The sequence below is a fragment of the Lepisosteus oculatus genome, unplaced genomic scaffold (genome assembly GCF_040954835.1).
Source record: "Lepisosteus oculatus isolate fLepOcu1 unplaced genomic scaffold, fLepOcu1.hap2 HAP2_SCAFFOLD_225, whole genome shotgun sequence".
NCBI classification, from domain to species: domain Eukaryota; kingdom Metazoa; phylum Chordata; class Actinopteri; order Semionotiformes; family Lepisosteidae; genus Lepisosteus; species Lepisosteus oculatus.
Window position 1 is genome coordinate 1 of NW_027167765.1, and position 52,500 is coordinate 52,500.

General features: G+C 43.1%; 9 non-coding genes across 9 annotated transcripts; 5 read left to right on the plus strand and 4 right to left on the minus strand.

Moving 5' to 3' along the window:
• The first annotated feature begins 491 nt into the window (after positions 1 to 491).
• LOC138227075 (U4 spliceosomal RNA) lies at positions 492 to 633 on the plus strand. Its single transcript, XR_011184826.1, has one exon. It is a non-coding gene; the product is annotated as a U4 spliceosomal RNA (small nuclear RNA).
• A 5,460-nt stretch (positions 634 to 6,093) lies between these two features.
• On the minus strand, positions 6,094 to 6,164 carry trnag-gcc (transfer RNA glycine (anticodon GCC)). Its single transcript has one exon. It is a non-coding gene; the product is annotated as a tRNA-Gly (tRNA).
• A 4,353-nt stretch (positions 6,165 to 10,517) lies between these two features.
• LOC138227078 (U4 spliceosomal RNA) lies at positions 10,518 to 10,659 on the minus strand. The gene has a single exon (XR_011184828.1). It is a non-coding gene; the product is annotated as a U4 spliceosomal RNA (small nuclear RNA).
• Positions 10,660 to 12,901: 2,242 nt separating this feature from the next.
• Positions 12,902 to 12,973, plus strand: trnag-ucc (transfer RNA glycine (anticodon UCC)). The gene has a single exon. It is a non-coding gene; the product is annotated as a tRNA-Gly (tRNA).
• Positions 12,974 to 13,684: 711 nt separating this feature from the next.
• On the minus strand, positions 13,685 to 13,766 carry trnas-acu (transfer RNA serine (anticodon ACU)). The gene has a single exon. It is a non-coding gene; the product is annotated as a tRNA-Ser (tRNA).
• Positions 13,767 to 21,629: 7,863 nt separating this feature from the next.
• On the plus strand, positions 21,630 to 21,701 carry trnag-ucc (transfer RNA glycine (anticodon UCC)). Its single transcript has one exon. It is a non-coding gene; the product is annotated as a tRNA-Gly (tRNA).
• Positions 21,702 to 27,439: 5,738 nt separating this feature from the next.
• trnar-acg (transfer RNA arginine (anticodon ACG)) lies at positions 27,440 to 27,512 on the plus strand. The gene has a single exon. It is a non-coding gene; the product is annotated as a tRNA-Arg (tRNA).
• Positions 27,513 to 29,891: 2,379 nt separating this feature from the next.
• On the plus strand, positions 29,892 to 29,964 carry trnar-ccu (transfer RNA arginine (anticodon CCU)). Its single transcript has one exon. It is a non-coding gene; the product is annotated as a tRNA-Arg (tRNA).
• Positions 29,965 to 44,641: 14,677 nt separating this feature from the next.
• Positions 44,642 to 44,723, minus strand: trnas-acu (transfer RNA serine (anticodon ACU)). Its single transcript has one exon. It is a non-coding gene; the product is annotated as a tRNA-Ser (tRNA).
• Between the last annotated feature and the right edge of the window lie 7,777 nt (positions 44,724 to 52,500).

The following is a 52,500-nucleotide window of genomic DNA, read 5'->3' on the forward strand; positions in this document are numbered from 1 at the left end:
CAGCGGTATAATATTGCAGTGAGACAGCACGATGCCTGCAAGACTATGTCATGCTAAACGCCACAGATTGTGTTTGTCCGTTCGTGTCAGTCGTCCCGCAGCCACGGGAAGTGGGACACAAACATGCTGCAATGCTTTCAAGACGTTAGGATTTGTTTGTGCAACATCCAAGAAGAGTACTTGTGGCTTGAATGTGAACTGTACGTGCCCGCCCCCTTTCCTCTGTAGTGCATGAGTTCCTCCCGGCATGCCCTTCGTCATTGTTCTGTCATCTTGTATTTAAAGGGTTGTATTTCTGCTGCTGAAAATAAGCAACGGTTTTCTCACAACGCCCTTTGTTCCCAACGGAGCCCTTGTCTGTCATGAAATTCTTCAAAACCTCAAGCTAGAAGAAGAAGAAGACGACAAATATGAAGCATTATAGCAACGACATGCCATGAGACGATCGATAACGATATCCATAGGATCCCCGCGGTTGCCTGGCAACTGTCAGCTTTGCGCAGTGGCAGTATCGTAGCCTGTGAGGTTTAGCCGAGGCGCGATTATTGCTAGTTGAAAACTTTTCCCAATACCCCGCTTCCGCCGGTTTGCAATACAATCGGCGAAAGCAATTTTTGACAGTCTTGTCAGAGACTGAGCAAGGTGTTTAAAGACAGATTTGGTCACGGTGATATCATGGTAGAAAGAAACGAGCTTGTTACGTGTCAACAGGAACGCTCTTTAGCTCTTTCAGCTTTATGCAGAGAACAGCGTCTGTCGAGATTACTTTTGTGTCAGCGCGAAACGCCGTGTGCTGTCAGTATGATTTCATATTGCTCGTAGCGGCGCCTGGCTTTGGTCTGTCAAACGTTAGGTTGCGCTTCTTCATGCTGCATCGTCGGCATGAGTGGAGCATTTTAAACGTCTGTACTTACTGCGCCCCATAAGAAATCGTTTGTCCCCATTCAAAAGAGATTGTGCGATGTCCTGCAGCGTTCGCAAAGCAAACCTTTGACAGTTTGAAAAGAGGAATTTATTCTGCTTCCTGTGCGTGCAGTAGTTACAAAGTTGAACGTCTTTACACGATCTGCTGCAGTTTTCAGTGGGTGGGCTTTGTCAAATGGCTTGGAAAAACGCACTGTGTTTCGGCTCGGGAAACATCATGAGCAGTGTCCTGCATGTTTTCTGTGTATAGCTGTCTTTTAACGCATACAGAATTCATTCGAAATCATTGATTTCTCCAATTAACAAGGGTCCCTTTTTGAACCTGCCAGAAGCATTCTTTCAATGTAACTGATTTACTCCGGGGAAGGGCAGCATGACATTGAGAGTAGCTCAAGCTTTCAGCACCTTTATCTGACTGCATGTATGCAGACGCTGCTCAGAATCCCCTGTAAGATTCTCCTTCAATTCCGTTTTGCAGTGCTTTAGCTCTTTCAAAAGGCTTCGCTTTGCTAGTCACAATCCAAGGCTCATGACAGCATTTGAAAACATTCGCAACTGCGTTGGCCGGGAATCGAACCTGGGTTAACTGCTTTGAAGGCAGCTATGCGCAACACTGGCTCGCTCCAGAATAAATCTCACGTCGAGGGCATATTTTTTTCCATTTTACCGTGAGTCGGGCTCAGCTGCACAGAGGAGAGAGCAGAGCAATGAGGTCACGGGGACAGGGGAGTCACACGCTGGCGGTTTGAATACGCGGAAGATCACTGAGGGATCCACAGTATATGGACCCTCCGTACGCCATCAGTCCGCACTCCGGACTCTGAATCCTGCCATCCGAGTTAAGATCTCGGCGGAACCTGAGGCGCAGTTCCTTCTTAAAACGTAATCTGGTGAGCATTTCTAGAATCGTATTTGTATAGATGCAGCCTTTAATGTGTTGCTAGGTTAAAATTGATGACTTCTTGTATTTCAGTAGGCAACTGCCCTCTTGATTTCGGATTTAATTTCTTTATTACAGGGGCGCTTTTATGAAGACAGAGTCATGTTCAGGTACTTTGCTTGATGGAGGAAGCTCATTTCAGACTCTGTGATCTGCTCACCTGGAAAGGTCTGCTATACTACTACAAGAGAGAAGTAGAGTCTGGAAGAAGGGACAATTTTATGATGCTTTGGAAGATAATGTTTTTTTTTTCTTATACTGAAAATGAAAGGTAGTTGTTTCTATATGGACTCAGTCTTTGGAATTTGTATATTTATATATTTCAGTGAACCCTCAGCCATTCCTTCTGTATTGTAATTCAATTTCTCTTTTAAAATTCCTTCCCCACTTCTAGGACCTGCAGTTGCTGAACTCCACAATGGCTTCTATTGGAAAGTCTGTGACTGAGACCAAGTAAGTGTTCATTTTTTTATGAAACCATTATTTATTTAGGAGCAATGAGCAATTCTTATATAAATGCAATAAAATCATTATGCTCAAACTATGAGAGAGAAAATTAAGGATAATTTAAGAAATCAGTCTTAGCTTGTTTCTATACACAGATGGTATTATTTATTTTCAAAGGAAACCCGCGCGGATTCCCCTGGTGTGCAAGATGTACCTGAATACTCTTGATCAGCTTCCTGCTCACTTGAAGAGGGCGTGTATGAAGCACGCCACGGCAGAAAAGATCAGGATGGCCTCTCAACAGGCGAGGGAGGACATGATGAATCACCTGAAGAACGGGGTCATCGTGGATTACCACAGAATAGAGATCGTGTCTGGTGAGGCAAACAGGATAGTGGTTGTAAGACTGCTAGAGTCCTTGGGCCTTTTTGTACATGGGAAGCCTGAAGACACATTGGCAAGGTGAGATATTTTTAATCTGTAAGGCTTCTGTAGTTTCTTTTTGAAATCATTGTTACAACATATTATGTAAAAGCATGTTGAAAAGAAATCTACCTGCATTCCAGCGGCCCTGAGCAAGAGGCCGCTGTCCAGGAGGAAGAGATGCCAGAGGCTGCTCTAGAAACTGAAACAGAAGCGGATAAGGAAGGGGAAGATGTGAGCTCTGAAGAACTCTATCAGCAGTAAGACTTTTTTATTTTTCAGATGTATCTATTTTTTACTAAAATTCTAATTTGTCTTATAGGTATAAAATGTTTAAACCGGAGTTTTATATCCTTACAGGCCCTGAGTAGTTAAAAAGTATCAGCAGGCCGGAAGAGAGTGGCCCAAGCTGGACTCTATAGAAAGCACTCCCTGGATGCTCCTCTCCTGATTGGATTCAAACAGTACCTTACCAAGGATCTGGGAGTGGCAAATTATTCTCAGGAGGTATTTATTTTTTAAAGGCATTTAAAATTAAGCAATGGTATCTTCATTGTAAATGTTTTTATTTCTTAGCTTAAAATTCACCCATGTGAAATGATGTCAGCCATAAACATCATGACTTTTGTCTGTCAAAATATATTATATAATATATTTCCTACCTGAATCTATTCTACTTAAATTATTACATTATACACAATTTGAGTTCATTTTAAAAAGTAAAAGGTAATGAAAGGAATGCATTTTCATAAGAAAGATAATACCGATATGCATGTGATAATCTTCCTTATATCATGTAGTGCATCATTTGGACACTTTGTGGGCTTCAAATACAAAGAAAATCATGTTCTATGGTACAAGATAAATACAAAACTTAAGCTTCTTTATAAAGCATAAGCAATCATTTATTACATCGCTTCTTGAATTAAATCTTTTGACAAGAGGTAAGACTTCTGTTACATTTAAACCCATGTTTAGCTGTGTTTTTTAGATTTAACTGAACCAATTTCTGTGTGTGATAATGTCCTTGAATTCTGACAACATCACACTAAATTACATGATATAAAACAGCTAATGTTTCTAGAGATAAAGTTTCTGAGATGCTTCTAATTACTTTTTATTACCAGGGACAGTTTAATTCACCTTGTACAGTACTGTAAGACCAAGATACTTTTTTTAAAAGTTATTTAACATTTTATAGAACTTTGTCTACTATGGCAACATGATGTGCTTGGTGAAACTTGGAAAAATACTGCTTGGCCACTTATCTTAAGATAAAGATAGGATAAAGGTTTATCTTTTGCACCTACCTGACCCCCAGGGAAGGCCAATGCTTTCTAAGTTGATGGTTCCCTACAGTAGACTGTACTTTAATTTCAAAGGTAATGTATATTGACCCAAATCAGTTTTGGAATCCAATCTACTGACGAGATGGAGCACATCCTTTTTTCAGGATTTTAGCATCATACGTTTGGTATATTTAGTCCCTAATGCTGAAAGAAATGATCATAGAACATTTGGACACTTTGTGGGCTTGAAATACAAAGCAAATCATGTTCTATGGTACAAGATAAATACAAAACTTAAGCTTTTATTTTAATTAGATTTGTTTATAAAGCATAAGCAATCATTTATTACATTAATATATGTGAAAATAACATTTTAGCATCATACGTTTAGTATATTTAGTCCCTAATGCTGAAAGAAATGATCATAGAACATGACATCTAACCTTACCTGCGGTGTTTTTAATCCCTATTGCTCAATGCACGGTGAAAGCATTCCATACATGTGTCTGACAATGAGGAATGGGCCCCTGAGACAGTCATTTGCCTGTTTCACAAATGATCGTATTTTACTAGAGATTCTGTTTGGGATTCAGATGTGCATTCGGACAGCAATCCCTTTCAAGGATTGATACGTTCTGGATGAGGTCAAAGGTGCTGGAACACTGTATTTAGGATGTGTTTGCAGAGACTGTGTGTCTCCTGCTTCAACGCAGTGATAAACAGATGTGCTCCTTTAATTTATTGGTACATGCCCAGGGCAGTAAGCAGTCTGAGGATTTATTTCCAGATGGCATAGAGCAGTGAAGCAGTGAAGTAGTGCAAAACACTGGATCATTATATTATTAGAATCTATTCTACTTAAATTATTACATTATACTCAATTTGAGTTCATTTTAAAAAGTAAAAGGTAATGAAAGGAATGCATTTTCATAAGAAAGATAATACCGATATGCATGTGATAATCTTCCTTATATCATGTAGTGCGTCATTTGGACGCTTTGTGGGCTTGAAATACAAAGAAAATCATGTTCTATGGTACAAGATAAATACAAAACTTAAGCTTTTATTATAATTAGATTTGTTTATAAAGCATAAGCAATCATTTATTACATTAATATATGTGAAAATAACATTTTAGCATCATATGTTTAGTATATTTAGTCCCTAATGCCGAAAGAAATGATCATTTGTTTAACATGCACGGGTCTGTCTCAAAGGATGCAATACTCCTGAAGGGTCTCAAACCCTACATTTCGGATGCCTAGCTGTATCCCTCACATGTGGCACCTCAGAATGACTTCTAACCTTACCTGTGGTGTATTCAGTCCCTATTGCTCAATGCACGGTGTACATACTGCATACATGTGTCTTGAGAATGAGGAATGGGCCCCTGAGACAGTCATTTGCCTGTTTCACAAACAGGGACCTGGACCTAGACCTGGCCCGTACAGGGCTCAAACCCGCGACCTTGGCATTATTAGCACCACGCTCTAACCAACTGAGCTAACCGGCCTCACGACAGTGCTCCTCTCTGTGCTGCAAAAAATCAAACTCAGGGAATTTCTTTTGTCCTCCTTTGAATAGAAAGCCGTGTAATTCAGTGTACGGGCTTTCTCGTGCAGTTTCATGGTTCTTGTAACCCAAATCCTACACTGGCCTGAAGTGCCCCCCCATTTCACAGCATTTTTCAGCTGATTTAAAATGTACCTAAAGGAGAAGCATTATTGAAGACAATCAATTACCAAGAGCTTTTGTCAAAGGTTTTGGTGGTCATTTTGAATGACCACAGAGCGCTGTGACCTCGGTTTTACATCTCATCCAAAAGACAGCGCCCTTTTACAACACAGCATCTCCGTCACTATACTGGGGCATTGGGACCCGCACAGACCTCAGGGTGAGCGCCCCCCCGCCGGCACCATTAACACCGCTTCCAGCTGGAAGCTTTGTTTTTCCCTGTAGCTCATCCTTATCCAGGTACTGACCTGGCTCACACCTGCTTAGCTTCAGTGGGTTTTTAGTTGGAAGTTGCAAGGGGATGCAAGTGATGGAGCCGCTCGCTGCAAAAGCCACTGCATTGGCCGGGAATTGAACCCGAGCCTCCCGCGTGGCAGGCGAGAATTCTACCACTGAACCACCAATGCTCAGTGCCTGGGCCTTCAAAAAAGACGCTTTTTTGGTGCTCTGTGCAAAACGCGTCGACATCTGCTTCCAGCTGCAAAATGCCATTTGCGGACGCTGAAGAACTTATTTCCAAGGCAGCAGGTACAAGCGATTGGGCGTTTTAAAACCACCAGGAACAGCAAAGAGGCGCGCTTCTTTGCTTGTGCCGAAACACACCGACTGAAGGCGGACAACGTAGTCGACAGGATTGGAACCTGTGCGGGGAGGCCCCAATGGATTTCTAGTCCATTGCCTTAACCACTCAGCCACGACTACAGCAAGCCCCACCGCCGCTGCGTTCTTGCTACAATCTTACCTGGATCGCGAGGCGCCGGCGGAAGCCTATTTCAAAGTCGTTCTCCGTTTCATAAAAAACATTTCCAAAATACAAGCCTTGCAGACAGACACGCCTCAGAGGACTTAAGGGTGGCTTCATGTCGGAATGATAAAGTCTCCCCGTCCGGACATGAAAATGCCACTTTGTTACACACAAAAAAAGAATCAACAACAGAGAAATGCCCACAAGCATTTGAAAAGCCGCACCACGTCGCACTTGAAATAGCTCTTACATTAGTGGTAGACACAGGAATCGTCTTTTTATTTACGCTCTTACCAACGCGATGGAAAGCAAAACAAAGCAAAGCAGAGCAAAACAAAACGAACAAACGAAAACCCTCACGTCCCGCACTTCCATATAACGCTGTTACGTGCCCAAGCGGTATTGTATGTCATCCTAGCACTGCACCCCGGGTCGTACGGTATATGGGAACGAGCACACGCCACGAATCGTCTCGAATCACTCCCTACAGCTGTAAGGCGCCTTGAAGCGTGCACCCCCAACATTCTTCTTTGCGCATCTGTGAAAGGTAAACTCTTGAGCAAACTCTGAACCAGCTCTAAGGAAACTAATCCGATTAGACGTTACTTTGACTCATCCTTTAAGGGACCCTTGTTAATTGGAGAAATCAATGATTTCGAATTAATTCTGTATGCGTTAAAAGAGCTATACACAGAAAACATGCAGGACACTGCTCATGATGTTTCCCGAGCCGAAACACAGTGCGTTTTTCCAAACCATTTGACAAAGCCCGCCCACTGAAAACTGCAGCAGATCGTGTAAAGGCGTTCAACTTTGTAACTACTGCACGCACAGGAAGCAGAATAAATTCCTCTTTTCAAACTGTCAAAGGTTTGCTGCAGGACATCGCACAATCTCTTTTGAATGGGGACAAACGATTTCTTATGGGGCGCAGTAAGTACAGACGTTTAAAAAGCTCCACTCATGCCGACGATGCAGCATGAAGAAGCGCAACCTAACGTTTGACAGACAAAAGCCAGGCGCCGCTACGAGCAATATGAAATCAAACTGACAGCACACGGCGTTTCGCGCTGACTAAAAATGATCTCGACAGACGATGTTCTCTGCATAACGCTGAAAGAGCTAAAGAGCGTTTCTGTTGAGACGTAACCCATTGGGCAAAAGACGTATAATATACGTCTATTAAACGCATATCTTAGACGTCTAAATGTGGTCTACAATTCGTCTAGAATGAAATTCTAATATACGTCTAAAGTTAAACGTCAATTATACGTCTATATTTAGACGTTCATTATACATAAATGGTTGGAGTTCTATTATACGGATAAATTTAGAGGACTATTATACATATATGGTTGGAGTTCCGGATAACTTTAGAGGTCTATTATACGTATATGGTTAGAGGTCTATTATAGGGATAACATTAGAGGTCTATTATACGTATATGGGTAGAGGTCTATTATACATCAAAGATAGATTTTATAGGTGTAGAAACAAGTAAAACAAGCCAATGATTAGGTTTAGAAATGTATTCTGAAAATACACATTCACACCTGAAACATATGTATTTCAAATTATACATTGTATACAATCAATCAACAATCAACATATGGGCAATAATCATAAAAAACACAACTAGTCTTAAACTTCAGCTTCAAATTCTGGTAACATGGCAATATACAGTATAGTAATGACAAACACAAAACTAATTACATTAACACACTAACTCAAAACCACATTTTGATTCAGATATACATTTTAAAATGTACAACTTCTATATTTCCAAGAAAAAAATATTACATAAAATATAAAATATTACAATGGAAGTTAAGACGATTTTTGTCCACTATTTGCAAACCCTGTCTAATTGTCCTAACAGTTAGAACCAAAAACCTATTATTTTCAGAGTCCAGATCTCTTGGCCCCCTGCCTTGCATATGCATTCTTCAAGTAACACATTGCGTGCTCCTTTATTTCTTTTTCTGTTGATGTAGGGTGGGACTTCAGCACCGCAGCTAGGAGAAAATTATATAATATTACTTCCCAAATAATTGATGATTAATATCTTCTTTAGTATAATCTAAAAAATGAACGGTTTACTAAGCTCAAAGCTGAAATAAATGTATAAAATTTGGCTTGCATCATAGCAGTTGAGCAATAAAGTCTGTCCTAATTAAAGAGTACCCAAAGTTTGAAAGTACAACATAGAATAAGAATAAGAGAAACGGCAAAACGATTTTGTGTCATCTTCCCCATTCACACTATTTTATGTGCCATTTTTTTGCTTATTCACATACTATTTTAATCAAAATAATATTAAGAAAGATCTGTATGTATTCAGATAGTATTATTATTGTTCATACTTACTCGTCAAAAGAGGATTGCTGAGATATTTTCGGATATACTTCTACGTTTGAAAAACGTGTCCAAAATGGTGACCAACGAATACTAGCAATGCATTGTGGTATATAACCGGAAAATATGCTGGGTTCGATATTTTCTCAACGTATGCGTTTATTAATGTTGTCGATATTATGGTTGAAATTTAACATTGATAATACATCGCTGCTATGAGCTGATGTGCAATTTTAACGCATGCAATAAGTAAGGATCGGTCACTGTTGTATGGTATTATATATAATGACATTATGGAATAGGATGGGGACAGGCCTGGCATCACGGGGGGAGGGGGGAATGTCGCCCCTTCAGTTTTGGGCAAAAAGTTTTACCTAACTTAATTTGCACCCTAAAAAAATAGTTGTACTTTGTCAATGGTCAGACAACACTAAATGACACGAACAGTCACTCAGTCTGTTTGATGGGCAGGAGGGCTATCCGTCCAGGAACTGCACATATTATTGAGTGTCAACATTACGATCCTGTTTGCTCAGGTGGACCGATTCCTTGCAGTAGTTTATCATTATACTTAAAATCGTTATATAACTAGGACTAGTTATAGCAGTCTGTGCTTTCTGTTGGTTTTACAACATTTTTTTCTTAACGATTCAGAACGTCCATGTAGCTGCAAAAATGAACGCTTATGGTACTTTTCGCTCCAGGCAATACAAACCTTGAGAGTGACGAAAAATGTGAAACTGAACTTCATCGCAAATACCAGATTGCTAGTCGTTATCTTCTATCATGAAGCACTAATCAATGGTATAGCTGCGAGATTTCATTTGGGTAGCTGCACCGTACAGCTCCGTTTCAACCGAAATATCACTCCCCCCTCAGAATTTCAGACGCCCCCCTACAGATTTTTCCTCGGGCACCGCGCACTGATGGGGGACTTTTGTCAAGAAAATAAAAATAGAAACTCTATAGGCACTCAAACATTTTACTGTTTTTTTTCAGGCAGGTGGCAAGACCCCCTCAGCAAAACCCTTGTATGCCAAGCTGTGGGCATTGATTCGTCGAATATACGTATATTTACGGCGAAATTACGGCTATACGTATATATACGTCGCCTCGACGTATAATCAACGTCGAATTGCAACCGTAAAATCGACGACATGAATAAACGCATATATAACGTCGAAAAAACATCTAACACAGTGCCTGAGGCTTTTTACTGTATGTATCGTGTGTGCCGCAAGTAGGAGTATACGGCACTCTGCACAGTGTACGAAGTAAATTATTTTCGCAGTAATTAATTTATTATATTTACTATATTTATTATACACGTGTAAATTAATTGCTGCGAAAATAATTTACTTCGTACACTGTGCAGAGTGCCGTATACTCCTAGTTGCGGCACACACGATACATACAGTAAAAAGCCTCAGGCACTGTGTTAGATGTGTTTTCGACGTTATATATGCGTTTGTTAATGTCGTCAATTTTACGGTTGCAATTCGACGTTGATTATACTTCGAGGCGACGTATATATACGTATAGCCGTAATTTCACCGTAAATATACGTATATTCGACGAATCAATGCCCACTGGGAACAAGCTCGCTTCTTTCTACCATGATGTCACCGTGACCAAATCTGTCTTTAAACACCTTGCTCAGTCTCTAACGAGACTGTCAAAAATTGCTTTCGCCGATTGTATTGCAAACCGGCGGAAGCGGGATATTGGGAAAAGTTTTCAACTAGCAATAATCCCGCCTCGGCTAAACCTCACAGGCTACGATACTGCCACTGCGCAAAGCTGACGGTTGCCAGGCAACCGCGGGGATCCTATGGAAATCGTTATCAATTGTCTCATGGCATGTCGTTGCTGTAACGCTTCATATTTGTCGTCTTCTTCTAGCTTGAGGTTTTGAAGAATTTCATGACAGACAAGGGCTCCGTTGGGAACAAAGAAAGCCGTTGATTCTTTTCAGCAGCAGAAATACAACCCTTTAAATACAAGATGACAGAACAATGACGAAGGGCATGCTGGGAGGAACTCATGCACTACAGAGGAAAGGGGGCGGGCATGTACAGTTCACATTCAAGCCACAAGTACTCTTCTCGGATGTTGCACAAACAAATCCTAACGTCTTGAAAGCATTGCGGCATGTTTGTGTCCCACTTCCCGTGGCTGCAGGATGACTGACATGAACGGACAAACACAATCTGTGGCGTTTAGCGTGACATAGTCTTGCAGGCATCGTGCTGTCTCACTGCAATACTATACCGCTGGAGGAAACAGTCCATCTGGCCATGAAACTCATTTGAACGTCTAGCTACAGCAACTAACAATATCATGATTTATTCAGGATGTGTGGAATCAGCACGTCCCGGAGACAGCTTCCGAAATCGTGAGCATTCTCTGGTGGTAGGGGCGTTCAAGATGGCGCTCAGGTGGGAGGTAAAGTTTAGTGGTTGAGGATTTTTTTTTGAGTTTTTCATGACCTGAATGTTAATTTTTGCTTTTTTTGACTACAGAAAAATAAGGACTTAACACTACTTGTTTAAACTTCAGTTATAATTGAAAGAAAAAAAAACGATTTTTTTTAGGTTTAAGAATTTCGATATGAGTAACACTGGGAAAAGAAAAGAGAGTGCTGGGTCTTCGAAGGAGAAGTCTAAGAAACCTCAATCGTATATGTATAGCACTACAAGAAAATTGATGGCAACTAAAGGGAAAAGTGAAGCAGCTGGAGGGGACGTGGAAAGAGTGCTGGAGATGCGCTCGTACGCGAGCGTTCGCAGCCCAAGTGAGACTCAGCTGCCAGAGGAAGAGCCGGAGTCCCTGCCCAGCACACCTGTGAAAACCCCGGCAGCCAAGAGAGGAAGGGGCGACCTGACGCTGGAGGAGCTCCAGACCAACATCTTCAACATGATGGCACAGAGCTTGGGTGAGCTGAAGGAAATGATTCGATCTAATACAGTCGCAATCGAAAGTCTTAAAAAGTCCATGGACTGTGTGTTTAAAGAGGTTGAAGACTTAAAGAGTGAAGTAAAAGTTCTTAAACAAGTAAATACCAAACAAGAAAAGCATATTAAAGAACTTGAATTGAAAGTGAACGATGTAGATAGATACCGTCGATGATGGAATTTAAAATTATTTGGAGTTAAAGAGGAACGTGATAAGGACCTTGTTGCAACAGTGAAGGGTATCTGTAAAAGGACCCTGCCGGACCAGGAGGACGTAATATCGGCCATTGACTTTGTTCACAGGCTCGGGAGAGCGAACATGTCTGGGCAAGTGCGCCCCAGATCGATTATAATACAGTTCACCAAGAGGACGGCGAGGGACATGCTGTGGCGAGCGGCGAGGGGGAATGAGTATTTGAATGGGAACAAACTGAGGTTTGCAGAGGACCTGTCTGCCGCGGACAGGAGCACCAGGAACCAGCTGTGGCCCCAGGTTGAAGCTGCCAGAAGAGAGGGGAGGAGAGCCTACTTTGTGGGAGCGAGGGCCTTTGTGGACGGGAAGGAGATTTGCTCCCAGTGACTGCTCAGTTAATGATTATGTTTGGTTATATTTGTTATACCAGTATATACTAGTGTTTCTTTAGTGTTAGTTTGGAATGGTGTAGTTAAGTGTTAAGGACTGTTATAGTTCTGGTTCTTTGAAAAACTCAATAGTTTAGACAGTCTTAGAGTTAGTTATTTGCTTTTGTGTATGTCTTTTTCATGAATGCCAGAGGTACTCGAAATGTTGTTAAAAGAAAAACTGTGTGCTGAGTTTTATTTTTTACAGGAAACGCATGCATGTTGAAACTAAAGTTTATAAATAATTGAGAAATATTAAAGCAAGGAAAATATGATACGTGTAAAATATACAATTTGATCACATAATTACTTAATTACCTCTGGTAGTTAAATGCTTTTTTCTGCTGCGTTTTTTTTCTCTTGTACATGACTCTGATCCTCTTGTTGTATTTGTATTTGTAAATTCTGTTTAATAAAAAAAATTAAAAAAGCATTCTCTGGTGGTGTCCTGCAGGCTTCCTGTGGGTGTGCGTTGGTGGTATAGTGGTGAGCATAGCTGCCTTCCAAGCAGTTGACCCGGGTTCGATTCCCGGCCAACGCAGTGGCGAATGTTTTCAAATGCTGTCATGAGCCTTGGATTGTGACTAGCAAAGCGAAGTCTTTTGAAAGAGCTAAAGCACTGAAAAACGGAATTGAGGGAGAATCTTACAGGGGATTCTGAGCGGTGTCTGCATACACGCAGTCCGATACGGGTGCTGAAAGCTTGAGCTACTCTCAATGTCATGCTGCCTTTCCCCGGAGTAAATCTGTTACATTGAAAGAATGCTTCTGGCAGGTTCAAAAAGGGACCCTTGTTAATTGGAGAAATCAATGATTTCGAATGAATTCTGTATGCGTTAAAAGACAGCTATACACAGAAAACATGCAGGACACTGCTCATGATGTTTCCCGAGCCGAAACACAGTGCGTTTTTTCAAGCCATCTGACAAAGCCCGCCCACTGAAAACTGCAGCAGATCGTGTAAAGACGTTCAACTTTGTAACTACTGCACGCACAGGAAGCAGAATAAATTCCTCTTTTCAAACTGTCAAAGGTTTGCTTTACGAACGCCGCAGGACATTGCACAATCTCTTTTGAACAGGGACAAACGATTTCTTATGGGGCGCAGTAAGTACTGTTACTGTCACTGCTCGATACCGACGTTGGCCTACTATACCATGTTCAGCCACTGCTAGAAAATGTACGGCTCTAGCACCGGAGCAAACAACAGGAGGGCCGATGTCGAACAGGCACACGTGTCAGACATGGAGAGCAATGAGAATGGGATTCAAACCCATGCCTGCAGAGCACAATGGATTAGTAGTCCATCACCTTAACCACTCAGCCACCTTGTTGACGAAACTGGGCTGTCCGGACATGGGTTGGCGCGCTCCAGATGATCTTTTTCTTTTTTTCCCCACGTACTCGAGGGTCATTTTCCTGTTCCACATGTGATTTCAACATTTTCCTTGGGAGATGTCAAGCCAGCAAGCCACTGCTGTGGTTCAGTGGCCAGTGTGGAGTTCAGTGGCCCTGTTGTACACAGAAAGCACATTGAGCTCCTTGGACATGAAAAGTTCCAGATAAAAGCCATTTGTCATCCTTTCTCTTGGTGTCGATGTTGCTATTGTATGTAAAGGTGGCAACTTGCTCAGCGAGCAGGCGGAGCACACACCGAATGCAGATGTGTCTGAGTGGTGTGTCCAAGTGGCTGCAAAAGGACAACACTCCCGGGGCGCCGTGGCTTAGTTGGTTAAAGCGCCTGTCTAGTAAACAGGAGATCCCAGCCTACGGCTAAACTTAATCAAATGCAAGTATTCATTTCCTGTCTTTAACGCGACTTGTTTTTCTTAAAATGGATGCAACTTGCAAAACATGAAATACAAGCCTTGCTAATCAGCGCTAGCGGCTGGCAAAAAAAAGGAGTCAGCTATTTTTTTTTCTTTAACCTTAACCCTGCTAACGGAGAAGAGTTAAACGACCGAGTCTATGCAGCTTAAACGGTGCGCAAGTCGGGTTCTTAGCTGAAAGGGTGGTAAATCACGCTCACCCCAGTCCTTAATCTTTTAAAGAGGATACAAAATTGAACCTAGTCGCCACATCACATACATCCTGTTAAATGATAAAAAGGTAACATCTATCCTCGCTCCAGAGTAAATCTCACGTTGAGGGCATCTTTTTTTTCACTTTACCGTGAGTCGGGCTCGGCTGCACAGAGGAGAGAGCAGAGCAATGAGGTCACAGGGACAGGGGAGTCACACGCTGGCGGTTTGAATACGCGGAAGATCACTGAGGGATCCACAGTATGTGGACCCTCCGTTCGCCATCAGTCCACACTCCGGACTCTGAATCCTGCCATCCGAGTTAAGATCTCGGCGGAACCTGAGGCGCAGTTCCTTCTTAAAACGTAATCTGGTGAGCATTTCTAGAATCGCACTTGTATAGATGCAGCCTTTAATGTGTTGCTAGGTTAAAATTGATGACTTCTTGTATTTCAGTAGGCAACTGCCCTCTTGATTTTGGATTTAATTTCTTTATTACAGGGGCGCTTTTATGAAGACAGAGTCATGTTCAGGTACTTTGCTTGATGGAGGAAGCTCATTTCGGACTCTGTGATCTGCTCACCTGGAAAGGTCTGCTGTACTACTACAAGAGAGAAGTAGGGTCTGGAAGAAGGGACAATTTTATGATGCTTTGGAAGATAGTTTTTTTTTTCTTATACTGAAAATGAAAAGTAGTTGTTTCTATATGGACTCAGTCTTTGGAATTTGTATATTTATACATTTCAGTGAACCCTCAGCCATTCCTTCTGTATTGTAATTCAATTTCTCTTTTAAAATTCCTTCCCCACTTCTAGGACCTGCAGTTGCTGAACTCCACAATGGCTTCTATTGGAAAGTCTGTGACTGAGACCAAGTAAGTGTTCATTTTTTTATGAAACCATTATTTATTTAGGAGCAATGAGCAATTCTTATATAAATGCAATAAAATCATTATGCTCAAACTATGAGAGAGAATTTTAAGGATAATTTAAGAAATCAGTCTTATTCCCCTGGTGTGCAAGATGTGCCTGAATACTTTTGATCAGCTTCCTGCTCACTTCAAGAGGGCGTGTATGAAGCACGCCACGGCAGAAGAGATCAGGTGGCCTCTCAACAGGCGAGGGAGGACATGATGAATCACCTGAAGAACGGGGTCATCGTGGATTACCACAGAATAGAGATCAAAGGACACTTTGTGGGCTTGAAATACAAAGAAAATCATGTTCTATGGGACAAGATAAATACAAAACTTAAGCTTTTATTTTAATTAGATTTATTTATAAAGCATAAGCAATCATTTATTACATTAATATATGTGAAAATAACATTTTAGTATCATACGTTTAGTATATTTAGTCCCTAATGCTGAAAGAAATGATCATAGAACATGACATCTAACCTTACCTGCTGTGTTTTTAATCCCTATTGCTCAATGCACGGTGAAAGCATTGCATACATATGTCTGACAATGAGGAATGGGCCCCTGAGACAGTCATTTGCCTGTTTCACAAATGATCGTATTTTACTAGAGATTCTGTTTGGGATTCAGATGTGCATTCGGACAGCAATCCCTTTCAAGAAATGATACGTTCTGGATGAGGTCAAAGGTGCTGGAACACTGTATTTAGGATGTGTTTGCAGAGACTGTGTGTCTCCTGCTTCAACGCAGTGAGAAATAGATGTGCTCCTGTAATTCATTGGTACATGCCCAGGGCAGTAAGCAGTCTGAGGATTTATTTCCAGACGGCATAGAGCAGTGAAGCAGTGAAGTAGTGCAACACACTGGATCATTATATTATTAGAATCTATTCTACTTAAATTATTACATTATACACAATTTGAGTTCATTTTAAAAAGTAAAAGGTAATGAAAGGAATGCATTTTCGTAAGAAAGATAATACCGATATGCATGTGATAATCTTCCTTATATCATGTAGTGCGTCATTTGGACACTTTGTGGGATTGAAATACAAAGAAAATCATGTTCTATGGTACAAGATAAATACAAAACTTAAGCTTTTATTTTAATTAGATTTGTTTATAAAGCATAAGCAATCATTTATTATATTAATATATGTGTGTAGCGGCGAGGCTTATTAATAAGGCAGAATTAAGTGTTCTGAGCCTTCCCAAATGAGGCCCCATTTCTCTGTTCATCTCTGTGGTGCAGCCATAGAGAGACTATTCATGCAGGGTGATTTAAGGTCCTAGGACAGCTCCCAAAGGGGGATGCACTTAGCTAAGCCTGGCTATCATGATCAATGGTCATCCATTGGCGCCTATCTGTCTAGGGAGTGCCAGTTGGACATCTGGACTGCATTACTAAGTGTCAGGACTAAGTGACTCATATCTCACCTTGATCAATCAATCAGGGACTGGTAGGGCCGAGTAACCCACGTGGGACTCTGATGCCCATGGAACTTTCAGCCAATCAATGAGCTGAAGTTCCTCCAGGTAAAAACAGGCAACACAGAGAGCCTGTGAGATTCAGTAAGATTCAGAAGGGAGGATTCAGAGGATTCTGTGGACAATTCTAAAGGGAATTCAAAGGAGAATTCCAGGGCAGGGCGGCCCAGGAGCAGAAGGCTCCCAAGGGCAGGACATTCTCGCAGCGCGCCTCCTGACCATCCTGAGACTCAGCCCGGACAACCACGGAACGGCCAGTGTGTCTGAGTGCCAGAACTTTCCTTTGTTCTAAGAGTCTAGAGCGGAGGTTGCCAGAGAATAACCAGAGGATCCACCCGAGGTTAGCACCAGCAGCAGGCCTCGTGAACAGGTCGGAACTGTGGACAGCTGAATCACTATTCAGAACTAGCTCTTCATCAGAAACGAACCGGTCCTCTTCCTGACTTGCTGGGACCCACAGTCATCTTTTCTCCTGTGCACAAACTTTGCTAGTTAAAGCCCACAGTGAGCATCAGCAGCGCAGCGTCGCAAGCCGCACAGCACAGCCTGGCACGGAGCCAGAGAGCGCGGATTGGACAGCAACAGCCTGCAACTGTTTCTTTGTGCCCGCAGGAAGATCTGAATCCCCAAAGATTGGATGAGTATTCAACTTCAATGCATTACAGCTCGAGAATTCAATTGTTATCCCAACCAGTTGATATCAATTTAATTCCTAAGAGTTATGTACTTGTTTGAGTATCTAATGTAGAAGTTATAACCAAGTTCATTAACGAAACGGTCTTAATGAATGATATACTGAACGTATGTCCTCTTGATATGTGTAACACTTCATAACTGACTGAATATATATCTTTTGTATTCTGATAACCCTCTCGATAAGATCTGTTAGGTTTACATGCATATTTTATGTATTAATAAATGTATCCTCGTGTATTAGTACCTGTGTGTGCGCGTTGTTTGAGTTATGTCACATGGTTGGATTCTAAAGCCATCAAAAGAATCAACTTTGTGATTTACTGCTACAATTAATAATTGTCTCAGTAAATGCCCAAACCCTACAGAACTGGTGCCTTCAGAGAGCCACTACATTTAATTTTGCTATGGCAACATTACATATTTGGCGTCCCTGAGCCGGTTTTCTTACATGTGAAAATAACATTTTAGCATCATATTATTACATACAGGTCTCTAGCTTCAACACAGTGATATATATATATACTCAGTGATTTATTGGTACATGCCCAGGTCAATAATCAGAATGAGGATTTATTTCCAGACGGGCTACAGGTAGTGTTGTGAAATACTTCAACACACTGGATCGCAGATTTAGACCCCCTGCACTCTTACTCCTTAAAAACCAAAGAAATGAAGATATGTAGCAATCACATTGCAACAGGGCTGACAGTGACTTAATGCTTATACTAGTGGACTTCTGGTACCTTTAGGGTACGGTGTTCCCTGAAGGGCTCTCAAACCCCGCATTTCAGATGCCTAGCTGTTTCGCTGATGTGTTGCACCTCAGAATCACTTTTAAACCTTACCTCTGGTATCTTTAATCCCTATTGCTCAACGCATGGTGAAAGTATTGCATAAATGTGTCTGAAAATGAGCAATGGGCACCTGAGAGACTCATTTGCCTGTTTCACAAATGATCATATTTGACTAGAGATTCTGTTTGGGATTCAGTTGTGCATTCTGACAGCAATCGCTTTCAAAAAACGATACATTCTGGATGAGGTCAAGGTGCAGGAACACTGTATTTAGGATGTGTTTGCACTTATTCTGTGTCTCTAGCTTCAACACAGCGATATATGTATATGCTCACTGATTTTTTGGTACATGCCCAGGGCAATAATCATTATGAGGATTTATTTCCTGATGTGCTAGGGGTAGTGTTGTGAAATACTTCAACACACTGGATCGCAGGTTTAAACCGCCTGCACTCTTACTCCTTAAAAACCAACAAATGCAGATATGTAGCAATCATATTGTAGCTGACACTCATTTGCCTGTTTCACAAATGATCATATTTTACTAGAGATTCTGTTTGGGATCCGGATGTGCATTCTGACAGCAATCTCCTTATCGCGGCTTTGCCCTTCTTGCCTCTTTGGACAATATCTCCATCTTGTGGTCGTTATTGGTAATGTAGATAGATAGATAGATACTTTATTGATCCCGTGAGGGAAATTGCAGTGCAACAGCAGCTTAACACACACAACACAGCCACAGTGTAACGAATTATATACTAATAGTACAATACATACAATACAATACAAGAGTTACTCACAGTCCGGACACACAAGAGGAAACTAGAACAGAACAGTACACAGAAAATCGTATCACACGTATGAATATAAATATAGATGTAACCATAGATATAAATATAAATATAAATGTATTGCACAGGTCCCTGGCATATATTGCACAAAAGTGGTTGTAAGCGGGAAAAAGAAAAAGAAAAAGAAAGAGAACAGATGTAGCAGTATATGTGTATATGCGTTTAGTCCAGAAACAGGTCACTGTCGCTGTTGCCTCTGCCAAGACGCAAGGTGGATGCGTTGTACAGTCTTATGGCAGACGGCAAGAATGACCTCCTGTAGCGCTCCCTGTCGCACCGTGGGTGAATCAGTCTATTGCTGAACGTGCTCTTCATTCCTGCAAGCCTGTCATAGAGGGGATGGGAGAAGTTGTCCATGATGGCCTCCAGTTTGGACATCATTCTCCTCTCAGCCACTACCTCCAAGGGGTCCAGGTCAGACCCAATGACAGAGCTCGCTCTCCTGATGAGCTTGTTCAGCCTTTTGGAATCTACTGCTCTAATCCCAGAGCCCCAGCACACCACTGCGTAGAAAATGGCACTCGCTACCACCGACTGATAAAACATGTGTAGCATCTTACTACACACATTGAAGGACCTGAGCCTCCTCAAGAAGTAAAGTCGGCTCTGTCCGTTCTTATAGATGGCCTCGATGTTCTTAGACCATTCCAGTCTATCGTCGATGTGCACTCCCAGGTACTTGTACGAGTCCACCATCTCCACGCCACTCCCATGGATGTAGACAGGAGTAGGTTTGACCTTTTTCCTCCTGAAATCTACCACCAGTTCCTTTGTCTTTGTAACATTCAGTTCCAAGTGGTTCACCCCTCCACATGTCTAGACAACATCTCCATCTTGTGGTCGTTGTTGGTAATCTCTTCTTATGCCCTTTTTTATTTTAATTCTCTATTAGTTGATTCTAGAATCTCTACAATGGAGATGAAAACATCAGTTTTATAGCAGACAATATGACATTATTTATAGTCCAATTAGAAACTTATTACCCTGTTTTTAACATAATAACAAATTAAAATTGATTAAAACTAAGTTTGGAACACCAGGGAACATAACAAATGATTTTTAGGAAAACCATGAAGTTCTCTGTGTCCAATGCCTGCAAGGGGAGAAAGCTAGAATCCTTAGATTTTTTCAAAATTTGAAAATAAACATCATATAACAACAGCTTTCATTCCTAGGAGTGAAAAATAACCATTTTTGAAGACATAGTAGTTTCTAAAACACTACAATAAAGTTAAAAACATCAGTTTTATATTACATTATTTTTAGTAAAATTAGTCATTTTTTGCACTATTTTTAATAAAATATCTAATTAAAAGTGATTAAAATTAAGTTTGGAACAACAAGGAACACAAAAAAAAAGATTTTTAGGAAAACCATGAGGTCCTCTGTGCCCGATGCCTGCAAGGGGAGAAAGCTAGAATCCTAAAAAAAAGTTATCAATTCTAGAGCCTAAGAGGAAAACAAGACAAATGTATATCTCCAAATAATTTTATGTGCTTCAGAAGAGCCCAGGAAAGTTTTTTGCATACATGAAACCACGCCCGTTTGCACATAAGCAGACATGGTTGCACACACGACTGCATGAAAGCACACGTGCATGCGAAGTCATCCTGTTAAGCATTTGAAAAGCCGCACCACGGCGCACTTGAAATAGCTCTTACATTAGTGGTCGACACAGGAATCGCCTTTTTATTTACGCTCTTACCAACGCGATGGAAAGCAAAACAAAGCAAAGCAGAGCAAAACAAAACGAACAAACGCAAAACCCTCACGTCCCGCACTTGCATATAACGCCGTTACGTGCCCAAGCGGTATTGTACGTCATCCTAGCACTGCACCCCGGGGCGTACGGTATATGGGAATGAGCACACGCCACGAATCGTCTGAAATCACTCCCTACAGCTGTAAGGCGCCTTGAAGCGTGCACCCCCAACATTCTTCTTTGCGCATCTGTGAAAGGTAAACTCTTGAGCAAACTCTGAACCAGCTCTAAGGAAACTAATCCGATTAGACGTTACTTTGACTCATCCTTTAACAGTTTTCAGTCTCTGTCTTTAAACACCTTGCTCAGTCACATTCAAGCCACAAGTACTCTTCTCGGATGTTGCACAAACAAATCCTAATGTCTTGAAAGCATTGCAGCATGTTTGTGTCCCACTTCCCGTGGCTGCAGGACGACTGACACGATCGGACAAACACAATCTGTGGCGTTTAGCGTGACATAGTCTTGCAGGCATCGTGCTGTCTTACTGCAATACTATACCACTTGAGGAAACAGTTCATCTGGCCATGAAACTCATTTGAACGTCTAGCTACAGCAACTAACAATAACATGATTTATTCAGGATGTGTGGAACCAGCACGTCCCGGAGACAGCTTCTGAAATCGTGAGCATTCTCTGGTGGTGTCCTGGAGGGCTCCCCGGGCATGTGTTGGTGGTATAGTGGTGAGCATAGCTACCTTCCAAGCAGTTGACCTGGGTTCGATTCCCGGCCAACGCAGTGGCAAGTGTTTTCAAATGCTGTCACAAGCCTTGGATTGTGACTAGCAAAGCAAAGCCTTTTGAAAGAGCTAAAGCACTGCAAAACGGAATTGAAGGAGAATCTTACAGGGGATTCTGAGCGGTGTCTAAATAAATAAATTCACAGCGTCCGCGGATGGCATTTTGCAGCTGGAAGTAGATGTCGACGCTTTTTGCACACAGCACCAAAAAAGCGTCTTTTTTGAAGGTACAGGCATTGAGCATTGGTGGTTCATTGTTAGAACTCTCGCCTGCCACGCAGGAGGCTTGGTTTCGATTCCTGGCCAATGCAGTGGCTTTTGCAGCGAACGGCTCCATCACTTGCATCCCAACTTTTGCAACTCGCAACTGAAAACCCACTGAAGCTAAGCAGGTGTGAGCCAGGTCAGTACCTGGATGAGGGTGAGCTACAGGGAAAAACAAAGCTTCCAGCTGGAAGTGGTGTTAATGGGGCCAGCAGGGAGGCGCTCACCCTGAGGTCTGTGCGGGTCCCAATCTCCCAATATAGTGACGGAGAAGCTGTGTTGTAAAAGGGCGCTGTCTTTTGGATGAGATGTAAAACCGAGGTCATAGTGCTCTGTGGTCATTAAAAATGACCACCAAAACCTTTGACAAAAGCTCTTGGTAATTGATGGTCTTCAATAATGTTTCTCCTTTAGGTACATTTAAAATCAGCTGAATAATGCTGTGAAACCATGAAACTGCATGAGAAAGCCCGTACACTGAATTACACGGCTTTCTATTCAAAGGAGGACAAAAGAAATTCCCTGAGTTCGATTTTTTGCAGCACAGAGAGGGGCACTGTCACGAGGCCGGTTAGGACAGTTGGTTAGAGCGTGGTGCTAATAACGCCAAGGTCGCGGGTTCGAGCCCCGTACGGGCCATGTCCTTTTCTCCTCTCTTACCAAAGCTGTTAGGTTCCTTTCCGTGGTGAGATGGGTTGTCCTGCAACGCTGCCACACAGTGCCGACAGACAAGAGTGTTGCGGGAGAAGAGAAAAGTGTTTGAAGATTTAAGAGTGTCTTAGGTGGAGCCAAAATCAAGTGTCACAAATGCAAGTGGGAAGATTTCCAATGTTTAATATGGTCAAAATAAGCGGAACTTACCAGCTGGTCCGGCACAGTCTGCCATGCTTTTGTCATATACTGTAAAGTGGTGTCGAACTGGGTGTCGAACTGGAGCCTCACCATTTGCATATGTGAGGCTCCAGTTATACATCGATTGTCACATTAAATGACAAAAATGAAGAGAGTTAAAGCAGCTGGAGAGGTTTTCTTACAACTTTTGAGCTGACACAGTTTTGGAAAATGTTTCCTTCACGCTGCACTGTACAACATAGGCAGCCAAGAGTCTCCAAAACAAAACAGAATGGACAGATAGGAGAAAATTCCCACTCGTCCTGAAGTTCCCAAAATCCAGCACTGAGCGTAAACAAAGTGTCTAAGTAGCGTGGGAATGTTAAACCTAACCCTAGCTGGAGTTTGAGCAATCCAGCACTGAGAGTAAAAAGATGAGTCAAAGTAACGTCTAATCAGATTAGTTTCCTTAGAGCTGGTTCAGAGTTTGCTCAAGAGTTTACCTTTCACAGATGCGCAAAGAAGAATGTTGGGGGTGCACGCTTCAAGGCGCCTTACAGCTGTAGGGAGTGATTCGAGACGATTCGTGGCGTGTGCTCGTTCCCATATACCTTACGCCCCGGGGTGCAGTGCTAGGATGACGTACAATACCGCTTGGGCACGTAACGGCGTTATATGCAAGTGCAGGACGTGAGGGTTTTCGTTTGTTCGTTTTGTTTTGCTCTGCTTTGCTTTGTTTTGCTTTCCATCGCGTTGGTAAGAGCGTAAATAAAAAGGCGATTCCTGCGTCTACCACTAATGTAAGAGCTATTTCAAGTGCGGCGTGGTGCGGCTTTTCAAATGCTCAACAGGATGATTTTGCATGCACGCGTGCTTTCATGCAGTCGTGTGTGCAACCATGTCTGCTTACGTGCAAACGGGCGTGGTTTCATGTATGCAAAAAACATTCCTGGGCTCTTCTGAAGCACATAAAATTATTTGGAGATATACATTTGTCTTAGTTTCCTCTTAGGCTCTAGAATTGATAACTTTTTTTTCATTTTTGGCATTTTTCATCATTTTCCAGAAAGTGGTTGCAAGCCCGATATCATGCGAAGAAACTTCAGGATTCGGGGATCAGTCAATGGATTTTCTTCAAAGTTGGATTTTTGCACTCTGTGGACCAAGAGATGTTGTTCTATAATGTTTTTTTTTTTTCAAATTTAAAAATATCATTTTTTCATGGAGCTTTGAATGGGATGGATTCACCCTCCTTTAGCTAGGACAGAGCTCCAGGAGCCTGGGTAGGATTCTAGCTTTCTCCCCTTGCAGGCACCTGGCACAGAAGACAATATTTTTTTCCTTAAAATCTTTTTTTTTGTGTTCCTTGTTGTTCCAAACTTAATTTTAATCACTTTTAATTAGAGATTTTATTAAAAATAGTGCAATAAATGACTAATTTCACAAAAATTAATGTAATATAAAACGGATGTTTTCAACTTTATTGTAGTGTTTTAGAAACTAATATGTCTTCAAAAATGGTTGTTTTTCACTCCTATGAATGAAAACTGTTGTTATATGATGGTTTTTTTTTCAAATTTTAAATGATCATTTTTTCATGGAGCTTTGAAGGGGATGGATTCACCCTCCTTTAGCCAGGACAGAGCTCCAGGAGCCTGGGTAGGATTCTAGCTTTCTCCCCTTGCAGGCACCTGGCACAGAAGACATCATTTTTTTCCTTAAAATCTTTTTTTTTTGTGTTCCTTGTTGCTCCAAACTTAATTCTATTCACTTTTAATTAGAGATTATATTAAAAATAGTGCAATAAATGACTAATTTCACTAAAAATACTAAAAGTAATATAAAACGGATGTTTTTAACTTTATTGTAGTGTTTTAGAAACTAATATGTCTTCAAAAATTGTTATTTTTCACTCCTAGGAATGAAAGCTGTTGTTATATGATGTTTATTTTCAAATTTTGAAAAAGCAAAGGATTCTAGCTTTCTCCCCTTGCAGGCATCGGACACAGAGAACCTCATGGTTTTCCTAAAAATCATTTTTTATGTTCCCTGGTGTTCCAAACTTAGTTTTAATCAATTTTAATTTGTTATGTTACAAACAGGGTAATAAAGTCTTAATTGGACTATAACTAATGTCATATTGTCTGCTACAAAACTGATATTTTCAGCTCTATTGTAGAGATTCTAGAATCAACTAATAAAGAATTGAAATAAAAAAAGGGCATAAGAAGACATTACCAACAACGACCACAAGATGGAGATATTTTCCAAAGAGGCAAGAGGGGCAAAGCTGCAATAAGGTAATATCATTTTTTGAAAGAGATTGTTGTCAGAATGCACATCCGTATCCCAAACAGAATCTCTAGTAAAATATGATCATTTGTGAAACAGGCAAATGAGTGTCAGCTACAATATGATTGCTACATATCTGCATTTGTTGGTATTTAAGGAGTAAGAGTGCAGGTTTAAACCTGCGATCCAGTGTGTTGAAGAATTTCACAACACTACCTCTAGCACATATGGAAATAAATCCTCATAATGATTATTGCCCTGGGCATGTACCAAAAAATCAGTGAGCATATATATATATATCACTGGGTTGAAGCTAGAAACACAGAATAACTGCAAACACATCCTAAATACAGTGTTCCAGCACCTTTGACCTCATCCAGAACGTATCATTTCTTGAAAAGGATTGCTGTCCGAATGCACATCTGAATCCCAAACAGAATCTCTAGTAAAATACGATCATTTGTGAAACAGGCAAATGACTGTCTCAGGGGCCCATTTCTCATTGTCAGACACATGTATGCAATGCTTTCACTGTGCATTGAGCAATAGGGATCAAAAACACCGCAGGTAAGGTAAGAAGTCATGTTCTATGATCATTTCTTTCAGCATTAGGGACTAAATATACTAAACGTATGATGCTAAAATGTTATTTTTACATATATTAATGTAATAAATGATTGCTTATGCTTTATAAACAAATCTAATTATAATAAAAGCTTAAGTTTTGTATTTATCTTGTACCATAGAACATGATTTTCTTTGTATTTCAAGCCCACAAAGTGTCCAAATGATGCACCTTTGATGCTCCAGATGATCTTTTTCTTTTTTTTCCCTCGTACTCGAGGGTCAATTTCCTGTTCCACACGTGATTTCAACATTTTCCTTGGGAGATGTCAAGCCAGCAAGCCACTGCTGTGGTTCAGTGGCCAGCGTGGAGTTCAGTGGCCCTGTTGTACACAGAAAGCACATTGAGCTCCTTGGACATGAAAAGTTCCAGATAAAAGCCATTTGTCATCCTTTCTCTTGGTGTCGATGTTGCTATTGTATGTAAAGGTGGCAACTTGCTCAGCGAGCAGGCGGAGCACACACCGAATGCAGATGTGTCTGAGTGGTGTGTCCAAGTGGCTGCAAAAGGACAGCACTCCTGGGGCGCTGTGGCTTAGTTGGTTAAAGCGCCTGTCTAGTAAACAGGAAGCCCTGGGTCTGAATCCCAGTGGATAACCGCCTACGGCTAGACTTAATTAAATGCAAGTATTCATTTCCTGTCTTTAACGCGACTTGTTTTTCTTAAAATTGATGGAATTTGCAAAACATGAAATACAAACATTGCTAATCAGCGCTAGCGGCTGGCAAAAAAAAAGAAGTCAGCAATGTTTTTTTTCTTTAACCTTAACCCTGCTAATGGAGAAGAGTTAAACGACCGAGTCTATGCAGCTTAAACGGTGCTCATGTCGGGTTCTTAGCTGAAAGGGTGGTAAATCACGCTCACCCCAGTCCTTAATCTTTTAAAGAGGATACAAAATTGAACCTAGTCGCCACATCACATACATCCTGTTCAACGATAAAAAGGTGACATCTATCCTCGATCCAGAGTAAATCCCACGTTGAGGGCATCTTTTTTTTCACTTTACCGTGAATCGGGCTCGGCTGCACAGAGGAGAGAGCAGAGCAATGAGGTCACGGGGACAGGGGAGTCACACGCTGGTGGTTTAAACACGCGGAAGAAAACTGAGGGATCCACATTATGTGGACCCTCCGTGCGCCATCAGTCCACACTCTGGACTCTGAATCCTGCCATCCAAGTTAAGATCTCGGCGGAACCTGAGGCGCAGTTCCTTCTTAAAACGTAATCTGGTGAGCATTTCTAGAATCGTACTTGTATAGATGCAGCCTTTAATGTGTTGCTAGGTTAAAATTGATGACTTCTTGAACTTCAGTAGGCAACTGCCCTCTTGATTTCGGATTTAATTTCTTTATTACAGGGGCGCTTTTATGAAGACAGAGTCATGTTCAGGTACTTTGCTTGATGGAGGAAGCATATTTCGGACTCTGTGATCTGCTCACCTGGAAAGGTCTGCTGTACTACTACAAGAGAGAAGTAGAGTCTGGAAGAATGGACAATTTTATGATGCTTTGGAAGATAATGTTTTTTTTTTCTTTGAAATCGAAATGAATCAGAATATCAGTGCAAAAGACAAACTCTTGGTTTGGTTTAAAGAGATATGGTTTTAAAACAGACAAGATGTAGAAAACAGGTGTTTCTCACTTTTGGAAAAGAATGGACCGGGGGTAATATTTTACTAGTTGCAGTGCTGATCTCACTGGGTTACAGTCCTGCAGTGTCACACCAGGGCCAGTGGCGCAATGGATAACGCGTCTGACTACGGATCAGGAGATTGCAGGTTCGACTCCTGCCTGGCTCGGGTCGTTTTTAAACGCATCGGGCTACTCCCTAAGTAGTCTGTGCTACTTACTGCATTGTAATCGTACCCAGTAAGAGATTTCCTTCATGTAAATGAACTGCACCTGACAGCTTTAGAAAAACACCTGGGCTCAGTACGGTGCTGAGAGCTCAGCGTTGCTGTTCTAATTAGCACGCACTGCATCGGCTATGAGCCCGAACCTTTCAATTATTCCGATCAGTAAGTCAACACGTAGTCCACATGAACGGTAGAAATATTCTCTTGTCTGTCTCTTGTTTGTATAGAACTGAATGTCCCTGACAATGTACTGTTAGTTTTAATTGAAGAACGGCATTTGTGTTCAAATATACCAGACAAGTTTACGTAACTGCTCATGCGACACTCAGTTGTAATTAGTCAAGAAATAAAGTCGAACAACAGCTGCGGGTTTGATTCTGAACGTATGAGATTGCAGCGCCTTTTACTTTCATTGACAAATGATAGAGATTCGAAGAGAGATCCTTCAGACCAGCAAGCAAACCCACGGCTATTTCGGTTTTCTATCTAGGCAACGTTGGTGTCTGCAATAGCATACATGAAAGCGTGATGCAATTTCTGTGGCTACATTTGTTGCACGTCATGCACAGTAAGAGTGTTTCTAACACCAAATAAAAAGTCAACAATTAGCGATCACGCCTTCTCCTCAGTTAACCCACTGAAACCCTTGCTGTTAACAGTTCTTTACTGCGTGCTTTACCAGCACCTACATATCGTGTCGGTTCTTTCAGCTTTATTCATTAGGTTTTCAAAGGCATAAGTAGAGCACCAGAGGTGCGAACGCAGAATGCGTGGTTATCTGAAGAATTGATTTCCACGGCAGCGGGTCCAAACGATTTCGCGTTTTTATAGTACCAGGAAAGGAGAAGCGGCACTTCGCCTCTGCCGCGCAGGCACAAGGCGACGTGCGGCAGACGCCGGAGTCGGTAGGTTTCGAACCTGCGCGGGGAAGCCCCAACGCATTTCGAGCCCATCACCTTAACCACTCGAGCACGACAAATGCGAGCTCAATGCCGCCGCATTCCTCCTATAATCAAACACGGACTGCGAGGTGGCTGCGGAAACCTTTTTAAAGTTGGTCTTCGTTAAAAAAAATACCTTTCCAAGATTCGTGCCGGCAGACAGACACGCCTCAGAGGGTTTAAGGCTGGCTTCACGTTCAAATGGTAAAGTCCCCCAGTCCGGATGTCAAAATGCAACTTTGGCAGACAGAAAAAACATCAACAAACCAAAAATGTGGACAAGGATTTTACAAGCTGCACCACACTGCACTTTCAAAAGTATTTACATTCGTGTTAGACGCAGGAATTGCCTTTGATTTGCGCGCTTACGAACGCCATGGAAAACGAAACAAAACTAAAGCCCTCAGCTCCTGCACTTGATTATAATCCCGTTACGTGTCGAAGCAGGAATTTACGTCATCCTACCACTGCAACACGGGGAATAGAGGGAAATGAGCACAAGCTACGAATTGTCTCTAATCAGTCCCTACAGTTGTAAGACGCCTGGAAGCGTGCACCCCCATCATTAATCTTTGCGCATCTGTGCAAGGTAAACTCTGGAGCAGTCTCTGAAACGGCTCAAAGGAAACACGTGATTGATTCCATGTGCATCTGGGGTTCATTTCTTATTTACATTTAATTCAAGGGAAAGGCTTGGGTCAGTTTCAGACGGCCTCCAACAGCGAGATTCAAGCGCCCCACCTTCAGCCCAATCTGCGCCGCCAGAACGCCAACGGCTCCTCTGGTCTCCGGGGTGCGGTTGTGACCCCGTAACCTAAAGTGTTGGTGGCAGACAAATGGAGACTAACAGGTGATGTCCTAGGACATGACTACATTGTGACACTCGGTGGGGATGGTGACCATTGCTTGGAAAAGAGTGCGAGGCCCCTTTAGAAAAACATTTTGTTAACAGGCATTCTGCCTCAGCCTAAACACCTATAGCTTGCAAAGCGCATGCTATTAGACAGGCACCTCTGCAAGACCTTAAGAGTCTCTTAAACTAGTGATAGTAAGGTGTTCCCAATGGGCGATGTTTGGCTTTCAAATCATCTCTCTGTGGAAGCGCCGCGATGCAGCTGTTTAAGGCTTAGAAGCAGCTGACTGTTTCACTACCTAGCTGATTACTGTCAGTCAGGGAGCTCAGAGGTGAAAAGCCTGTCTGAGAGACAATTCGCCGTCGATCAGTTCAATATGTTCCGTACCAACTCGGCGCACCTGAGATCATCTTGGTAGCTGTGTAGCTCAGATGAGTGAGAGCGTGTGTGTGTGTGTACCACCGTGATTGGATGCCGGTCCTTCTCAGGTCACAGTAAACCTTCTGCTGCCTAGCTTTCCCCAGTGTGCCCCAGTGGCCTAATGGATAAGGCACTGGCTTCCTAAGCCAGGGATTGTGGGTTCGAGTCCCATCTGGGGTGCTCCTGTCCCATTTTGAGCGTACAAATGTCCTTGTGATTTGCAAAGCTGCAACCCCACCTTACTCAGTGAGCATCTCTGCTTTTCTCTCACATACAGTTGGGAGAAAAACTTTTGTAAACAGCCCTTCGGAATGATGTGGATTTCTGCATGAATGGCTCCTAACATGTGATCTTATCTTTATCTAAGTCATAATAATTAATAAAGAGAGTCTGATTTAACAAACAACACACGCCCAACATTTGACATTGCTGTTTCTTTATTGACCAAATGGTTTAAACAATCAAGGTCATTGATGGAAAAAGTACGTGAACCCTTATATTAAGGAGCTAGTGGAACCTCCTTTATGACAAAAACCTCAACCCCTACTTTCTGTAGCGGCTGGTCAGACCTGAGCAGCGGTTAGGAGGTATTTTGGCCTATTCCTCTATGAAAAACTGTTTCAGTCATGTATATTTTTGGGATGTCTTGCGCTGAACGGCCTGCTTCAGATCACGCCACAGTACTTCAATGGGATTGGGGTCAGGACTCTTACTTGGCCATCCCAAAATACGGAATTTCTTCTGTTTCAGCCACTCTGTTGTTGATGTACTCCTTTGTTTTTGTCATGCTGCATGACCCAGCGTCTTTCGAGTTTTAAATCACAGGCAGACACCCTGACATTCTGCTGTAGATTTTCCTGATACATCTTGGAATTCATCGGTCCCTCGATGATTGCAAGCCGCACAGCCTCCGCCATGCTTCCCAGGTGGGATGAGGTTTTGGAGTTGGTATGCAGTGTTTTGTTATCTCCAAACATAACGCTGTGCACATTTACCAACAAGTTCAACTTTTGTCACGTCTGTCCACAGAACATTGTTCCAGGAGTTGCTGTGGAACATCCATGTGGTCTTTAGCAAACTTGAGAGGGGCAGTGGTGGTTTTTTTGGGGGGGAGAGCAGTGGTTTCCTCCATGGTGACCTCGCATGATCACCACTCCTGTTCAGATTTCTTCTTATGGTGGACTCATAAACACAGACATAAGACAAAGTCAACCACCTGTTCGCTAGATCCCATCCCCACTCAGCTAGTCAAAGATTCCCTCGAAGGACTGGCAGGACCTATAATTAGTATGATGAATGCATTGCTTGCGTCAGGCGTTGTACCTGATCAATTTAAGGTAGCGGTTGTTAGACCGCTCCTTAAGAAGTCAAATTTGGATCCACAAGTTCTTAACAACTACAGGCCTGTCTCAAAGGTCCCATTTCAATCTAAAAGTCTTGGGAGAATAGTTGTTGCCCAACGTCAATCGTATCTGGATTCAAATAATATACTTGAGAAATTTCAGTCTGGTTTCTGAAACTGCATTAACAAGAGTCGTAAATGATATTCTCTTAGCTACTGATGCGGGGAATGCAACAGTGCTTGTGCTTCTAGATCTTAGAGCTGCCTTTGACACGGTTGACCTCTCTGTTTTGTTACACAGGCTTGAGTTTGAGGTTGGCTTATCTGGAACCGTCCTTCAGTGGTTTACTTCACATTTTACTCATCGTTTTCATTATGTTCAAATATCTAATAATTGTACTGCTTCATCAATGTCACCAGTTCAATTTGGGGTACCAGAAGATCAGTGCTGGGACCAATATTGCTCTCTCTCTCTACATGCTGCTGCTAGGTAGGATAATCCGAAAAAATAATATGAACTTTCATTCATATGCTGATTGCACTCAAATAAACATTTTGTTTACACCAAACGACAGCTCTTCTATTATCACTTTAGTTAAATGCATTAATGAAGGAAATACTTGGATGTGTGAAAACTTTTTGTTACTCAACTCTGAGAAAACTGAGGATCTGTTGATCGGAGGCAACAATACTGATAGGACTACTATAACTTCAGCACTTAACTCAGAGGATTTAAACATTTGCCTCAAAGAGACAGCACGTTACCTAGGCGGCATATTAGACACAAGGTTCTTAACAACTTGCATTGTTAAGTGCCTTGGGAAGCCCTTGTTGTGAAAGGCGCTATATAGAAATACATTGATTTGAACTGAATTGACAATGTAAAATGTTGTGTGTGTTGTTTGTTAAACAAGACTGTCTTTATTTATAAAAAAATAAAAGGAATTTGCTAGGAATGCAAACGTTAGGTTGCGCTTCTTCATGCTGCATCGTCGGCATGAGTGGAGCTTTTTAAACGTCTGTACTTACTGCGCCCCATAAGAAATCGTTTGTCCCCGTTCAAAAGCGATTGTGCGATGTCCTGCAGTGTTCGCAAAGCAAACCTTTGACAGTTTGAAAAGAGGAATTTATTCTGCTTCCTGTGCGTGCGTGCAGTAGTTACAAAGTTGAACGTCTTTACATGATCTGCTGCAGTTTTCAGTGGGAGGGCTTTGTCAGATGGCTTGGAAAAACGCACTGTGTTTCGGCTCGGGAAACATCATGAGAAGTGTCCTGCATGTTTTCTGTGTATAGCTGTCTTTTAACGCATACAGAATTCATTCGAAATCATTGGATTCTCCAATTAACAAGGGTCCCTTAAAGGATGAGTCAAAGTAACGTCTAATCGGATTAGTTTCCTTAGAGCTGGTTCAGAGTTTGCTCAAGAGTTTACCTTTCACAGATGCGCAAAGAAGAATGTTGGGGGTGCACGCTTCAAGGTGCCTTACAGCTGTAGGGAGTGATTCGAGACGATTCGTGGCGTGTGCTCGTTCCCATATACCATACGCCCCGGGGTGCAGTGCTAGGATGACGTACAATACCGCTTGGGCACGTAACGGCGTTATATGCAAGTGCGGGACGTGAGGGTTTTCGTTTGTTCGTTTTGTTTTGCTCTGCTTTGCTTTGTTTCATGGTCAAGAGGCGTAAGGTAAGTCGTAATCCAGGGAGAACACTGGTGGCAAACAGTCCGAGGTGAGAGGCGAGGTCCAAAGTCGAAAAGGCAGAAGGGGAGTCCAATATCCAGAATAAACGAGGTAATGGAAAAAACGCCAGGTAGAGCTCTCAAGGAGTAGACTCAATACCAGCGGGAAGCAGGTAAAGATGGTAAAAATAGCACTGCGTACCGCACGGTGGAGTGTGTGCAGGTGGGTTAACTCGTGCGGCGGCGTTTGTTAATAATCACCCACTGCTGGTGCTGATTAGATCGCTTAAGAGTTGGTCTTAACTGCCTGGCGGTCATGACAAGCTCCTCTTTAAGCTGTGGTTTAGTTTTGCATTCATGTGTTTCTAGAGCAGTTATTTATGGGGGTGGGTGGGTCTTTCACAGAGGCTCAGGACAAATCCCCTGCATGAAAGTCTACTGTGTGCGTTCAAACAGGTCAAGAGCCAGGCAGGAGGACAATGGACAGAAGCAGCAACGAACTAAAAATAAAAGAACGAATATGAAAAAGCCACCATCTTTTTCTTTTTGACATTTTCCGACTTTCATGCAAGCCAGGACAAAGTTGCTCGTAGCTACTTGTGGATTCAAATACTCTATCGAGTGCTTTGATGAGTTTTTGCAATTTGATTGTCGTCCTGTCAGCCTGTTTCTGTTTTTTTTTCAATCTAGTGATGGAAAGTAAGAGGGAAATGATGGAGCAATCAATAACCGCTCCGGAAAAATGGCAGAAAGAAATGGCCCGTCACTAAGGACATTTGTGAAGCAGAGGAGTGACATCACCACAAAGGCGACTTATTCTGCTGATCGTTTTGGTGAATAATGATTGAGGCGCGTTAAGAGAAAGGTAGCTGCGTCAGCATGCTTAGGCTGCAAAGGATAAAGCAAAGGTTTACTCCATGCTGAAAAGAGAAGAAAAGAAGCACAACGTTTCGGCTGTGGAGCCTTCTGCTCCATCTTCTTTAGCGATGGTGATGATGTTTACATTGGAAAAACTGAGACATGCATACTGGAGGGGCTTGAACCACCAACTTTTCAGTTAACAGCCAAATGTACTAACCGATTGCACCACAGAGTCTGACGGTCTTTTGTGCTCCCTACATTTGCAGGTTTATGGTCAAAGAAAACAATCGTTTGCGCTTCTTGTAGCCAGCAATATTTTTTCACTGACAACCAAGAAATTGATTTCATCTTTCACAAAATGTATGGATTTCTTCAAAAACAAGTTATTCCAGAAAGGAAATGAATTCTTGCATTAAACTGAACAAAGCTGTACATGTTTGTCTGAAATGATACATTTGGCACAACAAGACACGGAGAGAGGCACCGCTGGTATTCAGACCCAGGATCGCCTGCTTACTAGGCAGGCACTTTAAGCCACTAGGGAGCACCGCACTTTTACAGACACTTGGACACATCTGCGCTCGGTGTGCACTTAACATAATCTCTGAGCCCGTTGCCTCTTTCCCGTTTAATAGCAGAACTGACGCCAAGAGAAATGATGAGAAATGGCATTTATCGGGCACTTTTCATGTCCAAGGAGCTCAATGCCCTTGACACCTCCCCAAGGCGACGGAGCTGTGCATTCTTTGGCGACACCATTTTTTCTTTTGTTTAATTTCTATACTTATTGGTAGAATAAAAACGATATGTCATGTACTGTAAGGTAAATGTCTCTGTAACGCTGCTCTGTAGAGGTGAAAAGGATCCGATGCAGATGCAGGAGTCGCAGGGAGGTAAGTAAACGTACCGAGCAAATCCAGGAGCTGAGCCGTAGTCCGAAGGCGAAGGTAAGTCGAGATCCGGTAAAGGCACTGGTGGCGAACAATCCAAAACGTGAGACAGAATCGTAGTCGAAAGGAGAGCTTCAGGGTCAAATCCAAAACAGGCAATGATAGCAAACAAACCAAAGGGCGAGACGAGATCCGAAGTCCGAAGGCAAAAGGTGCAGGCAGAATTCCAGGAAGGCAAAAGAGGGGTGAGAACGCTAGGCTGAGCAACAAGAAGAGAACTCAATACCGAGCAACGGGAATCAGGTGCGAATGGTATAAATAACCCGGCGTGCCGCACGGTAGAGCAATTGCAGGTGTGTTAACTCGTGCGGCGGCGCTTGTTAGTAGTAATCCGCTGCTGGTGCTGATTGGCTCGCTTACGTGTTGATCTCCGCTGGCTGGTGGTCGTGACAGTACCCCCCCCTTCACGGGCGGCTCCCGACGCCCGAGACGGCCGATTAGGATAGTCCCTGTGAAAGTCACTGATTAGTGTAGGGTCCAAAATATCCTTCTCTGGAACCCAAGATCTCTCCTCGGCACCAAAACCTTCCCAGTCGACAAAATACTGCAGGGTACCGCGGTTCCATCTGGAGTCAATGATCTTGTGGACCGTATAAGCCGGGCGCCCCTGAATGCGACGAGGAGGTGGCGGGCGATGTTGGGGAGCCGCAAGGGGCGAGCGGTAAACAGGTTTCAGGAGGGAGACATGAAATGAGGGGTGGATTCTGAGGGTAGGGGGGAGAGCAAGACGGAAGGTAACCGGGGTGATCCGGGAACGAATCCGGAAGGGACCAATATATCTAGGCCCAAGCTTTTTGGAAGGCTGATGTATAGGTAGGTTCCGTGTCGATAACCAAACAAACTGTCCTTTCCGAAAACGAGGGGCTGGTCTGCGGTGTCGGTTGGCGAATTTGGCGTGGCGCTGGGTTGACTTAATAAGAGCTGTCCTCGCCATTTTCCAGGTCCTTCGCAGTTTGGCAATATATTGTTGCACGGACGGCACTGCCGTGAGTGGAGGTGTGACAGGGATGAGAGTGGGCTGATAACCTAAAGAACAAAGGAAGGGAGAGAGACCTGTGGAGGAGGAGGTAAGAGAATTGTGGGCATATTCTGCCCAGGGAAGTAGTGATGACCAATCATCCTGTGAGCTGGAGGTGAAGGCTCTCAAAAAGGTCAGGAGGCTTTGATTGGTCCTTTCCACCTGACCATTGGCCTCAGGATGATAACCAGAAGTCAAAGATACATGAGTCCCTAGAGTTTGACAGAAAGCCTTCCAAAAGGCCGAGATAAATTGCGGTCCCCTGTCCGAGACAACGTCATCAGGCAAACCATGTATCCTAAAGACCTGTTGTACAAACAAAGATGCCATTTCCTGGGCTGTGGGCAATGCTGGGAGGGGGACAAAATGGGCTGCTTTGGAAAAACGATCGGAGACCACCATGATTACCGTATGACCCTGACTGTTAGGAAGGTCCGTAATGAAGTCAACAGCTATGTGGGACCAAGGGCGGTGTGGGATTGGAAGGGGGTGAAGGAGGCCAGCCTTCCTAGAGCGCGGAGTCTTGCTCCTGGCACAGACCGGGCAAGCCCGGACGTACTCTGCTGCATCAGATCGCATGGAAGGCCACCAAAAGTCCCTGGTGAGGAGGTCCAGAGTGCGTCTGCATCCCGGGTGGCCGGCAAACCGGGAATCATGTCCCCACTGCAAAACCGCAGAACGTAAGTTGTTCGGGACGAAAAGCTTATCCGGGGGGCAGCACAGAGGAACTGTAGTTCCGTTGAGGGCACGCCTGACCTGATCTTCAATGGAGCAATGAATCGCTGCCACGATTCTGTTAGGAGAGATGATTGGTTCAGGTGTGTCGTCCAGGTCTGGGGGGTCATGGAGCCGAGAGAGTGCATCAGCCCTCCCATTCTTCGAGCCAGGAGTGTAAGTGATAACAAAATTGAAACGAGAAAAGAAAAGTGACCAACGGGCCTGACGCGAGTTGAGGCGCTTGGCAGATTGAATATAGGACAGGTTCTTATGGTCCGTAATAATGACAAAGGGGTGCTGAGCCCCCTCCAGCCAGTGTCTCCATTCCTCGAGGGCCAGCTTGATAGCTAGGAGTTCCCGATTGCCCACATCATAGTTAACCTCAGCAGGAGAGAGCTTCTTGGAAAAGAAAGCACATGGATGAGGGAGGCGATCCTCTTCGAGGCGCTGGGAGAGGACTGCACCAACCCCATGGGCAGAGGCGTCAACTTCAACAATGAAAGGCCGGGAGGGATCCGGATGCCGTAGGAGAGGAGCGGAGCTGAAGAGACGTTTCAAGCGCAGGAATGCCTGGTTAGCCTCCGGATTCCATTTACCCCGACTAGGACGGTTGCGGGTCAGAGCCGTAATGGGCGCCACCACGGAGCTAAAGTTCCGGATGAATCGCCTGTAGAAGTTGGCAAAACCTAGAAAGCGTTGGATTTGCTTCAAATTACGTGGCACAGGCCAATCATTGATAGCTGCCACCTTGGCTGAGTCCATCTCGACTCCAAGAGGAGAAATAATGTAGCCCAGAAAGTGAATCTTAGAAGCATGAAAAATGCATTTCTCAAGCTTGGCGTAGAGCTGGTTGTCGATGAGTCTGGACAAGACCTCCTGGACATGATGGACATGTTCCTGAGGGTCGGTGGAAAAAATGAGGATGTCATCCAAGTATACCAAGACAAATTTTCCAATAATGTCCCTGAAGATGTCATTTATGAAGGATTGGAAGACTGCCGGGGCATTAGCGAGTCCAAAAGGCATCACCTGATATTCATAGTGGCCGTGCGTGGTCATAAAGGCTGTCTTCCACTCATCCCCTTCACGGATCCTGATTAAATTATAAGCCCCTCGTAGATCTAGTTTTGAGAAAATGGAGGCTCCACGTAGGGACTCCAGAGCGGCTGGGATTAAAGGCAAGGGGTAGGGATGTTTGACTGTAATGGAGTTCAGGCCTCTGTAATCAATACACGGCCTCAAGGAGCCGTCCTTCTTCCCTATGAAGAAGAACCCAGCACAGGCTGGGGACGAGGAGGGACGAATAAAACCAGAATTCAGGGCCTCCTTGATATAATCCTGCAGGGCTTCATTCTCCGTCTGAGTGAGCGGGTAGATCCGTCCTTTGGGTGGGAGTGCTCCTGGAAGCAAATCTATTGCACAGTCATAGGTGCGGTGAGGGGGGAGCGATAGAGCTTTCTGTTTGTCAAAGGCTTGCTTCAAATGTGCATATTGGGGGGGAATAATAGAGTGTTCTTCCAAGAGGTTTACTGAAGCAGCAACCTTAAGTGGAGGACGACAACAGTTGTCACGACAGGCCTGGCTCCAGGCAATGATCTCATTCTTGGCCCAGGAGATGTGGGGATCATGCTTTTTGAGCCAGGGAAGGCCCAGGATCACAGGGTAAGCAGGGGAGTCCAGGAGAAGGAGTGAAATGTCCTCCACATGAGTGGCACCAACAGTAAGGGATAGGGGAATGGTCTGCCAGGAAATACGTCCAGGAGCGATCGGTGACCCATCCAACGTTTGAATGCAGATAGGGGGTGAAAGCGGAGCAAGAGGAATATCCCACTTCTTAGCAAAAGAGGCATCCATAAAATTCCCAGCTGCCCCTGAATCCACCAAAACCGAAAGGGGAAGGTGCGTGTCCATCCAGGAAATCTCAGCTGGGAATAAAGGCCCTGAAGAGGATTGTGAAAAAACAGCACTACTGACACTAACAGTAGGCAGTGGGGGAGCTCGAGGTGGATGTGGGGGTCTCAAAGGACAAGTAGCGAGCAGGTGACCCGACGCAGAGCAGTACAGACACAGCCCCTCCTGACGGCGCCTTTCCTTTTCCTCCAAGGACAGGGGTGCATGTGGCAGGGTGGGCGCCACGAGGGGAGGACCCATGGGCCGCACAGGTCTGCTTCCTGGGTGTCTCTCCGCTCTCCGCAGCCGAATGCGAGTGTCCAATTCAACTACCGCAGCGATAGCCGCCTCTAGAGACCAGGTTGGTAAGGACATGAGCACCAGGTGGTCCTTTAGATCCTCCGAGAGACCCTTAGCGAAGAGGCAAACCAAAGCTTCCGGGTTCCAGGCAGACTCCGTGGCGAGGGCTTGGAATTCAGCCACATAATCTTGCAGTGGTCTGTCGCCCTGGCGAAGAGAGGAAAGCCGAAGGCAAGTCAAATCCGGGTTGCTTTGAGAAAAACGCGCCTGGAGACGGTCAGCGAAAAGCTGAAAGTCAGAGAACAGCTGCTCTCCTCTAGCAAGCAATACTGCAGCCCAATCCAATGCTTTGCCTGTGAGCAAGGAAAGTGCGAATCCGATCCTCTGTCGAGAAGTAGAAAAACGCTCAGGCTGCAGCTGAAAAGCCAGGGAGCACTGGGCAATAAAGCCCCTGCAGCCTGCAGGATTGCCGTCATACTTCTCCGGGAGAACAAATGGTAAAGTTGAGGGAGTGGTGGGCGGGGCCGCGGTGGTTGGAGCAGGTGTTTGAAAAAAAGGCGTTGTAGGAATCGGTGCGGGAGCCGGCGAAACAGGGGAAGAAAAAAGCCAGGCGACTTGGTTAGTGAGCAGTTGGAGAGAAGATTGAAGCTGGGCGATGGTCTGGGATTGCTGCGGGAGAAGGGAACGAAGGGTCTGTGCGTCTGCGGGATCCATAATCTGGCTCGGTATTCTGTAACGCTGCTCTGTAGAGGTGAAAAGGATCCGATGCAGATGCAGGAGTCGCAGGGAGGTAAGTAAACGTACCGAGCAAATCCAGGAGCTGAGCCGTAGTCCGAAGGCGAAGGTAAGTCGAGATCCGGTAAAGGCACTGGTGGCGAACAATCCAAAACGTGAGACAGAATCGTAGTCGAAAGGAGAGCTTCAGGGTCAAATCCAAAACAGGCAATGATAGCAAACAAACCAAAGGGCGAGACGAGATCCGAAGTCCGAAGGCAAAAGGTGCAGGCAGAATTCCAGGAAGGCAAAAGAGGGGTGAGAACGCTAGGCTGAGCAACAAGAAGAGAACTCAATACCGAGCAACGGGAATCAGGTGCGAATGGTATAAATAACCCGGCGTGCCGCACGGTAGAGCAATTGCAGGTGTGTTAACTCGTGCGGCGGCGCTTGTTAGTAGTAATCCGCTGCTGGTGCTGATTGGCTCGCTTACGTGTTGATCTCCGCTGGCTGGTGGTCGTGACAGTCTCTTTTCATGGGGAAAGCTAGCACCAGAAAATGTTGTGTTTAGAAGAAGTGATTTAACATGACACGTGACCTAATTTACCGGAGCAAAAGCTCACCCAGCAAGCCCTGCTTTACTTCTACAGGAGAGAAGTACTGTAGAGTCTGCAAGATGTTCAGCTGGGTAGCTACGTCAGCATGCCTCGGCTGCAAAGGAACAAGTAATAGGTTTATTGCATGCTGAAAAGAGAAGAACGGAAACACAGCGTTTCAGCTGTGAGGTCTTCTCACACCTGAAGAAGCCTCACACCTGTAAAAGGCTCCATGGTTTTCTTTCTTCTCTTTTCAACATGGAATACACCTATTGTCTGCAAGATGTGACAATTTAATGGTGTTTTGGAAGAAAACCTTTTTTCTTTGAATTCAAAATCAATCGGAATTTCAGCACGACACAACACTTTTTCTGTTTTAAGGAGATGATATTTTAAACCTGATAAAAATAGTAGGAAACACAAGTTTCTTGCTGTGAAAATTTAGATGGGGAAGTGTACTACTAGTAGCAGTGTAGAGCTCTCTGTGGTGGAGTCCAAGCGCATGTTCTATGGGCCAGTGGCGTAATGAATAACGCGCCTGACTTTGGATCAGAAGATTGTAGGTCTGAGTCCTGCCTGGCTCGTAAGGCTTTTAAACCTCTCAGGTTCCTCGGTAACAGGTTGCCGTCATGTATATGAACTATAGAAAAGCATTTGCCACAACCCATAAATTAGCACGCAAGTGCGGGCTAGTTAACACAGAACTGTATGGAGATCATCTCCAGCTCCGAGCTCAATTGCAATGAAAAAACATGCAGAACAGAACTGGAGAGCAGCTGAATTTGTGCTCAGTAGGGTGGGGAGGACTCAGCATTGCTATTGTTCTAATTGGCATGAACTGCAGGGGATCTGAATCAGAACATGTCAGTTAGTTCGATCATTGCGTCAATATGTAGGCCACGTTAATACAGAATTATTACTTTGTCTGTCTCGTCTTTGTATATAGCTGAATGTCCCTGACAATTTCATGTTAGTTTTTAAGAACGACATTGGTGCTAATATATACATATATAGCATATAAGGAACACATAAACGTTTAGTCCATGCTGAAAAGATAAGAAAATCGCCACAACGTTTCATCTTGGAATAAATCTTTACTTGTTGTTTTGCAGCCTACCCATTCTGACCTAACTCCTCCCTTGAAATTCCCTAACAGATAAGGGTACGTAACGGCTCATGCCATGCTCAGTTGCAATTTGTCCCAAAACAAACAAGAACAGCAGCTGAGGGTTTGAGTTTGAACATGCACTGTATTAAAGCAGCTTTTATTTCCATTGATAAATGCTAGATATTCCTACAGAGATTCTCCAGGTGAGTAAGCGATTCCTGTTTCTGTTTCTATTTCTGTTTCATATATATATACAGTATATATATATATGTTACATGTGTCTCTGCAATAGTATAAATGTGTTATACACTATCAGGGGCTGCTTTTTTGTGCACCTCATCTACAACAAGGGTTTTTTTCATTTATGTTTGTGGACCTTCACCATTTGAGGAAGTTACAGGTATGGTGAGCAATGACTGACAATGGCACGTACTGCGTATTCCTCACAGAAGTGTAAGCAATTTGTTCTAAAAAACACCAACATCTAAAGTCCAACATCGTAAGCAATCTTATTACTTAAACAGAATTAACATCAATAAACTGTAAGGTGCTGGTACATGCGAGTAGATTTGATCTTCTATTAAACAAAAATGCAATTACAGCTCTAAAAAGGTCAACCTAGACTTCTGTAACAGATCTGTTCAGGTCATCGCTGTTCCTCTGACCTTGTGAGTCTTTGGAATTTTAAAAGTGTATTTTGCTTGCCTTTCATGTGGTCTGTGTACAAGTCACTGTGGCGTATGCGGTCCTACACAGCCTTGCTATAGACGTGACGAGCCTCCGCTATGTTGCAATGGAGAACAGGTTCAGTATGGAGCTGCCGAGAAAATTCAGCTGGAAAGCTCGTTGCAGAAAAGCATCGTTATCTGCGTCCAGCTGCAAAGCGTCACTAGTGGGTGCTGAAGAATCGATTTCACAGGCTGCGGGTCCAGGCGATTAAGAGTGTTAAAGGTCCCAGCGAAAACAAAACAGCGCTGGTCCTTTTACACGCACGCACGAGAGCAAATGCAAAGGACACCGTAGTCGGCAGGATTTGAACCTGCGCAGGGAGACCCAAACAGATTTCAAGTTTGTTGCCTTAACCACTCGTCCACGATTACAGCGAATGTGCCAGCTGTTGGCTTCTTGCTACAATCGAACAGGGAGTGCGAGGCGGCGGCGGCGGCAACTTTTTTCAAGTTCGCTCTCCGTTTAAGAAACCTTTTACGCCATACGTGTAAGCAGACACACACCTCAGAGTACTTAAGGGTGGCTTCAAGTTGGAATGATAAAGTCTCCCCGTTCGGACATGAAAATAGAACTTTCTTAGACAGAAAGAAATCAACAACGGAGACATGTGGATGACGATTTCAGTCACTGCACTTTGAATAGCATTTTTACTCGAGTTACAGGAGATGCACGAATGGCCCTTGACCTACGCTCTTACGAATGACTTGGAACATTCAAAGAGAACAGCCCTCAAGTCCTGCGGTTTATTATAATGCTGTTGCGTGTCGAGGCAGTATTTGACTTCGTCCTACCGTTGAGACACGGGGCGTACTGTAAATGAACTGCACCTGACAGCTTTAGAAAAACACCTGGGCTCAGTACGGTGCTGAGAGCTCAGCGTTGCTGTTGTTCTAATTAGCACGCACTGCATCGGCTATGACCCGAACTTTTCAATTATTCTGATCAGTAAGTCAACACGTAGTCCACATGAAAGGTAGAAATATTCTCTTGTCTGTCTCTTGTTTTTATAGAACTGAATGTCCCTGACAATGTACTGTTAGTTTTAATTGAAGAACGGCATCTGTGTTCAAATATACCAGACAAGTTTACGTAACTGCTCATGCAACACTCAGTTGTAATTAGTCAAGAAATAAAGTCGAACAACAGCTGCGAGTTTGATTCTGAACGTATGAGATTGCAGCGCCTTTTACTTCCATTGACAAATGATAGATATTCGAAGAGAGATCCTTCAGACCAGCAAGCAAACCCACGGCTTTTTCGGTTTTCTATCTAGGCAACGTTGGTGTCTGCAATAGCATACATGAAAGCGTGATGCAATTTCTGTGGCTACATTTGTTGCACGTCATGCACAGTAAGAGTGTTTCTAACACCAAATACAAAGTCAACAATTAGCGATCACGCCTTCTCCTCAGTTAACCCACTGAAACCCTTGCTGTTAACAGTTCTTTACTGCGTGCTTTACCAGCACCTACATATCGTGTCGGTTCTTTCAGCTTTATTCATTAGGTTTTCAAAGGCATAAGTAGAGCACCAGAGGTGCGAACACAAAGTGTGTGGTTATCTGAAGAACTGATTCTTCTGATGACTACAGAGACCTCGCCGCTGCCGCATTCCTCCTTTAATCTAACACGGAGTGCGAGGTGGCTGCGGAAACTTTTTCTAAGTCGCTCTCCGTTAAAAAAAAAATACCTTTCACAAAATACGTGCCGGCAGACAGACACGCCTCAGAGGGTTTAAGGCTGGCTTCACGTTCAAATGATAAAGTCTCCCCGTCCGGATGTCAAAATGCAACTTTGGCAGACAGAAAAACATCAACAAACCACAAATGTGGACAAGGATTTTACAAGCTGCACCACACTGCACTTTCAAAAGCATTTACAATCGTGTTAGACGCAGGAATTGCCTTTGATTTGCGCGCTTACGAACGCCATGGAAAACGAAACAAAACTAAAGCCCTCAGCTCCTGCACTTGATTCTAATGCCGTTACGTGTCGAAGCAGTAATTTACGTCATCCCACCACTGCAACACGGGGAATAGAGGGAAATGAGCACACGCTACGAATCGTCTCAATCACTCCCTAGAGTCGTAAGGCGCATTGAAGGGTGCACCCCCATCATTAATCGTTGCGCCTCTGTGAAAGGAAAGCTGTTGAGCAGTCTTTGAAACAGCTCGGATGAAACACTTGATTGCTTCCATGTGCATCTGGAGCCCACTTCTTATTTTCACTTCACGCCGCCCAAAGCATTTCTAACACAGGAGATTCGCGTTTGGGAATGCTCCCTGCCCTACAAATAAAACAGGTCTACGGGTCTGAAACCTGCTCCACGGAAAACAGTTCTGTTGCGCTTTTGATCAAAGGGAGATTCGCTGTTCTTACTTTTTGATGACATAACACCCAAAGGGGCTTCTTTGGAGCTGGATTCCAACCAGCATCCTAAAGTTTCTTGGCGGTACCCTTTACAGTCCTCTGTTCGGTCGACAAGGGACAGAAGGGGGCAGCTTTCCTCACACATACAGTGCAATGTACTGTAGTGTTCCCGTTCATTGAATTCGCAGTTCTGCATCAGACCTCTAACTCGTTTCCTTAGCTTGGATTTAAGCCACGAAGCAGGCTTCTAGTGTATAAACGTCTAGAGGAATCACAAACTATTTGAGAGGCCATCATCCCAGGGGGAACTGACAAAGTCTATCCCTAAACACCTAGCGCAGTCTCTCGAGAGACTGTCAAAAATCGCTTTCTCCGTTTCTCCGTGCAAGTAAGTGAAAACGCGGTCTCAACCCAGAGCCACTTGGCAGCAGCGGCACGTAAATACTGTTACTGCCACTGCTCGATACCGACGTTAGCCTACTATACCATGTTCAGCCACCGCTAGAAAATGTACGGCTCTAGTACCGGAGCAAACAACAGGAGGACCAACGTCGAACAGGCACACATATCAGACATGGAAAGCGACGAGGACGGGATTCGAACCCATGCGTGCAGAGCACAATGGATTAGTAGTCCATCGACTTGGCCACTCGGCCACCTCGTCGAAACTTGATGGGTAATGCGCTCCTGTCTAGTAAACAGGAGATCCTGGGTCCGAATCCCAGCGGTGCCTTCTTTGTTCTGTCTTCTCGAACAGAACTGGTCCTTACGGACAACCGCCTACGGCTGGACTTAATTAAATACAAGTATTCATTTCCTGTCTTTAACGCGACTTGTTTTTCTTAAAATGGATGCAACTTGCAAAACATGAAATACAAACCTTGCTAATCAGCGCTAGCGGCAGGCAAAAAAAAAAAGAAGTCAGCAATGTTTTTTTTCTTTAACCTTAACCCTGCTAATGGAGAAGAGTTAAACGACCGAGTCTATGCAGCTTAAACGGTGCGCACGTCGGGTTCTTAGCTGAAAGGTTGGTAAATCACGCTCACCCCAGTCCTTAATCTTTTAAAGAGGATACAAAATTGAACCTAGTCGCCACATCACATACATCCTGTTCAATGATAAAAAGGTAACATCTATCCTCGCTCCAGAGTAAATCTTACGTTGAGGGCATATTTTGTTTCACTTTACCATGAGTCGGGCTCTGCTGCACAGAGGAGAGAGCAGAGCAATGAGGTCACGGGGACAGGGGAGTCACACGCTGGCGTTTTGAATACGCGGAAGATCACTGAGGGATCCACAGTATGTGGACCCTCCGTGCGCCATCAGTCCACACTCCGGACTCTGAATCCTGCCATCCGAGTTAAGATCTCGGCGGAACCTGAGGCGCAGTTCCTTCTTAAAACATAATCTGGTGAGCATTTCTAGAATCGTACTTGTATAGATGCAGCCTTTAATGTGTTGCTAGGTTAAAATTGATGACTTCTTGTATTTCAGTAGGCAACTGCCCTCTTGATTTCGGATTTAATTTCTTTATTACAGGGGCGCTTTTATGAAGACAGAGTCATGTTCAGGTACTTTGCTTGATGGAGGAAGCTCATTTCGGACTCTGTGATCTGCTCACCTGGAAAGGTCTGCTATACTACTACAAGAGAGAAGTAGAGTCTGGAAGAAGGGACAATTTTATGATGGTTTGGAAGATAATGTTTTTTTTTCTTATGCTGAAAATGAAAGGTAGTTGTTTCTATATGGACTCAGTCTTTGGAATTTGTATATATATATATTTCAGTGATCCCTCAGCCATTGCTTCTGTATTGTAATTCAATTTCTCTTTTAAAATTCCTTCCCCACTTCTAGGACATGCAGTTGCTGAACTCCACAATGGCTTCTATTGGAAAGTCTGTGACTGAGACCAAGTAAGTGTTCACTTTTTTATGAAACCATTATTTATTTTGGAGCAATGAGCAATTCTTATATAAATGCAATAAAATCATTATGCTCAAACTATGAGAGAGAATTTTAAGGATAATTTAAGAAATCAGTCTAAGCTTGTTTCTATACAAAGATGGTATTATTTATTTTCAAAGGAAACCCGCGAGGATTCCCCTGGTGTGCAAGATGTGCCTGAATACTTTTGATCAGCTTCCTGCTCACTTGAAGAGGGCATGTATGAAGCACGCCACGGCAGAAGAGATCAGGATGGCCTCTCAACAGGCGAGGGAGGACATGATGAATCACCTGAAGAACGGGGTCATCGTGGATTACCACAGAATAGAGATCGTGTCTGGTGAGGCAAACAGGATAGTGGTTGTAAGGCTGCTAGAGTCCTTGGGCCTTTTTGTACATGGGAAGCCTGAAGACACATCGGCAAGGTGAGATATTTTTAATCTGTAAGGCTTCTGTAGTTTCTTTTTGAAATCATTGTTACAACATATTATGTAAAAGCATGTTGAAAAGAATCTACCTGCATTCCAGCGGCCCTGAGCAAGAGGCCGCTGTCCAGGAGGAAGAGATGCCAGAGGCTGCTCTAGAAACTGAAACAGAAACGGATAAGGAAGGGGAAGATGTGAGCTCTGAAGAACTCTATCAGCAGTAAGACTTTTTATTTTTCAGATGTATGTATTTTTTACTAAAATTCTAATTTGTCTTATAGGTATAAAATGTTTAAACCGGTGTTTTATATCTTTACAGGCCCTGAGTAGTTAAAAAGTATCAGCAGGCCGGAAGAGAGTGGCCCAAGCTGGACTCTATAGAAAGCACTCCCTGGATGCTCCTCTCCTGATTGGATTCAAACAGTACCTTACCAAGGATCTGGGAGTGGCAAATTATTCTCAGGAGGTATTTATTTTTTAAAGGCATTAAAAATTAAGCAATGGTATCTTCATTGTAAATGTTTTTATTTCTTAGCTTAAAATTCACCCATGTGAAATGATGTCAGCCATAAACATCATGACTCTATATTTCCTACCTGAATCTATTCTACTTAAATTATTACATTATACACAATTTGAGTTCATTTTAAAAAGTAAAAGGTAATGAAAGGAATGCATTTTTATAAGAAAGATAATACCGATATGCATGTGATAATCTTCCTTATATCATGTAGTGCGTCATTTGGACACTTTGTGGGCTTGAAATACAAAGAAAATCATGTTCTATGGTACAAGATAAATACAAAACTTAAGCTTTTATTTTAATTAGATTTGTTTATAAAGCATAAGCAATCATTTATTACATCGCTTCTTGAATTAAATCTTTTGACAAGAGGTAAGACTTCTATTTTACATTTAAACCCATGTTTAGCTGTGTTTTTTAGATTTAACTGAACCAATTTCTGTGTGTGATAATGTCCTTGAATTCTGACAACATCACACTAAATTACATGATATAAAACAGCTAATGTTTCTAGAGATAAAGTTTCTGGGATGCTTCTAATTACTTTTTATTACCAGGGACAGTTTAATTCACCTTGTACAGTACTGAAAGACCAAGATGCTTTTTTTTAAAGTTATTTAACATTTTATAGAACTTTGTCTATTATGGCAACATGATGAGCTTGGTGAAACTTGGAAAAATACTGCTTGGCCACTTATCTTAAGATAAAGATAGGATAAAGGTTTATCTTTTGCACCTACCTGACCCCCAGGGAAGGCCAATGCTTTCTCAGTTGATGGTTCCCTACAGTAGACTGTACCTTATCTTCAAAGGTAATGTATATTGACCCAAATCAGTTTTGGAATCCAATCTACTGACGAGATGGAGCACATCCTTTTTTCAGGATTTTAGCATCATACGTTTGGTATATTTAGTCCCTAATGCTGAAAGAAATGATCATAGAACATTTGTACACTTTGTGGGCTTGAAATACAAAGAAAATCATGTTCTATGGTACAAGATACATGTGTCTGACAATGAGGAATGGGCCCCTGAGACAGTCATTTGCATGTTTCACAAACGATCGTATATTACTAGAGATTCTGTTTGGGATTCGAATGTGCATTCGGACAGCAATCCCTTTCAAGAAATGATATGTTCTGGATGAGGTCAAAGGTGATGAAACACTGTATTTAGGATGTGTTTGCAGTGATTGTGTGTCTCCTGCTTCAACGCAGTGAAATATAGATGTGCTCCTGTAATTCATTGGTACATGCCCAGGGCAGTAAGCAGTCTGAGGATTTATTTCCAGACGGCATAGAGCAGTGAAGCAGTGAAGTAGTGCAACACACTGGATCATTATATTATTAGAATCTATTCTACTTAAATTATTACATTATACACAATTTGAGTTCATTTTAAAAAGTAAAAGGTAATGAAAGGAATGCATTTTCATAAGAAAGATAATACCGATATGCATGTGATAATCTTCCTTATATCATGTAGTGCGTCATTTGGACACTTTGTGGGCTTGAAATACAAAGAAAATCATGTTCTATGGTACAAGATAAATACAAAACTTAAGCTTTTATTTTAATTAGGTTTGTTTATAAAGCATAAGCAATCATTTATTACATTAATATATATGAAAATAAAATTTTAGCATCATATTATTACATACAGGTCTCTAGCTTCAACACAGTGAGATATATATATATGCTCAGTGATTTATTGGTACATGCCCAGGGCAATAATCAAAATGAGGATTTATTTTCAGATGGGCTACAGGTAGTGTTGTGAAATTCTTCAACACACTGGAACGCAGATTTAGACCTCCTGCACTCTTACTCCTTAAAAACCAAAGAAATGAAGATATGTAGCAATCACATTGTAACAGGGGTGACAGTGACTTAATGCTTATACTAGTGGACTTCTGGTACCTTTAGGGTACGGTGTTCCCTGAAGGGCTCTCAAACCCCGCATTTCAGATGCCTAGCTGTATCGCCGATGTGTTGCACCTCAGAATCACTTTTAAACCTTACCTCTGGTATCTTTAATCCCTACTGCTCAACGCATGGTGAAAGTATTGCATAATTGTGTCTGAAAATGAGCAATGTGCACCTGAGAGACTCATTTGCCTGTTTCACAAATGATCATATTTGACTAGAGATTCTGTTTGGGATTCAGTTGTGCATTCTGACAGCAATCCCTTTCAAAAAACGATACATTCTGGATGAGGTCAAAGGTGCAGGAACACTGTTACTTGTTCCTTTATAACCCGGTTATTGATGTCATTAACAACATTAATCCCAAACAGAGCTGTTGGACTCCCTCCTCTGGCCGTTTTCCACCAGTTGATTATTTCATCAACCAATGCACTAATCAAGCTCCCAAGGCACTCTCTATACCCAGTAAACATAGGTCTAACCTCACCCAAGGAGAAAATCAGGCGCTCCAGTCTCTCCGCAACAGGGATGATATCGTCATCAAACCAGCGGACAAAGGAGGTGCTGTTGTGGTGTGGCGTAAGGATCTATATATCTTTGAAGCCTCTAGACAACTAACTGACACTTCTGCCTACCTCCCTCTCCAACAGGACCCTACCACTGACTACCAAAAGGAAGTGGTATCCACCATTTCCCTTCTTATCAGCAGTAACGAGCTCCCCCAGGAGGCGAATCGGCTCATCATGGAACATCCACAGGTATCTCAATTTTACCTCCTCCCCAAAATCCACAAACCGGACACCCCTGGACGCCCCATCGTATCAGCATGTAACTGTCCAACTACTTACATCTCAGCCTTTCTCGACAGCCTCATGAGACCGCTGGTTGAAGATCTTCCCTCATACATCAAAGACACCAACCACGCGCTCCAACTTTTCAATGATTTCCAATTTCAGGGTACCGAATGCCACATTTTTACCATGGACATCACATCTCTGTACACCGTCATTCCCCATAATGACGGCCTTACAGCCCTCAAGCACACGCTGGACAAACACACAGTGCTTGATCCACCCACCCACACCCTGGTACGCCTTGCAGAATTGGTCCTCACACTGAACGCATTCTCTTTCAATAATCTTTTTTACCAACAGGTCAGTGGAGTTGCCATGGGCACCAGAATGGGACCCAGCTATGCCAACATTTTTGTCGGCTGGGTAGAAGAACGCTTCTTCGCTTCCTACACTGGCTATGTCCCTGACCTCGGCTGGGTAGAAGAACGCTTCTTCGCTTCCTACACTGGCTATGTCCCTGACCTCTACAAGTGATATATTGATGACTGCGTCAGTGCCGCCACATGCTCCAGCGATCAGCTTGAGTTCTTCCTGCACCATTTAACCAACTTCCACCCGTCCCTCAAATATACGGTTAACATATCTTCCACCACTCTTCCGTTTCTAGACATCCACTTGTCTATCAACTACCCCCGACTGTCCACTTCAGTTTATTACAAACCCACGGATTCACACAGCTACCTCCTGTACAGCTCATTTCACCCCAACCATACTAAAAACTCTCTTCCTTTTTCACAGTTCCTTAGGTTACGATGACTATGCAGCGATGACATCGACTTCGAGAACCAAGCCCTCGAAATGTATTCATTTTTCATCAACAGAGGATACCCCAGCAGTGTGATTGACAGGGCCCTTGCCCCAGCCAAAAACACCCCCTGGACCATCAACCCGATCAGGAACTCCCGCCGTAACAACCACATTCCTTTGGTGCTTCCTTACCACCCTAACACACTTCCTATCCCCAGGACCATTAACCACAACTTTTCCATCCTACAGGATGATCCCTCCATTGGGGCCCTCTTTTCTGATCACCCTATCATCTCATATCGCCGACCACCTAATCTGCGTAACCTCCTTGTTCACAGCTCCCTTGACTGCCCTCAACAACCATCCACACCAGGCACTTTCCCTTGCAACAGAGCTCGTTGTATCACCTGCAAGTACACAGCCACCACCACAATCATTCAAGGCCCCTCAGGACAATTCCGGATCACCCAGACAGCATCTTGTACTTCCAGCAACCTCATTTACTGTATCTCTTGCAGTAAATGTCCAGCCATCTACATTGGAGAAACAGGAAGGAGACTCGGAGACCACTTCAGAGAACACGTCAGGGCTGTGAAGATTAAAGATCTCTCCAAGCCCATTGTTTCTCATTTCACCTCTGACGGCCACGACCACTCTAATCTCTCCGTCTTTGTTCTCAAAAACGTTTTTCCGAACTCATACATCAGAAAGACCACCGAAACTAAAATTATTCTTCAGCTAGGATCACACATTCTCCCTTCCCTTAATAACAGACTACTGTTCTTTTAAATTTTCTCCATTCATTGGAAGTTTCATTTCACACCTCTCTGCACCCATTCTGACTTCACACCTCTTGATTGGCCTCTCTTTCTGTCCCCTGCTCCCGCCTCTCACTCCTCCTCCCTCCCAACCTTTGTTCTCCCGCTACTTTACCTCTGCCTACTGCCCTGTCTCTCTCACACCTGAAGAAGGCTCCACGGCCGAAACGTTGTGTTCTCTTTCTTCTTTTTTTCAGCATGGAATAAACCTATTACTTGTTCCTTTGCAGCCTACGCATGCTGACGCAGCTACCCACCTGAACTACACTGTAGCTAGGATGTGTTTGCACTTATTCTGTGTCTCTAGCTTCAACACAGTGATATATATATATATGCTCACTGATTTTTTGGTACATGCCCAGGGCAATAATCATTATGAGGATTTATTTCCAGATGTGCTAGGGGTAGTGTTGTGAAATACTTCAACACACGGGATCGCAGGTTTAAACCCCCTCCACTATTACTCCTTAAAAACCAACAAATGCAGATATGTAGCAATCATATTGTAGCAGACACTCATTTGCCTGTTTCACAAATGATCATATTTTACTAGAGATTCTGTTTGGGATACGGATGTGCATTCTGACAGCAATCTCTTTCAAAAAATGATTTTACCTTATCGCGGCTTTGCCCTCTTGCCTCTTTGGATAATATCTCCATCTTGTGGTCGTTGTTGGTAATGTCTAGACACTATCTCCATCTTGTGGTCGTTGTTGGTAATGTCTTCTTATGCCCTTTTTTATTTCAATTCTCTATTAGTTGATTCTAGAATCTCTAGAATAGAGTTGAAAACATCAGTTTTATAGCAGACAATATGACATTATTTATAGTCCAATTAGAAATGTATTACCCTGTTTTTAACATAATAAGAAATTAAAACTAAGTTTGAAACACCAGGGAACATAAAAAATGATTTTTAGGAAAACCATGAGGTTCTCTGTGTCCGATGCCTGCAAGGGGAGAAAGCTAGAATCCTTTGATTTTTCAAAATTTGAAAATAAACATCATATAACAACAGCTTTCATTCCTAGGAGTGAAAAATAACCATTTTTGAAGACATATTAGTTTCTAAAACACTACAATAAAGTTAAAAACATCTGTTTTATATTACATTATTTTTTGTGAAATTAGTCATTTTTTGCACTATTTGTAATATAATTTCTAATTAAAAGTGTTTAAAATTAAGTTTGGAACAACAAGGAATA